This window comes from Capricornis sumatraensis, chromosome 17 (genome assembly GCF_032405125.1).
Source record: "Capricornis sumatraensis isolate serow.1 chromosome 17, serow.2, whole genome shotgun sequence".
Lineage (NCBI taxonomy): Eukaryota > Metazoa > Chordata > Mammalia > Artiodactyla > Bovidae > Capricornis > Capricornis sumatraensis.
In genome coordinates this window covers 48,051,648-48,123,736 of record NC_091085.1, presented here as the reverse complement: position 1 = coordinate 48,123,736, position 72,089 = coordinate 48,051,648, and positions in this window count along the sequence as shown.

The window sequence follows — 72,089 nt, the reverse complement described above, 5'->3', positions numbered from 1 at the left end:
TTCAGATTATCTCCCTGTGAGCTGAACAAAGTCACTTTCTGTTTAACAGTTAGGCAGAGGGGCAGAGTTCCCTGAGGCAGGTGATTATGGATGATTACAATAATAAACGCAATGAAAAGCAAAGGTTAAAGTCAAAGAAGCAGATCTAATTTGGAGTCAAAATTGGCTTTTCCCTGTAGGAGGTTTAAGACATGGATTAATACACCAGGGGGAATGAATCAAGACAAACAATAGGGAAGAAGAAGAGGAAGGTGGGCAAAATGTATGATGGAAGGAGAACAAAAGAAATGAGGGTCTCCCAGATCACCAAGCCCATGCCTTGGTGGCAGATGGCAAAGTATAAGCACTCACCAGCATTTAGTTAAAGAGGTCTTTGAAAGGGAAGAAAATTGTGCCAGTTACCAGGTACAGGTGTGGGACCAGACCAATATCCACAGAATCATGAGCTTTTGCATGAACAGATATAGAATTGCTTATACTGCATTCTCTAAAGTCAGTTAATTTATTTATTGCATGGAAAAGTCCTAATTAAACAAATGACAATCGGTAGTTATTACCCATGTCTTTTTGGGATTTTAAATTTGTCTTCTCTAAATTTCTATCTGAAATACCTGAAAATCAAGCTCTGGCTCTCAGAAAATAATGAAAGAGTGAATTTAATGGAGTAAAAGTTACAGTTTTCCAGAGAGCTAGAAGACATGACTTATCTGCTTTCTGGGACCAAGCTCTTAAGCCTTAACATATACTAGAATTTTTTTTTTTTTTGGCTGTGCTAGGTCTTTGTGTAGGCGCATGGGCTTTCTCCAGTTGTGGCTTGTGGTCTTCTCTTGTTGTGGAGCGCTAGCTCTAGAGCAAACCGGCTCAGTAGTTGCAGCAGGAGGGCTTCAACAGTTGCAGCACTTGGGATCTCTAGTTGCAGAACATGGGCCAGCTGCTCTGAGGTATATGGGATCCTAGAGTCCTCGTTCCTGGACCAGCGATCAAACCTATGTCCCCTGCACTGGAAGATGGACTCCCAACCACTGGACTATGAGGAAAGTTCCAACATCCACCAGGATTTTTGAGGTGATGACACTGGTCATGAGCCTAATCAGGAAATCCCAGCACCAATTCAGGCAGATGTTGGACAAGACCAAAAGAGAATGTATACACCAGGTTTTACTCAAGAAAAGATGGCACAATGATGATGAAATGAACTAAATTAATGTGTTTAAGATTTTTGGTTTTTTTAAAGCACAAATGAGTGAGTCAGAAGGATATTTAAAATGTCTATTTCATGAAAGTTTTGCTGAGCTTATGTTAGTGGAATAATATAGTAGTTAATCAATAAGAAATAAATATATCTATAATAAATTACTAGGTGTGAACATTGTAATATATATTATAGATTTATACAGATTTGAATATGAGATTTTTAAATGTCTAATTTCTCTTCCATGCTTCATATATATTCATATATTGAAAATAGAAAGGAATGATAAATCATTGCAGGAAGATCAAAGTATACTAACCGAATTTAATTTTATTTGTGTTTCTTGGATCAAGTTGATTTATTGTTCTGTTCTCAGAAATATCAGTTGATTGACACTTGTAGAGGTTAAAGAATACTGAAGAGATTTCAAGAAGTTTCACTTTCATAAATCAACTATGCTTTAATAAAATAATCAAGAAAAAAAGTATTTCATTTCTCCCTATTTGACAATTCAAAAAAATAACATTTTCTATAGCATCTCCAAACCATTCATACAAATGCACAGACCTGATAACAAAAAATTTTTATGCCAAGTCGTACTACCAAAAACGTTGAGTTAGCCTTCTGAAGCTGATGAGTAGGTTTTTCTTTGCATCTGGAAGTTACCATGTATTTTGAGATTAGGTAATAAATCAAGCCTTCTTTAATTTCTGGTCTCAATGACACACAATTGGGTTTGGAGGGAATTTTCACAGATTTGAATATGCTGGTGAAAAAAGAAATGCTGACTCAACTGTTTCTTTGTCACGTCATCTCATGTTACTTTACCTTGCCCTGAAGATAAACTGTTTGAGGGCCAGATTGAATTACTACAAATGCCCATGGAAAACACAATGTTAGTGAAATGTACTCTCTACTCAGTTGGCACTGAGGCCTTGGGGCCTTCTGTTTGCTTCGCAGCTCTGCTTGCTACTCTTTGCTCACTTCCTGAGCAGCTTCTCATTCCTCTCTCTTTCCCTACCTTCCTTCCTTTCCTCCTTTCTTCTTCCCTCTAATTTGGTTGTTGTGGGTGCTATAATTCTCAGGTTTGCCTGTAAAGTAATCTTCAAATTGAATTGTGGAATAAGCTAATCAGTTCATTTTCTTTAAATATAATTAATACAAATGGCAATTCAAGCAGAAAGCACCAGAGTATATGGTTATCATAATATATAATATATCACACTAAATATTTCTATGTATTTGCATCAATTACAGAGCCAAAATCTGCAGGGATTTTGGAGCCCCCCAAAATCAAGTCTGTCACTGTTTCCACTGTTTCCCCATCTATTTGCCATGAAGTGATGGAACCAGAAGCCATGATCTTAGTTTTCTGAATGTTGAGGTTTAAGCCAACATTTTCACCTGATGTGAAGAACTGACTCATTTGAAAAGACCCTGATGCTGGGAAAGATTGAAGGTGGGAGGAGAAGAGGATGACAGAGAATGAGCTGGTTGGATGGCATCACCGACTCAATGAACATGAGTTTAAGCAAGCTCCAGCAGTTGGTGATGGACAGGGAAGCCTGGCGGGCTACAGTCCTTTTCACAAAGAGTCAGACACAACTGAGTGACTGAACTGAACAGAGCCAAAGTCACATGTGCCACATTAATAGCACATCCTTTCTTAATTGAGAAATCTACAATCTAATGCATCTTCTAAAAATAGTTATGGGTTGAGTTTAAAACAAAAGAAAAAATGAGATAAATTACTGTGTGATGATGTCCTCGGTTCTTTTATGAGGTGACAAGGGTGAAAAATGAAATAAGTAAATAATTATATTGAAACATTTGGGGCCTCCCAGGTGACTCAGCAGTAAAGAATCCACCTACAATGCAGGATTCGCAGGAGACACAGGGTTGGTCCCTGGTCAGGAAGATTCCCTGGAAGAAAGCATGGCAACCCAATCCAGTATTTCTGCCTGGAGAATCCCATGGACAGAGGAGCCTAGCAGGCCACAGTCCATAGGGTCACCAAGAGTTGAGTCGGACATGACTAAAGTGACTCAGCATGCATGCACACATGTTAAAACACAAAAGTCAAACTATTTAACACTAGACTATTCCCTTAGGTTTAAAAACATTCTCTAGCCACACAGATTTTAAAATGTTATTTACTGACTCTCCTAGCTTGCTGTCGTAAATCCACACTGGTTCACCATTTGATGTTTGAACCATTCTTGGCAAAATCCATGACTTTCACAAGAAACTTTGGAAGACGGCTCAGAGTTATTATTTTACTTGAGTGTCTCTCTAACACTTCCATTGTTCTACACATTAAGAAATATTTCACAATAATAAGTGTTCCATACCTTTCAAAAGTACTCTAAATAATAGAAAAAGATATGGTGTCTGAAATAAAAGTGATTTTTAAATATGCTTACAGGTGAAAACTAAAATCAACCTTTTTAATATGTATTAAGTCATCCACTGTTTCTAATCATACAAATGCCCAACCTGATGGAACTCTGTTCTCCAATTTCATCTTTTTCTGTTTTTGTTTTAATTTGTGCTGGATCTTAGTTGAAGCATGTGGAATCTAGTCCCTAATCAGGGATTGAACACAGGCCCCCTACATTGGGAGTATGGAGTCTTAACCACTGGACCACAGGGAAGTCCCTCTCCAACTTCATCTTAACTGCAGTTCCTCATTCCTAAAATAACCATACTGACATTATGTACTCTCTAGGAATTTTATGAAGATTATATGAGTTCATAAGTATAGTGTACATAAAGATATTTGATATCTAGTATGAATTAAATGATTAAAATACATCTTAATTTTCTTGCACAAAGTTATTTTTTTCTACTGTTCTCTTCATCTGCTTTTTTACAAAAACACCTTTTGTCTTCCAAATCACTTAAGCTGTAAACTTTCAAGTAGTTCTTAAATTGAAAAGAAACCTTAAGTCTCCCTAAATCTTTACTGATGTAGTAAGCTATTGTCTCTGCAGTTGTCCCATACAATGCTTGCCTACCCTATGTATGTGGCTGGTATGTATAGGCATGGGATTCCTGGAGAAATGCACGCTGGGCAACTTGTCCTCTGAGTGTGTCAGTGGTAGAGGAAATGTTAGCTGCTCTCCATGGTTAAAATACTACTAAAAATATTTAGCACACCACTGTAAGTAAATGTTTTCCAAATACACTAAAATCTATATATCATTTAATAGAAAATAGAAATACATAAAATACTAGTAAAAGGATATAAAGTTGTGCTTAGTAACCTCATATTCAAATTTCCCATGGCTTTCCAGGTGGCGCAGTGGTAAAGAATCCACCTGCCAATGCAGGAGACACAGGTTCCATCACTGGGGAAGGAAAAGGAAATCACAACCCTGGAGAAGAAAACCACAGCCCACTCCAGTATTCTCGTCTGGGAAATCCCATGGATAGAGGAGCCTGGCAGGCTACAGTCCATGCAGCCACAAAGCATCAGAAATGACTGAGCGACTAAGCACACAAGAGTATTACAAATGTGGAAACAATTACAATTCTAAAGAAGAAACTTTATAATTAAGGCAATCATAGAACCCAAGAGACCTTTCAGATTGGTGATTTGCCAGTTTATGTACAACCAGCTACAAATGTTCTCTCATATTCTGCTGATTCCCAAGCAAAAACTCCCATTCTCTTCCATGGTCTTTAGGTCGGGACTTTACATTTTTGCACTTATGACTAAGACTCTCCTGAAATAATATATTTTCTAATTTCTTTCCACTTACAACCCATTTAGCTCAGGGTAGTTTGAGCTGTCTTATTTTCCTAACTGATGGTCTGGAGTGTGGTCCCTGCTGACAAAAGGAGAAAGAGAGTGAGCCTACATTGCACTCCCCACTCATCAACTTTTCATCTCCCTCACCTTTTTCCAGAAGATAAGCCTCAGTGACTCCATTTTAAAGTCTAAGGACAGAATGCCCAACTGATTATTTAAATGTCTGTGCTATTGAAATATAAATAAGTCTCTTCCAGGTACTTACCTCTAGAAAGACTGTTATTATCAACTTAGTACATCTGTGCTTTTTTGCTTAAAATCTAAAATAGAAGGAAATGGTGTGTATTAGACAGAATGAATATTAAAAGGCAGGGAAAATGAAAGGAAATGTTTAATGCATTATTTATTTACTTTTAACTGCAGAAAGTAATTATTCCAAAACCTATGTATCCATGTACACTTACTTCAGAAACCAGGAAAGTAACACTATCAACATGGATATTTCATTTTTCTCCCACTTTGGGCCAAGAAATAAATGAAATTAACAAATGCCAGTAACAAACTAGGATCACCTTATAACTTATAGTCTGAAAAAGGATGTTGTTGAAGGGGGCTGGGGTGTGGTATGAGGCCCAAAATGAAGGCCCACATGGTGTCTGGCCTTGGCATCCATGCAGTCAGGTGGAAGGCTTCCAGGAGTCTTACCTTAAGTTCCTCTGCTTACTCTGTCCTGTGGACCAGGTATCCCAGAGAAACAACATCCTTCTTAGAAGGAGGGCACTTTCTGCTTGTGCTTGAGTTGGAGGTGTCTGTCGCATGCTGGGCTGCAGAATTATTCAAACAATTCAGTCCTCTCTTTCTACTAGAACCAGAGGGCTCCCATCTTCTACCTCTTACAAAGCCTGCCTCTCAAACAACCCCGCCCCCCACCTCATCATTCACTTTGTTCCCAAGTCAAGCTCTATGTAGTCAGGTGTTGCATGCAATGTCTTCGAATTAATCAATATGACTAATAAACTGCTGTCAATCTTATCTGCCCAGGGTCAGGGGTCACGTGTTTGGCTATATCCATAAACCTAGGACAGAAATGCTTCCCTCACCTGTGGTTGAATAAGAGTTACTTATGACCATGTTAGGGGAAACATTGACTGAATTTGCCCACCCTGACTAAGCACCATAGTAAACATTTGCATGAGTTATGCAAGGTGGACAAGGCAATGGCACCCTACTCCAGTACTCTTGCCTGGAAAATCCCATGGATGGAGGAGCCTGGTGGGCTACAGTCCATGGGGTCGCTAAGAGTCAGACACAACTGAATGACTTCACTTTTACTTTTCACTCTCACGCATTGGAGAAGGAAATGGCAACCCACCCCAGTGTTCTTGCCTGGAGAATCCCAGGGATGAGGGAGCCTGTTTGGCTGCCATCTATGGGGTCACACAGAGTCGGACACGACTGAAGCGACTTAGCAGCAGCATGCCAGGAGGTCCATGACAGGAGTTTATTTAAGGAGGTCCTGGTAAGGAACACAGAATTAATAAGCAACCACCAACCAGAAGAGTTTGGGAAAGGTCCAAAAGAAACATCACATGTCCTACTGCCTTCTCTGTGGCATCCATCTTGGCTGAGCAATGAAGTGCCACAAGGAAGGACCCTGAGTCAGAATGACTGTTTAGAGACAACCCAGAGATTAATCCTATCACCATGAAGGCCAAGACTTTGAGCCACATGGCAGAGCAGTCTTCCTGGGTTCCCTCACCCGCTTGCTCTCTGCCCAGGTGCCCCATTCAATAAAGTCTCTTGCTTTGTCAGCATGTGTGTCTCCTCAGACAATTCATATCCAAATGTTGGACAAGAACAAACTCTCAGGCCCTGGAAGGGGTCCCCCATTCTGCAACAGCCACAAAAAATCAAGTATACAGTAGAATGCTCCTGAACAAACTGGGACACCTGGTCAACCTAGTCAGACCGTTTGTCCTTGGCATCTTATTTGAGAGATGAAAGAAGGAGAAGCTGCTTCAGTTTCCAAGCTGCAGCCCCACACAAGAAGATGTATTCATTTAGACTCCATCTACCAAATCTGCATCTTTGCTCAGAAATAAACTCTAACCTTTGACAAAGGAGGCAAGAATATAAAACAGAGAAAAGACAGTCTCTTTAATAAGTGGTGCTGGGGAAACTGGAAAGTTACAGGTAAAAGAATGAAGTTAAGCCACTCTCTAACACCAAACACAAAAACAAACTCAAAATGGATTAAAAACATAAATGTAAGAGCAGACACTATAAAACTTCTAGAGGAAAACACAGGCAGAAAAATCTCTGATATAAATTGCAACAGTATTTTTGGGGATCCATCTCCTAATGTAAAGGAAATAGAAGCAAAAATAAACAAGCTGAACCTAATTAAATGCAAAAGTTTTTGCACAGCAAAATAAACTGTTAACAAAATGAGAAGAGAGCACACTGAATGGGAGAAAGTGTTTGCAAATGTTCTCATAGCTAAGGGATTAATATTCAATATATAAAAACAGCTCATATAACTCAATATATATTAAATAAAAAAACAAAATCTGATTGAAAAATGGGCAGAAGAACTGAACATTTTTCCAAAGAAAAAATGCAGATAGCCAAGAGGCACATGAAAAAAATGCTCAACATTGCTAATCATCAAGGAAATGCAAATCAAAGCCATAATAAGATATCACTTCACACCAGGCAGAATGACCATCATCAAAAAGAACATAAATAACAAATACTCCTGAGGATGCAGAGTAAAGCAAACCCCATATACTACTGGAAGAAATTAAATTTGGTGCAGCCACTGTGGAAAACAGTATGAAGGTTCCTCAGAAAACTAAAAATGAAAATACTATACAACCCAGCATTCTTACTCCTGGGTATATATCTGGAGGCAATTATAATATGAAAAGATATATGCACCCCAATGTTCACAGCAGCACTGTTTACAACAACCAAGACATGGAAACCTAACTAACCACCAACAGATGAATGGATAAAGATATAGTTATCTATTTATCTATCTACAGTGGAATATTATATATTATATAGGCTTCCCAGGTGGAGCCAGTGGCAAATAACCCACCTGCCGGAGATGTAGATGTGAGTACCATGGACAGAGGAAAGGAGCCTGGCAGACTACAGTCCATAGGGTCACAAAGAGTCAAATAGGATTGAACGACTGAGTACACATGATTATAATATATATATTATATATCTAATCTATATATATATATATTTACACATACAATGGAATATTATTGAATCAAAAAACACAGCCACAAAAAAAATGGAAATTTGCTATTTCAAGCAACATGGATGGACTTATTGCCTTTGAAGAATTTTCAACTGAAAAACATAAAGAAAAAAGAAAAAGCTAATACCATGGAAATCTAGAACCCTACGTACCTTTTCCCATAGCACATTTTCTTTATGATGGTTGATTGTCTAGAATAGCTGTAAAATATAAACCTATGTAAACCACATTTACATTTTTGAATAGCCGCATTTAGAAAGGAAAATACGAGAAATAAATTTTAATAATATGTTGTAACTCATATCTGAAATATTATCATTTTAGTATTTGTGTGTGTATGTTAGTTGCACAGTCGTGTCCAACTCTTTTGCGACCCCGTGGACTGTCGCCCAGCAGGCTCCTCTGTCCATGGGATTCTCCAAACAGGAATACTAGAGTGGGTTGTCATTTCCTTCTCCAATTCAGCATTTAATCAAAATAAAAGTTATTAATGAGATACTCTACATCCTACAATTCACATGAAGACCTCAAAGTCTAATATGCATTTTACACTGATAGTCATCTCCATTCAGGTGCTCACATTTTATTGAAATTACTTAATCTTTTAATATATTAATATATTCTATTTATATATACACAGTAGAATATTATGAATCATAACAAACACAACCACATAAAAGAATCGAAATTTGCACTTGAAGAAATATGAATGATCTATTAATATATTAATAGATTCAGAGAACTAACACATTTCAAACATATATAGAAATAAATAATACTTTTAATAGCTTTTCTAATATTTCTGATAATTCTAATAGTTTTAATATTTACTTTAGGCATAAATTATTACATTTAATATAATTTTCCATATTGAAAAAATTGGTTTCTCTTTTTTAGAACCAATTCAACTGAAGCAAAAGCACATCAAGTTGAAACAAGTCTGTTGAAGTAAATAATTCTTGAGTCAACTTTTACTATTAATCTAGAACACAAAAGAAAATTCCATCAATTGAAGGACAATCTTAAGTTTATTAATGTTAAAATTTTCTTCAAGCTTTTCTTGTAGTGTTTGCATATTTATATAACACTATTAATTGCAATTAAAATCTGCATTCATACTGGAAAGATGTGTAAGATTATTATTGATTTGCACTATGGAAAGTTTCAATTTCAATTGAAGTCTCATAGGCAAAGTCACAAATAAGCTTTTCTTTTCCTTTGAAGTTTTAAACTGATCTCATTCATGTGCAGTGCATACTGCTGAAAAAAGGAAAATCAGAGTCATTTTGTCTTTGATTATTGAATGTTTGGTAACATTCCTCTTGCTTAGAAGACTCCTGAACCTAAGTAACAATATGATACATCTTTGTAAAGCTCTCACATGACCAAACAAACAAATATTAGCAAAAACGCAAGACCACCATTCTCTTGGTCTTCTATTTCCTCCACATTTTATATATAATAAATGATACTAACCAGTCTATCTGGGACATATTTTATAGAATCTACATCAGGACACCATGAATATTTTTTTTCAAAAATATTTTCAGTATCTCTCATATAGTTGACCAAAACAATATGGGGAAATATCAAACTTTTACTATAAAATTTGCATTTTCTACTTAATATAGCTAGAATATCATCTACCATGACTGAAACTATTTCTTATACTAATAGAAAGTTCTTCTTTAACAAATATGTATTTTAAATTATATATTCCACTGTTTAATATTCAGGGCCACAAATTGATAGCATTTCTTTACAAAAAATTTGGAAGTTTTTTGAGACAAAGATGTGCTAAAAGCATCAATATACAATGTCTCATGTCAGACAGCTAATCAAAAAGCTTAAATTTTTCTAAATGTTGAAAGAATTGATATTTGATATTGATAGAAAGTTTTTGTATTCTAAAGGCGACTGGTGGCTTAAAGATTTATTTTTTCTAAAAATTTTTTAGTTTTTTTCTCATAATTTTCTAATAGAATTTCCATAGAAGAAATATATTCTTTACCATTTCTCTATCTAAAGGTTAATTTTTTGTGAAATTATTTTGGTAGACTTCAGCTGTGAAGCCATCTGGACCTGGGCTTTTGTTTGCTGGAAGATTTCTGATTACAGTTTTAATTTCCGTGCTGGTGATGGGTCTGTTAAGATTTTCTATTTCTTCCTGGTTCAGTTTTGGAAAGTTGTACTTTTCTAAGAATTTGTCCATTTCTTCCACGTTGTCCATTTTATTGGCATATAATTGCTGATAGTAGTCTCTTATGATCCTTTATATTTCTGTGTTGTCTGTTGTGATCTCTCCATTTTCATTTCTAATTTTATTGTTTTGATTTTTCTCCCTTTGTTTCTTGATGAGTCTGGCTAATGGTTTGTCAATTTTATTTATCCTTTCAAAGAACCAGCTTTTGGTTCTGTTGATTTTTGCTATGGTCTCTTTTGTTTCTTTTGCATCTATTTCTGCCCTAATTTTTAAGATTTCTTTCCTTCTACTAACTCTGGGGTTCTCCATTTCTTCCTTTTCTACTTGCTTTAGGTGTAGAGTTAGATTATTTATTTTACTTTTTTCTTGTTTCTTGAGGTATGCCTGTATTGCTGTGAACTTTCCCCTTAGCATTGCTTTTATAGTGTCCCACAGGTTTTGGGTTGTTGTGTTTTCATTTTCATTTGTTTCTATGCATATTTGGATTTATTTTTTGATTTCACAATTTGTATGGAAATACAAAAAACCTTGAATAGCCAAAGCTATCTTGAGAAAGAAGAATGGAACTGGAGGGATCAACCTGCCTGACTTCAGGCTTTACTACAAAGACACAGTCATCAAGACAGTATGGTACTGGCACAAAGACAGAAATATAGATCAATGGAACAAAATAGAAAGCCCAGAGATAAATCCACACACCTATGGACACCTTATCTTTGACAAAGGAGGCAAGAATATACAATGGAGTAAAGACAATCTCTTTAACAAGTGGTGCTGGGAAAACTGGTCAACCACTTGCAAAAGAATGAAACTAGAACACTTTCTAACATCATTCACAAAAATAAACTCAAAATGGATTAAAGATCTAAATGTAAGACCAGAAACTATAAAACTCCTAGAGGAGAACATAGGCAAAACACTCTCTGACATAAATCACAGCAGGATCCTCTATGATCCACCTCCCAGAATACTGGAAATAAAAGCAAAAATAAATAAATGGGATCTAATTAAAATTAGAAGCTTCTGCACAACAAAGGAAAATATAAGCAAGGTGAAAAGACAGCCTTCTGAATGGGAGAAAATAATAGCAAATGAAGCAACTGACAAACAAATAATCTCAAAAATATACAAGCAACTTATGCAGCTCAAGTCCAGAAAAATAAACGACCCAATCAAAAAGTGAGCCAAAGAACTAAATAGATATTTCTCCAAAGAAGACATATGGATGGCTAACAAACACATGAAAAGATGTTCAGCATCACTCATTATCAGAGAAATGCAAATCAAGACCACAGTGAGGTACCATTTCACACCAGTCAGAATGGCAGCGATCCAAAAGTCTGCAAGCAATAAATGCTGGAGAGGGTGTGGAGAAAAGGGAACCCTCTTACACTGTTGGTGGGAATGCAAACTAGTACAGCCACTTTGGAGAACAGTGTGGAGATTCCTTAAAAAACTGGAAATTGAACTGCCTTATGACCCAGCAATCCCACTACTGGGCATACATACCGAGGAAACCAGAATTGAAAGAGACACATGTATGCCAATGTTCATCGCAGCACTGTTTATAATAGCCAGGACATGGAAGCAACCTAGATGTCCATCAGCAGACGAATGGATAAGAAAGCTGTGGTACATATACACAATGGAGTATTACTCAGCCATTAAAATGAAAATATTTGAATCACTTCTAATGAGGTGGATGAAACTTGAGCCTATAGTGAAGTAAGCCAGAAAGAAAAACACCGATACAGTATACTAACACATATATATGGAATTTAGAATGATGCTAATGATAACCCTGTATGAGAGACAGCAAAAGAGACACAGATGTATAGAACAGACTTTTGCAGTCTGTGGGAGAGGGAGAGGGTGGGATGATTTGGGAAAATGGAATTGAAACATGTATACTATCATGTAAGAAACAAATCGCCAGTCTAGGTTCGATACAGGATACAGGATGCTTGGGGCTGGTGCATGGGGATGACCCAGAGAGATGATATGGGGAGGGAGGTGAGAGGGGGTGTTCAGGATTGGGAACTCATGTACACCCATGGTGGATTCATGTCAATGTATGGCAAAACCAGTACAGTATTGTAAAATAAAATTTTTAAAAATAAATTAATTAAAATAATAATAATAACAAAAATAAAAGTTAGTTTTTATTTTTAAAGCAAGTATTCAAACCATTTTACAACTTAACAAAATTAACCTTGTACCTTGTTAAAGATAATTTTAAGTGTTTTGCAATTCTGATTTCAAGAGACTAATTGTATTCTTTCTGTCCATTGAAAGAAAATGTCTTACAAAATTCATTATGTATCTGCTGAAATATATTGTACACTTTATTTTAATAAACTTTTTACAGCAATCACCTTTTAAATTTTGCTGTGACACAACAAATTGCTGATGGCATTCACTGTGAAATTTGAACATAACTTTTTTAGTCTCTTTTTTTTCTATGCTATCTGGCAATAGTATTGACTTCTGTGAAGGTGAAAGTGAAAGTCACTCAGTCCTGTCTGACTCTTCGCAATCCCATGGACTATATATACAGTCTATGGAATTCTCCAGGTCTGAATACTGGAGTGGGTAGCCTTTCCCTTCTCCAGGGGATCTTCCCAACCCAGGGATAGAAGCCAGGTCTCCCGCATTGCAGGCGGATTCTTTACCAGCTGAGCCACAAGGGAAGCCCAAGAATAATGGATTGGGTAGCCTATCCCTTCTCCAGGGGACCTTCCCAACCCAGGAATTGAACCGGGGTCTCCTTCATTGCAGATGGACTCTTTACCAACTGAGCTATTAGGGAAGACCTTGTGTATCTTCTTGTGTTTTGATTTGTGTATTGGCTTCTATATCTTGTGTATTGTGTACTGACTTTTGTATCTCTACTCAATTTGCACCAATAGTAGCCTTTACTTTTTAGTCAACATTTTATCCACATGCATTCTTTTTAATTAGTAAAACTACATACAATTAGTAATTACACTACAATAAAAATTTCAATTAAAATGCCAATTCTAATTTCAAAGATATTCTTAAAATTCACAGTCTGCATAAAATATCCAAAAATCACATAATATTATTTCATCAGTAAAACATCTTTTGAAGTGGTTCGATCCATAAGCTACAATTAGATGGCAGATGTGTTTATGAATAATAATAGAAACAATGCACACACTTAACATTTGCATACTCCAGTAAAACAATATCCCACACAATGCAAAATAACAGTGGAATGTAGTCCTGCAAAACAATAAAGTTTTGTTTTAATGGAATAATATTTTAATATGCTACTGCTGTTACATTAAACTTAAAATTAATTAAGATAAAAATTCAATTATTCAGTTGAATCAGCCCCATGTCATTGGATAGCATAGATAGAAGAATATTTACATCATTGCAGAAAGTTATTTTAGACAATGTTGATCTGGAGTGTGAAAAATACATAAACTACAGGTTATTTGGGCTTTGATGGAAGTCCTGGAAACCAAAACCCACAAATAATACTATTTCAGTGGGAAAATGTACTCCAGCCACCACGTATTTTGTGTATGACTTGAAGATTGCCCATATAGTCCATTTTTAATAGTACATTTTGGTGGGATTTCCAAATAGAACAGTAATATACACTTGATCTAGAAAATCTGAATATAAAAATAATTGCATGAGTTTTGCACCACTTTTTATTTAAGAATATAAAATTATTTTATCATTCCATTAAATATTAGTAACAATTTTTGAGATCAACATCATCAGTTAGCTTAGATTATCTAAAATAATCATGAAAAATAACTTCACAATATTTTCATTCTGGGAAAGTCAAGTCAAATTTTGATCATTTGCATTTCCTTCCAACCTACTTCTAAAGAAGAAACAAAAACCATATATATGACATATCAATATTTCCAAAAAGTCAACTTCTGTATGAAATTCATAGAGACAATAAAACAGTCAATAACAATATTTACCTAGTGCACAGCAAATAGTAGCTATCCAATATACTTCTCCTAAACTAATCTCTTGCATTTCAAATATCATTCTCATAGAACCAGAAGTAATACATTTTTTTTTGTAAAGCCAGGTACTTAGTAACTAATTATCTGTTCTCACTTATGACAAAAGTCATTTTTAGTTTTTGTGTACATTCTCTTCAAAAAGCATAAGTTTTCTATAACATTTAGGAATACATCTAATTTTTAGTGTTACAGAGTAGCAAATTAATGTAGATCTTTGAACAACATGTGTTTGAAGCATGTGCATCCACTGATACATTGATTTTTTTCAATAAATCGTTTCAGTACCACAGGATATGCCATTGGTTGAATCCAAGGATACAGAAACACATATACGTAAGTCCAACTATGGGGCTGAAACAGCCATGGATTTTTGGTATCCAAAATAGATCCTGGAACCAGCACCCTCTACTCCTCAAATACTAAGGGATGATTGTATTCATTTTTCTGTTTCATACAGTGTAGAACATGATGAAAATAGAGTAAAAAATTAAAGCAGGTATCAATATCATTTGAGAAAAAAATGAAAACAAATAATGTTATTTGTAATGTGCAGAAAATTTCAGTGAAAGAAGCTTCAAATGTATAATTATTTAAGCATCTCCTGTATATCCTATACCTAGGTGAAAAGGTCATACTGAGCAGAAGGTCATGTTCTGAGTCAGTCACTCCAGTTGGCCTAAACTACAGACAAATGTCGGAGCTGGAATAAATAAATCTGAGCTCTATGATTCCTTTTCTTGAGTTTTGTTGAAATGTATAACTAAACCTGTTTCTTACCTGTGTGATCTGAATGAGATGATGTCTTAACGCTGGACATTATAATGAATACCACAGACTGGGCAGTTTAGACAACAGACATTTATTTTCTCGCAGTTCTGGAGGCTAGGAAGTCCAAATTTAGGATATTGCTGAGGTTGGTCTCTGACAGACTCAGAGACCAATGAGGACTCTCTTCCTGGCTTACTGACCTAGAGATGGAACTTAGGTCTCCTGCACTGCAGGCAGATTCATTAGTGTCTGAGCCACCAGGGAAGCCCCTTTTCCTGAATACCACATAGCAACCTTCTTACCCTGTCCTGGCATGGTGGAGAAAAGGACAGGGACTCCTCTGGTGTTTCTCTTCATAAGGGCATTAATTCCATCACAAAAGACCTCAACCTTATGGTATCATCAAACCTAATGGCCACCTGATGTGAAGAACTGACTCATTGGAAAAGACCCTGATGCTAGGAAAGATTGAAGGAGGGAGGAGAAGGGAATGACAGAGGGTGAGATGGTTGGATGGCATCACTGACTCGATGGACATGAATTTGAGCAAGTTCTGAGAGTTGGTGATGGACAGAGAAGCCTGGTGTGCTCTAGTCCATGGGGTTGCAAAGAGCCAGACTCTACTGAGTGACCAAACTGAACAGAATTATCCCCCAAAGTCTGTGTCTCATCAGTGTGTCTCATCGTCAAATGATACCACATCAGGAGTTAGGTCTTCAGCACATGAATTTATAAAGGACACAATTCAGTCCACAGCAGGTGACCACAGCAAGCTGAATCTGGTGTGTTTTGACTCATTTGTTCTATAAACATGAGCTCTCATGTGTGTCAGTGTCTAAATCCAAAGCTCTTTTAATGATGTGATAATCTGGATCAACAACTGCTTCCTTAAATTAAAGAGTACAATGCTTCCTACAACCAACTGTTCACACAGCGTACTTCATCTGTTGGAGTCATTTAGCACTAAGATTTATTAGATTCTAATTTCTAGAATTATCCTAAAAAACTAGAGCAATGTGCAGAGAAATTTGTTTGTAGTTTACAACCTTGTGCAGAACAAATTCCTGAAGAGATTTCTCCCCAGGTGAGAATCAGCAGAAACCACTGGAGTCCCAGGTTTGTAACTTTTCCAAGACTGAATTCAATCTGAATTATATTCATCTTGCTTGCAGAGCTCTTCTCCCAGGCTGAGCTGCATGGATGAAAAAAAGAAAGAAAGAAGTGAAGTAAACACCAGAATTTTCCCACTGAAACTTCTATTGAGATACTAAATTTCCCTACACAACTGAGAAACTATTTTGAGCAGTAGACACCTGAAAGTTTTGATTTTCATTTTCAGTAGATGGGCTTATTTTCTTCTTGATTTTGGCCATATATGGAGAATTAAATTTTACTATGAGAAACTCTTGGTATCATTTCTTATAATAAAAGTTGGTATATGTACAAATTTTCAAATAATTTAATTATAAGTTACTTTTATAATACCCTTTTAAGTTATTGAGACTGTGGTTTCTTTATCAGGGTCAAACAATTTCCTTTTCCTTAAATTTTAGTGTAATATTGACCTTTTCAGTTCAGTTCAGTTCAGTCGCTCAGTCGTGTCCGACTCTTTGCGACCCCATGAATCGCAGCACGCCAGGCCTCCCTGTCCATCACCAACACCCAGAGTTCACTCAGACTCGCGTCCATCGAGTCCGTAATGCCATCCAGCCATCTCATCCTCGGTAGTCCCCTTCTTTTCCTGCCCTCAATCCCTCCCAGCATCAGAGTCTTTTCCAATGAGTCAACTCTTCACATGAGGTGGTCAAAGTACTGGAGTTTCAGCTTTAGCATCATTCCTTCCAAAGAAATCCCAGGGCTGATCTTCAGAATGGACTGGTTGGATCTCCTTGCAGTCCAAGGGACCCTCAAGAGTCTTCTCCAACACCACAGTTCAAAAGCATCAATTCTTTGGTGCTCAGCTTTCTTCACAGTCCAACTCTCACATCCATACATGACTACTGGAAAAACCATAGCCTGCACTAGACGGACCTTAGTCAGCAAAGTAATGTCTCTGCTTTTGAATATACTATCTAGGTTGGTCATAACTTTTCTTCCAAGGAGTAAGCGCCTTTTAATTCCACGGCTGCAGTCACCATTTGCAGTGATTTTGGAACCCCAAAATAATAAGGTCTGACACTGTTTCCACTGTTTCCCCATCCATTTCCCATGGAGTGATGAGATCGGATGCCATTATCTTCGTTTTCTGAATGTTGAGCTTTAAGCCAACTTTTTCGCTCTCCTCTTTCACTTTCATCAAGAGGCTTTTTAGTTCCTCTTCACCTTTCTGCCATAAGGGTGGTGTCATCTGCATATCTGAGGTGATTGATATTTCTCCCAGCAATCTTGATTCCAGCTTGTGTTTCTTCCAGGCCAGCGTTTCTCATGATGTACTCTGCATAGAAGTTAAATAAGCAGGGTGACAATATACAGCCTTGATGTACTCCTTTTCCTGTTTGGAACCAGTCTGTTGTTCCATGTCCAGTTCTAACTGTTGCTTCCTGACCTGCATACAGATTTCTCAAGAGGCACATCAGGTGGTGTGTTATTCCCATCTCTTTCAGAATTTTCCACAGTTTCTTGTGATCCACACAGTCAAAGGCTTTGGCACAGTCAATAAAGCAGAAATAGATGTTTTTTTTCTGGAACTCTCTTGCTTTTTCCATGATCCAGTGGATGTTGGCAATTTGATCTCTGGCTCCTCTGCCCTTTCTAAAACCAGCTTGAACATCAGGAAGTTCACAGTTCACATATTGCTGAAGCCTGGCTTGGAGAATTTCGAGCATTACTTTACTAGCATGTGAGATGAGTACAATTGTGCGGTAGTTTGAGGATTCTTTGGCATTGCCTTTCTTTGGTATTGGAATGAAAACTGACATTTTCCAGTCCTGTGGCCACTGCTGAGTTTTCCAAATTTGCTGGCATATTGAGTGCAGCACTTTCACAGCATCATCTTTCAAAATTTGAAATAGCTCAACTGAAATTCTGTCACCTCCACTAGTTTTGTTTGTAGTGATGCTTTCTAAGGCCCACTTGACTTCACATTCCAAGATGTCTGGCTCTAGATGAGTGATCACACCATCATGATTATCTGGGTTGTGAAGATCTTTTTTGTACAGTTCTTCTGTGTATTCTTGCCATCTCTTCTTAATATCTTCTGCTTCTGTTAGGTCCATACCATTTCTGTCCTTTATTGGGCCCATCTTAGCATGAAAGGTTCCCTTGGCATCTCTAATTTTCTTGAAGAGATCTCTAGTCTTTCCCATTCTGTTCTTTTCCTCTATTTCTTTGCACTGATCACTGAAGAAGGCTTTCTTATCTCTTCTTGCTATTCTTTGAAACTCTGCATTCAGATGCTTATATCTTTCCTCTTCTCCTTGGCTTTTCACTTCTCTTCTTTCACAGCTATTTGTAAGGCTTCCCCAGACAGCCATTTTGCTTTTTTGCCTTTCTTTTCCATGGGGATGGTCTTGATCCCTGTCTCCTGTACAATGTCACAAACCTCATTCCATAGTTCATCAAGCACTCTATCTATCAGATCTATGCCCTTAAATCTATTTCTCACTTCCACTGTATAATCATAAGGGATTTGATTTAGGTCATATCTGAATGGTCTAGCAGTTTTCCCTGCTTTCTTCAATTTCAGGCTGAATTTGGTGATTGACCTTTTAATGTCTGTTTACTGATTTGTGTATCATCAGTCTCTTCAAAAATAAAACCAGTACATTACAATATACCAAGTCAATCAAGGCCTCACCTAATTTTTAAAACAGTACTATGAAAAATGAATGCCATAGGAACTATAAATAATCATTTATGTTGAAAAATCCTGTAAGATACTTCATAAAACATGCATATGGCATGGGTCTTATAGTATAATGTAAAACTGTTTTTGAATATGATGGAGTCAATCATGTGGCTTTGGAAAAAAACTGAAAGGAAAATAGAAAATTTCCAGAGAGCAATCATTTTAAGAAAAATATGATAAAAACTAGCATATAATTTACATCAGGCATCAGCAAACTTTGGCTCATAGACCAAATCTGCCTACTGCTTGTTTTATAGCTCATAAGCTAAAAATGAATTTTGCCATTTTAAATGGTTAAAAAATCAAAATATTATTTTGTGACAAATACACAAAATTCAAGTTTCAGTGCACTAATTCATATACATGTTGCCTATGGCTGTGTCTGACAAGGACAGATCCGAGTAGTAATGTCAGAGTCTGAATATACCCTACAGTCTAAAATTTTTACTGTAGGGCTCTTAAGAAAAAAACATTGATTATCTCTGAGTTAAAGATTATGGTACAGAGGGTTTCTTTCTTTTTCTAAAAATACAATTGCATTATATAATTTTATGTTGTGAGGTCTAGTATTCCTATATTTAGAAACATATTTGTTCCTACGTTTAGAAAAATACATTTACTTGAATACGGACAAAATAATCGTGTTTTGTAATACTTCATAAGAATTTTTCTTTTTAGTCTAATCATGATTATTTTCCTGGATATCTGCCAAACTTTCAATTAACATTATTGTCAGTGGATCCAACCAAACTAACTATGGATAAAAGTATTTAGAACCTTGTGTTGAGGGTGATGTCACAGCACATTGAATAAACCATTTACGTACTCAAATTGGCCATTTAAGTAACCAGCAATCAACCATTACAAAATCAATGTCCCTTAAAATTATTTATACATGGGTTTGTGAAAGGGAAATATAGAATAAATAAAATCTTATATATGGATCAACAACTTGTTTGACTCACCTAAAGTATAAAAATGATGAGTGGAAAATGCTCCCTTTTGCTTTTCTATGACTCTAGCTTATTTAATTTATAGCTAATTATATTTTAAGCCATCAGAACATTCTGATCCATAATATTTGCTTGAAAATTGAAAGGATTCTGTATTATGTATTAAAATTAGACTATTAAGAGGGATTGGTAATTGTATCATTAAGAACTGGAAAAACATTTTCAACTATGTACTACCAAAAAATTGTATTATGAGCTGTGAAAGCTTGGTCACATTTGTGAAGATTCTAACTGGATGGACATGCCACAGTTAACAAGAAAATGGCAGAGAGATAGAAAAAAATCATCCAAGCTGTCTCGTTCACCCCTCATATTTTTTTCAATTTTTCTAAAAAGAAATATCATCTAGGATATTTTACTAAAACACTCCCTACTTTATTTACATAGAAATAAGCAAAAAGGAGCTTTGATATAATTAATCATGTAGATTATAACAATTGAGTCCCAATCTCACTGTAGACACCCAGATGGTTTAGTAGATTTGAACTGTGACGGCTCAGAAAATAAAATGATCTATTCACTGGATGTACAGACAAAAAGGAAAACTGAAAATAAGCAGTCAGCCAGGGTACAAAGTTTTCAAATGTCTAGGCATCCTTCTCCTTGAAATAGACGCCACTAAAAAAGACAGTATTTCAGTTTCTACAGGACAGCCATATACCTACTCTGGTCCTCATCAGTCTTGTTCTTTTTTTTTTTTTTATTTTATTTTATTAAATTTTAAAATCTTTAATTCTTACATGTGTTCCCAAACATGAAACCCCCTCCCACCTCCCTCCCCATAACATCTCTGTGGGTGATCCCCATGCACCAGCCCCAAGCATGCTGTATCCTGCGTCAGACATAGACTGGCGATTCAATTCTTACATGATAGTATACATGATAGAATGCCATTCTCCCAAATCATCCCGCCCTCTCCCTCTCTCTCTGAGTCCAAAAGTCCGTTATACACAGCTGTGTCTTTTTTCCTGTCTTGCATACAGGGTCGTCATTGCCATCTTTCTAAATTCCATATATATGTGTTAGTATACTGTATTGGTGTTTTTCTTTCTGGCTTACTTCACTCTGTATAATCGGCTCCAGTTTCATCCATCTCATCAGAACTGATTCAAATGAATTCTTTTTAACGGCTGAGTAATACTCCATTGTGTACATGTACCAAAGCTTTCTTATCCATTCATCTGCTGATGGACATCTAGGTTGTTTCCATGTCCTGGCTATTATAAACAGTGCTGCGATGAACATTGGGGTACATGTGTCTCTTTCAATTCTGGTTTCCTCGGTGTGTATACCCAGCAGTGGGATTGCTGGGTCATAAGGTAGTTCTATTTGCAATTTTTTAAGGAATCTCCACACTGTTCTCCATAGTGGCTGTACTAGTTTGCATTCCCACCAACAGTGTAGGAGGGTTCCCTTTTCTCCACACCCTCTCCAGCATTTGTTGCTTGCAGATTTTTGGATCGCAGCCATTCTGACTGGTGTGAAGTGGTACCTCAATGTGGTTTTGATTTGCATTTCTCTGATAATGAGTGATGTTGAGCATCTTTTCATGTGTTTGTTAGCCATCCATATGTCTTCTTTGGAGAAATGTCTATTTAATTCTTTGGCCCATTTTTTGATTGGGTCGTTTATTTTTCTGGAATTGAGCTGCATAAGTTGCTTGTATATTTTTGAGATTAGTTGTTTGTCAGTTGCTTCATTTGCTATTATTTTCTCCCATTCAGAAGGCTGTCTTTTCACCTTGCGTATATTTTCCTTTGTTGTGCAGAAGCTTTTAATTTTAATTAGATCCCATTTGTTTATTTTTGCTTTTATTTCCAGAATTCTGGGAGGTGGATCATAGAGGATCCTGCTGTGATTTATGTCTGAGAGTGTTTTGCCTATATTCTCCTCTAGGAGTTTTATAGTTTCTGGTCTTACATTTAGATCTTTAATCCATTTTGAGTTTATTTTTGTGTGCGGTGTTAGAAAGTGATCTAGTTTCATTCTTTTACAAGTGGTTGACCAGTTTTCCCAGCACCACTTGTTAAAGAGATTGTCTTTACTCCATTGTATATTCTTGCCTCCTTTGTCAAAGATAAGGTGTCCATATGTGTGTGGATTTATCTCTGGGCTTTCTATTTTGTTCCATTGATCTATATGTCTGTCTTTGTGCCAGTACCATACTGTTTTGATGACTGTGGCTTTGTAGTAGAGCCTGAAGTCAGGCAAGTTGATTCCTCCAGTTCCATTCTTCTTTCTCAAGATTGCTTTGGCTATTCGAGGTTTTTTGTATTTCCATACAAATCTTGAAATTATTTGTTCTAGTTCTGTGAAAAATATGGCTGGTAGCTTGATAGGGATTGCGTTGAATTTGTAAATTGCTTTGGGTAGTATACTCATTTTCACTATATTGATTCTTCCAATCCATGAACATGGTATATTTCTCCATCTATTAGTGTCCTCTTTGATTTCTTTCATCAGTGTTTTATAGTTTTCTATATATAGGTCTTTAGTTTCTTTGGGTAGATATATTCCTAAGTATTTTATTCTTTTTGTTGCAATGGTGAATGGAATTGTTTCCTTAATTTCTTTTTCTACTTTCTCATTATTAGTGTATAGGAATGCAAGGGATTTCTGTGTGTTGATTTTATATCCTGCAACTTTACTATATTCATTGATGAGCTCTAGTAATTTTCTGGTGGAGTCTTTAGGGTTTTCCATGTAGAGGATCATGTCATCTGCAAACAGTGAGAGTTTTACTTCTTCTTTTCCAATTTGGATTCCTTTTATTTCTTTTTCTGCTCTGATTGCTGTGGCCAAAACTTCCAGAACTATGTTGAATAGTAGCGGTGAAAGTGGACACCCTTGTCTTGTTCCTGACTTTAGGGGAAATGCTTTCAATTTTTCACCATTAAGGATAATATTTGCTGTGGGTTTATCATATATAGCTTTTATTATGTTGAGGTATGTTCCTTCTATTCCTGCTTTCTGGAGAGTTTTTATCATAAATGGATGTTGAATTTTGTCAAAGGCCTTCTCTGCATCTATTGAGATAATCATATGGTTTTTATTTTTCAATTTGTTAATGTGGTGAATTACATTGATTGATTTGCGGATATTGAAGAATCCTTGCATCCCTGGGATAAAGCCCACTTGGTCATGGTGTATGATCTTTTTAATATGTTGTTGGATTCTGATTGCTAGAATTTTGTTGAGGATTTTTGCATCTATGTTCATCAGTGATATTGGCCTGTAGTTTTCTTTTTTTGTGACATCTTTGTCAGGTTTTGGTATTAGGGTGATGGTGGCCTCATAGAATGAGTTTGGAAGTTTACCTTCCTCTGCCATTTTCTGGAAGAGTTTGAGTAGGATAGGTGTTAGCTCTTCTCGAAATTTTTGGTAGAATTCAGCTGTGAAGCCGTCTGGACCTGGGCTTTTGTTTGCTGGAAGATTTCTGATTACAGTTTCAATTTCCGTGCTGGTGATGGGTCTGTTAAGATTTTCTATTTCTTCCTGGTTCAGTTTTGGAAAATTGTACTTTTCTAAGAATTTGTCCATTTCTTCCACATTGTCCATTTTATTGGCATACAACTGCTGATAGTAGTCTCTTATGATCTTTTGTATTTCTGTGTCGTCTGTTGTGATCTCTCCATTTTCATTTCTAATTTTATTGATTTGATTTTTCTCTCTTTGCTTCTTGATGAGTCTGGCTAGTGGTTTGTCAATTTTACTTATCCTTTCAAAGAACCAGCTTTTGGCCTTGTTGATTTTTGCTATGGTCTCTTTTGTTTCTTTAGCATTTATTTCTGCCCTAATTTTTAAGATTTCTTTCCTTCTACTAACTCTGGGGTTCTCCAATTCTTCCTTTTCTAGTTGCTTTAGTTGTAGAGTTAGGTTATTTATTTGACTTTTTTCTTGTTTCTTGAGGTATGCCTGTATTGCTATGAACTTTCCTCTTAGCACTGCTTTTATGGTGTCCCACAGGTTTTGGGTTGTTGTGTTTTCATTTTCATTAGTTTCTATGCATATTTTGATTTCTTTTTTGATTTCTTCTGTGATTTGTTCGTTATTCAGAAGTGTGTTGTTCAACCTCCATATGTTGGAATTTTTAGTAGTTTTTCTCCTGTAATTGAGATCTAATCTTAATGCATTATGGTCAGAAAAGATGCTTGGAATGATTTCGATTTTTTTGAATTTATCAAGTTTAGATTTATGGCCCAGGATGTGATCTATCCTGGAGAAGGTTCCATGAGCACTTGAAAAAAATGTGAAATTCATTGTTTTGGGGTGAAATGTCCTATAGATATCAATTAGGTCTAATTGATCTAATGTATCATTTAAAGTTTGCGTTTCTTTGTTAATTTTCTGTTTAGTTGATCTGTCCATAGGTGTGAGTGGGGTATTAAAGTCTCCCATTATTATTGTGTTATTGTTGATTTCCCCTTTCATACTTGTTAGCATTTGTCTTACATATTGCGGTGCTCCTATATTGGGTGCATATATATTTATAATTGTTATATCTTCTTCTTGGATTGATCCTTTGATCATTATGTAGTGGCCTTCTTTGTCTCTTTTCACAGCCTTTGTTTTAAAGTCTATTTTATCAGATATGAGTATTGCCACTCCTGCTTTCTTTTGGTCTCTATTTGTGTGGTATATCTTATTCCAGCCCTTCACTTTCAGTCTATATGTGTCCCTTGTTTTGAGGTGGGTCTCTTGTAAGCAGCATATAGAGGGGTCTTGTTTTTGTATCCATTCGGCCAGTCTTTGCCTTTTGGTTGGGGCGTTCAACCCATTTACGTTTAAGGTAATTATTGATAAGTATGATCCCGTTACCATTTACTTTATTGTTTTGGGTTCGGGTTTATACACCCTTTTCGGTTTCCTGTCTAGAGAATATCCTTTAGAATTTGTTGGAGAGCTGGTTTGGTGGTGCTGAATTCTCTCAGCTTTTGCTTGTCTGTAAAGCTTTTGATTTCTCCTTCGTATTTGAATGTGATCCTTGCTGGGTACAGTAATCTGGGCTGTAGGTTATTGTCTTTCATCACTTTAAGTATGTCTTGCCATTCCCTCCTGGCCTGAAGAGTTTCTATTGAAAGATCAGCTGTTATCCTTATGGGAATCCCCTTGTGTGTTATTTGTTGTTTTTCCCTTGCTGCTTTTAATATTTGTTCTTTGTGTTTGACCTTTGTTAATTTAATTAATATGTGTCTTGGGGTGTTTCGCCTTGGGTTTATCCTATTTGGAACTCTCTGTGTTTCTTGGACTTGGGTGATTATTTCCTTCCCCATTTTAGGGAAGTTTTCAACTATTATCTCCTCAAGGATTTTCTCATGATCTTTCTTTCTGTATTCTTCTTCTGGGACTCCTATAATTCGAATGTTGGAGCGTTTCATATTGTCCTGGAGGTCTCTGAGATTGTCCTCGTTTCTTTTAATTCGTATTTCTTGTTTCCTCTCTGATTCATTTATTTCTACCATTCTATCTTCTATTTCACTAATCCTATCTTCTGCCTCCGTTATTCTACTATTTGTTGCCTCCAGAGTGTTTCTGATCTCATTTATTGCATTATTCATTATATTTTGACTCTTTTTTATTTCTTCTAGGTCCTTGTTAAACCTTTCTTGCATCTTCTCAATCCTTGTCTCTAGGCTATTTATCTGTGATTCCATTTTGATTTCAAGATTTTGGATCATTTTCACTATCAATATTCGGAATTCCTTCTCAGGTAGATTCCCTACTTCTTCCTCTTTTGTTTGGTTTGGTGGGCAACTCTCCTGTTCCTTTACCTGCTGAGTATTCCTCTGTCTCTTCATCTTGGTTATATTGCTGCGTTTGGGGTGGTCTTTTTATATTCTGGTGATTTGTGGAGTTCTCTTTATTATGGAGCTTCCTCACTGTGGGTGGGGTTCTATCAGTGGCTTGTCCAGGTTTCCTGGTTAGGGAGGCTTGTGTTGGAGTTCTGGTGGGTGGAGCTGGGTTTCTTCTCTCTGGAGTGCAGTGGAGTGACCAGTGATGGGTTATGAGACATCAAAGGTTTTGGAATAATTTTGAGCTGCCTGTATATTCAAGCTCAGGGGAGTGTTCCTGTGTTGCTGGAGAATTTGAGTGATATGTCTTGTTTTGGAACTTGTTGGCCCTTGGGTGGAGCTTGGTTTCAGTGTAAGTATGAAGGCATTTGATGAGCTCCTATTGCTTAATGTTCCCTGAATTCAAGAGTTCTCTAATGTTTTCAGGTTTTGTATTTAAGCCTCCTGCTTCTGGTCTTCAGTTTTTACAGTAGCCTCTAGACTTCTCCATCTATACAGCACCGATGATAAAACATCTAGGTTAAAGATGAAAAGTTTCTTCACATTGAGGGACACTCAGAGAGGTTCACTGAGTTACAAGGAGAAGAGAAGATGGAGGGGGTAGTTAGAGGTAACTGGAATGAGATGCGGTGAGATCAAAAGAGGAGAGAGCAAGCTAGCCAGTAGTCACTTCCTTATGTGCGCTCTATAGTCTGGCCCGCTCAGGTATTTACGGAGTTATACAGGGAAGAGGAGAGGGAGGAAGTAGACAGAGGTGACCAGGAGGATAAGAGAGAGGAATGAGAAGGAGAGAGACAAATCCTGCCAGTAACCAGTTCCTTAGGTGTTCTCCACTGTCTGGAACACACAGAGATTCACAGAGTTGGATAGAGAAGAGATGGGGGAGAAAAGAGACAGAGGCCACCTGGTGGAGAAAAAGGAGAGTCCATAGGAGAAGAGAGTGGTCAAGCCAGTAATCTCGCTCTCAGGTAAACTTGGGTAGTGAAGTTTGGGTTTTTAAATGAACATAATTGACAACAAAAACCTAAGAGCAAAGGTTAAAAATCTAGAGTAGAGGTTGGATTTTCAAAAATACAATATTAAAGAAAAGAAGCAGAAGGAAAAAGCAGGAAAGAAAGAAAGAAAAAAAACCAAGAATTATTAAAAAAAAAACAAGCAAACAAAACAAAACAAAACAAACAAACAAACAAAAACCCCACCAACAACCATCCAAAGGCTATATATGGTGTTTGCCTTAAAAAAAAAAAAAAAGTCTTTTTTTTTAAAAATAGTAATAATAGGTTATAGTAATAAAAATTAGAGGAGAAATAGAAGATTTAACAATTAAAAAAAAAAGGTTAGAAAAAGAAAAGAGAAAAAAAAAAAAGGAATGATTTTTAAAATAGTAAAAATATATCTGGCTCTTCTCTGATGTTTTGGGCCGTGTGGGATCACTTCCAAGGTGGTTCCCTCTGTTTAACTTCTTCCGTTTGCTGGTTTTTCAGGCTCACTAGTTCAGTCGCGCTGTGGGGAGGGGGGATGCTGCAAACAAATAGCACTGTCGTGTGCTCACAGTGTCACAGCCCCGCTTGACCTGTCCCTTCTCGCGGCGCACAAACTGCTCCGGCTCTACGATGCACAGCCGGGAACCGTCTGGGGCTGGCCCTAGGCTGCGTGCACTTCCCGGTCCAAGCCGCTCATGTTTGGCGCTCAGGCAGCCCTCAGAGGCACAGATTCGGCTGGGACTGCGCTTTGTGCCCTTCCCAGGTCCGAGTAGCTCAGGAGTTTGGCGAGCGTGATCGCCGCGGCTTGTCACCTTTTCTGTCGCTGCTGCTCAACTTTCTGGGTGGACCGCCGGCGTCCCCCGTGAGGCAGATTGTGACTGTCCAGCACCCCCAGAAGTCTTAGCAAAGAAGCCCGCTTGCAGTTAGGTAAGTAAAGTCTCTCCGGGTCTGCAATTGCCCCTTTCCAGTCCTTACGGCTCTGGCTGCCTGTCCCCGGCGGGGGATGGTCTGCAGCCGGCTTTTTCCGTTCCGTCCTTTGTTCTGTGCTCGGTCCTGGCGGCGTCTTATGTTCCAGCTTTTCGTGCTGTAGCTATCCCACAGTCTGGTTTGCTAGCCCAAGTTAGATCGTTCTGGTTGCGCGTGGGGCGTTCCTGCCCGATTCTTACAAAGCACTGCAGCCCGCGCCTCCCGCGCGTCCCTGCCCTGCCCCCACTTCCCAATGGCGGATGCAGGCGTCTGTGCTGCTTTTCCGCTGGGGGAGTTACTGTTGGGCTTGTAATCTCTTGGTTTTAATTATTTCTTTATTTTTCCTTCCTGTTATGTTGCCCTCTGGGTTTCCAAGACTCGCCACAGACTCGGGAGGGAGAGTGTTTCCTGGTGTTTGGAAACCTCTCTTCTTAAAATTCCCTTCCCGGGACGGGCTTCCCTTCCCGGGACGGAGTTCCCTCCCCACCTCCTTTGTCTCCTTTTTCATCGTTTATATTTTTTCCTACCTGTTTTTGAAGACAATGGTCTGCTTTTCTGGTTGCCTGCTGTCCTCTGCCAGCCTACAGAGGTTGTTTTGTGGAGTTTGCTCAGCGTTGAAATGTTCTTTTGAGGAATTTGTGAGGGAGAAAGTGGTCTTCCCATCCTATTCCTCCGCCATCTTTTCCAGTCTTGTTCTGAGATGACTAGACAACCTCGCCTCCTGCTATCATCCTAAAAGGATGTGAGTTGCTTACCAACAAGGCCAATGTCAACCTGACCCTACAGCTCAAATCTTTAATAGTATGAGTCTCCTGTCCAGAGTAAAACCACCTTCTCCCTACTTGGTCTCTCCTCCAGAAAGTTGTTACTTTCTAGTCTGGAGCCTCCCTAGAGCCCAGCAGAGGCAAGATGGTGGGATGCACGTGGTTGTGATGGATGGAGCAATAACTCATTATTTGTGCTTCAGCTTTTCTCTCACTGAGCAAGACAGACTAATGGTCTGGCTGTGTCACTGTGACCAGTGCAAGTTACCGTCTGACTCATGATGTGTCCATGACTAAAAGCAAAAAGAGATGAATTATCTGCACCCTAAATAGAAATATGGACATGGTTTTATTTGCAAGTGCAGAAAGACATCTTCAAGGGAAGAGCTCGATATTTTTTCAATTTATTTTTCCTAACAAATTATAAAACTCAGTTCAGATCAGTTAAGTCACTCAGTCAGGTCTGACTCTTTGAGACCCCCATGGACTGCAGCACGCCAGGCTTCCCTATCCATCACCACTCCCAGAGCTTACTCAAACTCATGTCTGTCAAGTCGGTGATGCCATCCAATCATCTATCTTCTATTGGCCCCTTCTCCTCCCACCTTCAATCTTTCCCAGCATCAGGGTATTTTCCAATGAGTCAGTTCTTCACAGGTAGCCAAAGTATTGGAGCTGCAGCTTCAGCATCAGTTCTTCCAATGAATATTCAGGACTAATTTCCTTTAGAATGTACTGGCTGGATAACCTTGCAGTCCAAGGGACTCTAAAGAGTCTTTTCCTGCATCACAGTTCAAAAGCATCAATTCTTTGGTGTTCAACTTTCTTCATAGTCCAACTCTCACATCCATACATGACTACTGGAAAAACCATAGCCTTGACTAGATGGACCTTTGTTGGCAAAGTAATGTCTCTGCTTTTTAATATGCTTTCTACGTTGATTATAGCTTTTCTGCCAAGGAGTAAGTGTCTTTTAATTTCTTGGCTGCAGTCACCATCTGTAGTGATTTTGGAGCCCCCCAAAATAAAGTCTCTCAGTTTCCATTGTTTTCCCATCTATTTGCCATGAATGATGGGACCAGATACCATGATCTTAGCTTTCTGAATGTTAAGTTTTAAATCATTTTTTTTCAGTCTCCTCTTTCGCTTTCCTCAAGAGGCTCTTTAGTTCTTCACTTTCTGCCAAAAGGGTGGTGTTATCTGCATATCTGAGGTCATTAATATTTTTTATCAAAAACGTTGATTCCAGCTTATGCTGCATCCAGCCTGGCATTTTGCATAATAAGCCTCCTGATGAAAGTGAAAGTGGAGAGTGAAAAAGTTGGCTTAAAGCTCAACATTCAGAACATGAAGATCATGGCATCTAGTCTCATCACTTCATGATAAATAGATGGGGAAATAGTGGAAACTGAGAGACTATTTTTGGGGGCTCCAAAATCACTGCATATGATGACTGCAGCCATGAAATTAAAAGACACTTGCTCCTTGGAAGAAAAGTTATGACCAATTTACACAGCGTATTAAAAAACAGAGACATTACTTTGTCAACAAAGTTTCGGATAGTCAAGGCTACGGTTTTTCCAGTCGTTATGTATGGATGTGAGAGTTGGACTGTGAAGGAAGCTGAGTGCCAAAGAATTGATGCTTTTGAACTGTGGTGTTGGAGAAGACTCTTGAGAGTCCCTTGAACTTCAAGGAGATCCAACCAGTCCATCCTAAAGGAGATCAGTCCTGAGTGTTCGTTGGAAGGACTGATGTTGAAGCTGAAACTCCAATCCTTTGGCCACCTGATGTGAAGAGCCTACTCATTGGAAAAGACCCTGATGCTGGGAAAGACTGAAGGCAGGAGGAGAAGGGGACAACAGAGGATGAGATTGTGGGATGGCATCACCGACTCAATGGAGATGAGTTTGAGTAAACTCCGTGAGCTGGTGATGAACTGGAGGCCTGGCATGCTACAGTCCATGGGGTTACAAAGAGTCTGACACGACTGAGTAACTGAACTGAACTGATGTGGTATCAGATAACCACAATTTTTAGAAATAATAGTAAACTCAGATATTTGTAGGAACTTATTTTTATAAGCAACTGAAAGTTCAGTGGAATACCCTTTTCTCAATTTTCACTTCATAAACACCAAGACATGTAGACACTGAGCTATTAGACGTAGTTCTGTCGTTCTGTCTGTAGAAGAATTTTGTCCTACTTCTTACCATGTAGCTTTTCTTTTAAGATCAGATTTGCAGGAGTGTCCAGAATTGATTCAGAAAACTTTGTCTCATACTATTTCAAATCCAGTTGTCGTGTGCTGACAGATACAGTCATAAGCACAAAATCTTTATTTAAAATACCATTTCACATGAAACTGTTTTAATATAAAAATGATTAATCTGAATGTGCAAAGAACTTAACTTTTCTGTGTAAAATATTCATAAAACATTAGTCTAGTTCTGTTTGCTTTCAAGACATTAAATGCACAAATCAGACCATTCTCATATTGAGAGATCGATGTCCAAGACCTACAGAATATTGTAAAAGTCCTATCTAGGAGCCCATGTAATAGTTTGTCAGAAAATATTTCACCAAAAGAAAAACAGATAAGGAAACTGATGTTCCAACTGGTCTCCTGTAAATATATAAATGCAACACAAGCGTATTTGGTTGGTTTCTTTAGCTGCAGTTCAGTCGCTCAGTCATGTCTGACTCTTTGCGACCCCATGAATTGCAGCATGCCAGGCCTCCCTGTCCATCACCAACTCCCGGAGTTCAGTCAAACATCACGTTGGTGATGCCATCCAGCCATCTCATCCTCTGTCGTCCCATTCTCCTCCCCTCAATCCCTCCCAGCATCAAAGTCTTTTCCAATGAGTCAACTCTTTGCATGAGGTGGCCAAAGTACTGGAGCTTCAGCTTTAGCATCATTCTCTCTGAAGAAATCTCAGGCTTGATCTCCTTTAGAATGGACTGGTTGGATCTCCTTGCAGTCCAACGGACTCTCAAGAGTCTTCTCCAACACCACAGTTCAAAAGCATCAATTCTTCAGTGCTCAGCTTTCTTCACAGTCTAACTCTCACATCCATACATGACCACAGGAAAAACTATAGCCTTGATTAGACGGAGCTTTGTTGGCAAAGTAATGTCTCTGCTTCTGAATATACTATCTAAGTTGGTCATAACTTTCCTTCCAAGGAGTAAGCGTCTTTTAATTTCATGGCTGTAATCACCATCTGCAGTGATTTTGGAGCCCAAAAAAATAAAGTCTGACACTGTTTCCACAGTTTCCCCATCTATTTCCCATGAAGTGATGGGACCAGATGGCATGATCTTAGTTTTCTGAATGTTGAGCTTTAAGCCAACTTTTTCACTCTCCTCTTTCACTTTCATCAAGAGGCTTTTTAATTCCTCTTTTCTTTCTGCCATAAGGGTGGTGTCCTCTGCATATCTGAGGTTATTGATATTTATCCCAGAAATCTTGATTCCAGCTTGAGAGTTGTCAAAAATCAAAGTAGGGTAACAGGGCTCCTATAACAGACTATCTTTTAAAAAGTGAATCTATGCCTAAATTAGTACCATCAGTCAAGCATGTGCAAATTTGAATAGTGCGTCTTGTTAATGGCATCTTGATGTTCTGGTCAATATAAGAATACTATCGAGAGACCATCTAAATTCTCTTTGTCATTATCCATTCATATACATCTTCGGTGGTTTGCTACCATTTAGAAAAAAAAAGTCTGCAAGATACAAATGTCATCAATCGTAACAATGACCAATAATTTTGAAAAAATAAGAGTGGTAGAATCAGCTTATTTTCTAATGTTAACTGTGTATTAAAGTTTAAAGATACTCCAGGTAAATTGTAAAGTAATTAGCCTCCAATTAAAATAAATAAATTTTTTAAAAAAAGAAAAAAAAGATCCAATGAATAAAATTTTATAATGAAGCAGTATTAGGAACATGGTCCCTTATGGTAGCTTCACCTTTCTTTCCTATTATACAATCAATTGGAGTTTGTAGCTTAAATGCTTATTAAAAACTCAACCACTCTCATGCATTTCTGCTGAACTTTTGTTTTTTTCAATACTTATTTTTATTTATTTTTCAATTTATTTGGCTGCATTGGAGCTTAGTTGTGAAGGGTAGATCTTTTAGTTGTGGCATGCAAACTCTTGGTTGTAGCACATGACATTTAATTCCCCAATCAGGGATCGAACCTGAGCCCCCTGCTTTGGGAATGCAGAGTGTTAGCCACTGGACCACCAGGGAAGCTCCCTCTAATGAGTATCTAAGTAAAGAATATTGTGAAGGAGGTGGGAGCAACATGGGTTCCTTTCTACTGATTTCCAGGGGATTCTACAAAGTTAAGAGAAAGTTTGGGAGAAGAGGAATATAGGTCAGAGACATCCCAGAAAGGCTGGAAGGGGCTGGCTGAAGAAGCACAGTCATTCTTAATGCCTAAACTTACAGACAAAAGAACTTAGAAAAATGTTTAGAGAAATGAAATTCAGCACACAGTCATCCAGGTTATCACAGAAAAGTCAATACCTGTGAAGGTCTTCTAAACAGGAGTATTTGGCAGTAATGGAACTATATACAATCTAATGACTTCCTGCAAAATCCTGGCAAGAGAAAAATTCAGCAAGTAGTGTAGACTACCAGTTGCTAACAAAAAATGTCAGAGCAAAGATAGAGGTTCCACTGAGATGACTCACCATTCCCAAAAACCTGTAATAATTCCATGCCACTACTGCTAAGTCACTTCAGTCGTGTCTGACTATGTGCGACCCCATAGAGGGCAGCCCACCAGGCTCCCCCACCCTAGGGATTCTCCAAGCAAGAACACTGGAATGGGTTGCCATTTCCTTCTCCAATGCATGAAAGTGAAAAGTGAAAGTAAAGTCGCTCAGTCGTGTCAAACCCTCAGCGACCCCTTGGACTGCAGCCTTCCAGGCTCCTCCATCCATGGGGTTTTCCAGGCAAGAGTACTGGAGTGGGGTGCCATTGCCATCTCCAAATAATTCCATGGGTTATTATCAAATAACCCCTGTCTTAGACTGCTCAGGTTTCTGTAACAAAATGACATTAACTGGTTGACTTAAGCAACAGAACTTTCTCTCACAGAGTTCTGGAGGCTAGAAGTCTGAGATCAGGGTCCAGCATGGTTGGTTTCTGGTGAGGACCTTCTTCCTGCCTTCCAGATAGCCACCTGCTTGCAGAGTCCTCACATGGCCTTTCCTTTTTTCCTCTTTGTATAATGCCACTAATCCCACCATGAAGGCCCCACCATCAAGATCTAATATGACTAAACTCTTCTGAAAGTTCTCATTTCCAAAACCCACCATGTTACAGTAATGATGAGCATCAACACATGAATTTTAGGAGAACACAAATATTCATTTCATACACACACTTCCATTTCTGAACATAGTACTTGTTAGTTAAAATTAAATTACCCAATCTAACATACTAAAATGCATTTCTTTCTGGTTTATAATTCATGCAAGCTATTTAAAACTTTTATTTGTCCACTGCTAGTATAAATGTTGATATCCACATTAGAGAATTTAAGAATTCCAAATAAAAATCCTTACTATAAGTAAAAATAATGTTTGATTGAATTAAATAGTATTATTTAAATTCCTATTGATAGCAATTTTGTAGGGACCATTGTGAGGCAGGTATGATTGTATTAAACTACTACACAGAAGCTAGATTTATGTCATATTTGAATAAATCTTTGCCATTAAAAATACACGTATTACAGGAACATTTCTTAAAGATCCATAATGTCTTTATAGTAGGCTTTCAAACTGCAATTCTAAAAATTCAATGAGCATTTATGATATGCTTAATTTAATTACCCCTGACCCAACTGGAGCACACAAATAGCAAACTGTTTTAAAGTATTAGTTACTTTAAAACAAAAGCTTTAAACCCAATTTTTAAAACAACTTAATTCTAAAGTATTAGTTTCACCTGTGAATAACAGAGAATTCAAACTACAGTAACTTTATTTTTTTTTCTCTTTATTTATTTATTTATTTATTTTCATTTTCATTTTTACTACAGTAACTAACAAGTCAGAAGTTTAAACCCCTCTTGTGGAATTTTCAGCTTCAGGACAGGCAAAGCAGCCTACAAAGTTCTTGGTTGTCCAACAAAGCCAACAAAACAGCTTCACAAGGACCTCAGACACACACAGTTCTTACACTCTATCTTCCTTTAATTCTAACTGTGGCCCTCAGGACCACAGTCAAGATGGAGCACCAGCACGCACTTCCATGTCCCTATTGGGAAAGAAGAAGTTTCCCCTCTTCTCTTCTAGGTTATTTGCTGGCCTAACAAGTAAATTGACATAAGGTATATGAAGAGGACAAAGACAAATTTAATTATATACAAACTGAAGTCCCACAAAGATTGGAAATTCCCAGCCACTCAGGTAACAGAGGTTTATACACCATCCTAAGTTGAGGGGCTTCTCTGGTGTCTTAGTCAGTAAAGAATCTGCCTGCAGTGCAGGAGACCTGGGTTCAATCCCCAGGCCTGGAAGATCCCCTGGAGAAAGAAATGGCTAACCACTCCAGTGTTCTTCTCTGGAGAATGCATGGATAGAGGAGCTTGGTGGGGTTGCAGGAGTTGGACACAGTTTAACAACTAAACCACCACCAAGATGAGGAGAAGGGAGCAGGAGTCTAGGGCTTCAAAGGGGAGGAAAACAATTTACAGGAAGATGAAAGGCAGATATTTGGCAAACAGATGTTTGCCCTGCCATGCAGGTAGACCTTTGTAATATAAGAAGTTCTCTCTGGTAATAGCTCTCTTTCTGGTAGAGACCCCTTGTCTAAATTCTTTCAGGCAGTTAATGAAGTTGCTCAGTTGTGTCCAACTCTTTGCAATCCCATGGACTGTAGCCTGCCAGGCTCCTCTGTCCATGGCATTTTCCAGGCAAGAGTACTGGAATGGGTTGCCATTTCCTTCTCCAGGGGATCTTCCCAATCCAGGGATTGAACCCGGGTCTCCTGCATTGCAGGCAGATGCTTTACCTTCTGAGCCACCAGAGAAGCCCCTCAGGCAGTTAAGAAGGAGGCAAAAAACTCTTCCTGAGATTCCAGGGCTCCAACTGTAGTCAGCTTGAAAGAGCCACACACCCAAGTAACACATTCTTGGGTAGCCTGCCCTGAACCCCTCATTTTGAACCACAGGATGGAAAAAGGGAGACATAGGGCAAAAAAGTTCCCGCCAGTGTTTCTGAGAAGATGCTCCAAGAAGCTACCATGGACCACTTCCTTTTTTTTTTTTTTAAATTTTTAATTTTTTTATTTTTTGTAATTTTAAAATCTTTAATTCTTACATGCGTTCCCAAACATGAACCCCCCTCCCACCTCCCTCCCTATAACATCTCTCTGGGTCTAGAACCCAGTCATCAGGCTACACTTAAGAAGCATGAGAGGATGAAAAATGTATTTTTTATTCTTGAAGGCCATATGGCATGATAAAATTTTTTATTCCTATGGGAAGAAGCAAGAAGTGTTGAAGAACTAGATTAGAATGACTTTTCCTATATCCCCAAGTGAATGTTTTGTCCTTTTGATAAGCCCATCATTTCCTCACTCTGAACTGCAGTCTTACACCTAAATAGGAACATCAGATTGCTGAGCTGGACAAAGAAGTAGCACAAGAAAAAAAAGATAAAATTAGCCTGAAATCCTGTTCTAAACCAAAACAGCTCAATTGGCAGTTTTTTCCTGAGGGGAAGTGGGATGAGAGCCAAGACTGAATTACCTTTCATCTGTGGAAAACTTGGCTTTAGCTCTGGGCGCAGTTTGGTAGTTTATAACAAGCTCTGAAACCACATCCCATTATTCTATCTGCCAGATTCCTCTTATCGGCAGACATTATCCTTCTGAAGAAGAGCACTGAGGTGAGAGCCCACAGTGGAAAGACAATTTTCAAGCGTGGGGACCCCAAGGGCTCAAATCTTGGGAATCTCTTACCGATGAAGAGCCAAAGTTATGGCTTAAGGAGCAGACAACTTCAGCTAAGCAACTAATCAATTTTTGTTTTGTTCTGTTTTGTTTTGATTGAGGTATAGTTGATATACAATGTTGTGTTTGTTTCAGGTGTATAGCAAAACAATTCAGTTATATACATACATATATTCTTTTTTTCAGATCATTTTCCCCTATAGGTTACCAAAAAATATTAAGCACAGTTACCTATACAGTATAGTAGGTGCTTGTTGGTTATCTATTTTACATGTAGTTATATATATATATATATATATAAATCCCAAATTCCTGATTCATCCCTCTGCTTCCCCTTCCCTTTAAGTAACCATAAGTTTGTTTCCTATGTCTGTGAGTCTACTTTTGCTTTGTATAAAAGTTCATAGGTATCTTTTTAAGATTCTGCATATAAGCAATATCATATTTGTCTTTATCTGCCTTACTTCACTTAGTATGACAATCTCTAGGTCTAACGGTGTTGCTGCAAATGGCATTATTTCATCCTTTTTATGGCTGAGTAGATTAATTGCCAAAGTGGAAGAATGTTACCTACTCAGAAACAAAACATAAATTTAAGATGTAGGAAAAAAAATACTCCCATAAAATAGGAAACATGCAATAGAAATGGTACTCAAAATTCCTGAAATCAAACATATGGTTTCACTTGCACTAACAAAACAGTTGATGTCAAGAAGGTGCAAATTTGTTGTAAAAGAAAGATAAAATTCACTACTTGTGTATATTTTACTTCTCCTCAGATGAAATATTTATTTTCATTTAGTCATACATAGTATCCATTTCATGATTCTATTGAATTATTTCAGGAGCATTCAAAGTATTTCAGCATGAACCCTGATACTTAGCATGAACTTAACCTTCTGTTTCTTTATTTTCATCTCATTATCATAGACATATTTTTACAATAATCACAAATATATATCAATTCTTTCTTTACCTATGAAACTCAAAAGGCATAAAAATAAACTATATTTCCCTTTTAATTGTTGCCTAACCAGGTTTTACACATTATTTTGATATTTTCATATAAAAACAATGCTTTTCATCTCTTTATAATATCAATAGCATTATTCAGTGTATCAAAATATATTGAGTCACTCTTGAAGTTTCATAATAATAATTTTTATATTATTTTTATGAGAAACCCATATAAACTACTGAATCACTCTTGGCGGGGACCTGAGATTTTAATAGCTGTGACTTCATGAAAATAAAATGCCAGGTTGGTAATGCTTTGGGCTTTCTCCTGAGACAATTTAAAATGAGAACATTTATTTTTATTCTCCCAGTTGGATTCAGAATAGCACTAGGTAAACAGCTGTAACTTCTTCTCTCTTATTCTGACAGGGAGCTGACAGTAGCTACTTACCTCCCAAGCAAACCACACTTGACTAGAAGCTAATGAGGTGATTAAGGTTCACTCATCAACACCTTCCAGTCAAGTAAGCCCACCCGACACACTCTGATGAGCCAAAGGATGAGTGGGAAAGAAAAGCCTACCTTGGGGAAGAACCTAGCAAACAATAATTTCTAACCAGCACAACCACTTTGAAATAACAAATGTAAGCAGATTTCCTTCCAGAAATTAAAAAAGATAAAACTAAATATAATTTTTCTTTTGAAAATAGGAAGTTAAAAATAACTTACTCAACTTTTGCTTTAATTATTTATTGTTTTTTTAATTGATGATGATCAAAAATACATACCTACTTCAAATTATTCTTATGAGATTCAAATAAAATAAAATGTTATTTATGATAAGGTTACTACGTAAATGTTGAATTAATGTCATTAAAATAGAATAGGATAGTAGGAGCTTTTTTGCAAGCATAAAGAACATAGTAAGTAGTTGATGTAATTTTAAATGATTTGGTTGGCAAAAGGACCCAGTTTGGATGCTTGCCCAAAAGGCTTCCTGTTTCCTGCTTTTGGAAGATCACCCATGTCCTTGTGATATTCATCATAACCACCTAGAAATATTCCCACATGGCTATCCCTTACGTATGCTTGTACTGTTTCCTCTGTTTGTATTTGGGTTCCCAGGCCATATGAAAGCTTCTCAAAATCAAGAAACATTGATTCCTATATCATTTGACCACACAATATACACAAAATCAATTCACATTCTGTCAGTAAAAGCTGCTGCACCACAGACTTCTTTAATCATGTATCTTTATTCTAAACTCTAAACAGTGTAGCAAAAATATAACTGCAAATGGTCTCCCTCTTATTCAGCCCTGATATATTATTGGTTTCTATTTGTGCAGCTTTGACTCACAGCAAAACAGAACGTGTGTTGTTTCTAGAGCAATAATATGCTTCCCCATACAAAAAGACACTCTTTAAGCTTTAAAAATGGCTCTTCATGATGGATAGTTTTTAAGCCCACATGTTATAATGCCATTTGTGTAATGAACCCTCACTCCAATAATATTCCATAACTCTAGGCTATAGAGAACAATCAGGGAAAATAAGACAGATGGATTCTGCTTCTTCCTAATTCTATTCCTATTTTTCCATGTGATTCTAATGGATTATTTTGATATAGATTGTATCCAGATAGCTTTTCAGAGAATTAATGAGATTCTGGCCTCTTTGGTCCACAGTGACTTTACTTTCATTCTCATCATCACGTTCAAGGTCACTCACCACATCGTCTCATTTGGCATTTATGATTTACTATACATATTGTGCATATATATATATATTATGCAAAATATAATAAAGATCTAGTGTATGTTATTCATAGCTTGATTCTCCAACTAGATTCTGTTTAAGTAAAAATAGATTCTGGGACCCATAGCAGTCATCTTCACATAAGTGATTCTCAGCAAATATTTGTTGCTAAATCATGATGTTGACAATATGTTTTAAAACAAAATGAAATATACTAATTTAATAAAACCAACAGACAAACTAATCCAGTCCATCCATTTTCTATATAAATTTAGAATCAATGTAAACATACTTTCTACTCATTTCAGCCTCCCTGAAAATTGTTGTTAATTTTATTTTCTGCTTAATTAAAAATTAAAAGACCCATCATGCCACTACATCCAATTGTCCATTGATGGAACATTATCAAAACTCAGCTTCGAAATAGAAATTCATATTAGAGTTCCTCACAGGACTCAGAACCCACACAGAAGCAATTATTTTCAGGTCTCAAGCTGAGCCATGAGAAACTTACTTAACTTGACCCTATTATATTGGGCTCCACAGAATTACTATCTCTTAAGTTATGTGTTTAAAATAGGTGCTGGATTTCATCAGGAAAAAATACCAAATGGGGCCTATCAGAACTGATACCTTCATTTGTTGAAAAATTTTTGATGACTTATTTAGGTTTCTTTCACATAAAGTGCCGTTAAAATCCAAACCAAATAAAACCACATTATTTTAGGATAAATACTAGGAGATATTCTGTTTCCCTTGGAGAATGATTCACATTTTATTCAAAGACATGGTTGTGGTGGTAGTTTAGTCACTCAGTTGGTCTGACTCTGTGATTCCATGAACTATAGCCTACCAAGCTCCTCTCTCCATAGACTTCTCCAGGCAAGAATGTTGGAATGGGTTGCCATTTCCTTCTTCAGGGAATCTTCCTGACCCAGAGATCGAACCCAGGTCTCCTGCACTGTAGGTGGATTATCTACCAACTGAGCCACCAAGGAAGCCCTCAAACACATGAGGGCTTTCAAAGACATGAAAAAAAAAAGTCATTTTTTTTTCTTACTTTAAAACTTCTTGGATAATCAAAACCCCATTCTCAGGGCACTAATCATACTTGTATGAAGCCTTATGTAGCAAATAAAAAAGCATTCCATTTTTCTTTCAGGCCATCTTGACAATCTCTTCTACTTTATTTTCTCTGTGGTTCTTTTCCACTCAGTGTGTTATCAGTCACTTCATATTCTCTGTGAAAGAGGTATTATGCATTTTAAAAACAGAAGACATAGAATTACTCATTTCGTAATAGGAATTATGTGCTTAAGGTTTTTCTCATAAGGATTCAACATGTGAAGAAATTAGGAAGAAGAGAAGTGGTGAATACAAGACTTGGAGAAAATAGCTGTCAAGAAGGCCCCCAAGGATGCTGCTCACCTCCTGGCATAAAATCCTTTGTAATAGCCTCTGCTTAAGCACCGTGGGTCAGATAACTTGCTTTTTGCTAACAGTTTATGTCAGAGATGGCAGGGTACTATGTGTTAAGTTACATAGACAGTGGCTTCTGCCTTGCTACCAGAACCTCTCACTGGTGAGATGAGGCAAGTTTGGCATGTTGAAGACACTCAATCTGCAAGGAACTGAAAGGTGTCTCCAGATGAGAGCAATCAGGAATTCAAGACCTCAGTCTCACAATCATCAGGAAACTGAATCCTATCAACAGTCATAAAAGTGAGCTTGGCAGCAGGTCCTTCCCCAGTCCAGGCTTCAGGTGAGACCTTAACATTGGTTGACACGACACTTTGATCCTGGCCTCCTAAGAGCCCCAGCTCCCCATCCCTAGATTCCTAACCCACAGTAACCATGAGATAGGAATGTGTTGCTTTGAGCCAATAAGTTTATGATTTTGGTATGCTACAATAAATGACAGAGAAACACTCACAGTTTACTTATTTTGTAATTTAATCAAGAACCCCTCTTCCCTTGTGATTATTTTTAACACATTAGGAAATGTGTTCAAGTGAATGACTTGCCTTTGTCTTTATTCTTTTCTTTTGAGTCCCTTGGACTGCAAGGAGATCAAAGCAGGCAATCCTAAAGGAAGTCAATTCTGAATATTCATTGGAGGAACTGATCTGAAGCTGAAGCTCCAATACTTTGGTCACCTGATACAAAGAGCCAACTCACTGGAAAAGACCCTGATGCTGAAGAAAGACTGAGAGAAGAAGGAAGAGGGGCAGTAGATGGATCACAAAGAGTCAAACATGACTTGGTGATTGAACAACCACAAATCAATTACACAGGTATTATAAATTATTATCTTATCCATTTCATTATGTAAATAATACTAAGATTACTCCTTTTAGAACCATTTGTATAAACCATTGTATATTTTAAAAGTAATATTTGGGAACTTGCCTGGTGATCCAGTAGTTAAGACTTCACCTTCCAAAGTAGAGGGTGCAGGTTTTCCATTCCTGGTTGGGTAGTGAAGATTCCACATGCCTCACGACCAAAAAAACCAAAACATAAAACAAAAGTAATACCGTAACAAATAGACTTTAAATATGGTCCACATCAAAAAAAATTTTAATAAATAAATAAAATGATGTTTGTAAATATGCTATTTTCCAGATGTCAACAGAATCTTCAATCACCTGGGTAAAAAGGAGATAATAACCATTACCCAGTAGTCAGAGACTTGAAGGAAATGTTGTAAATGAATAGGAGACATACTGAAGACATGCCTTTTGTCCTCTGCTTTCACATATTTCCATAAAACAAATAAGAATTTTTTTCCAGTCAGTTTCTTTAATATGAAGATACTCTTCTATATAAATAATTATATTTTCTTAATGATTAATAAAATATTTGAGTCCTAATACCATCACTGGAAATTTTCTTTTACATTGCAGCATAAATGAAGCATGTATGTTGTTAAGTTCCTGGAAGGTTAGTTATTTTATTATCCAATGCTATTTATAATATATAACATACTGCCAAAAAGGTTTCTGTCATTTTCCCCCCAGAATTAGCCAAGACTTCTTACACACTATTCAACCCAGTCAGGCCCCTGAATGTCACAGGAATCCTTTTTAACTAGTTCTTTTTTTTACAGCTCCCCTGATTCTCTGGTCCTTTTATAACAGACCTCAGATTACAATACAGTTAAAATTAATGACTTAGCCAAACATGGTAGGAGCTTTAACCTGTGTTCTTTGCTCTACTTTTCAGGCTCTGTGGGAAATGTGGTAACTGTAGGCTCTGGAATCTTCTAATTGACAGTGAAAAGGGCTGGTAAATCTCTGCACTGCTGCAAGTCATCCAGCGTGGACTCCGTCTAATGACCCCGAAGCACATTCAATACATGCTCTTCATCTGAAATCTTAGCATTGTTCAAGGCACATTTGTCAGTGTCTGGAATGAGCTTGTATCAATCCCCTGCACTCCACTTCAGAGTTTACTTCTCTTCCTTTGTCTTTATGTAGATCAGGGAAACCCTAGAGTATTTTACTAGGAGTAAATACTCTAGATATAGGACTCGCAGGGTTTTAATACAGGCACCTGCTGATCATCTAATTGAGATTATCTAGGAGAAGGAAATGGCAACCCACTCCAGTGTTCTTGCCTGGAGAATTCCAGGGACAGTGGAGCCTGGTGGGCTGCCATTTATGGGGTCGCACAGAGTCAGACATGACTGAAGTGACAGCAGCAGCAGCGGCACACTGAAGTAGAAACTAATTTACAAATTAAGTTTCATTTTATAGATGCATTTATATTTACTTCACTAGTTTGGCAGCTAGCAATTCTTTCTAGATATTATTTCTATCCTGCTACTTTTACAAAAGGTTTGAATTTACCTGAAAGCTATTATGCAACCAAATGATAATAAAATAGAAATATACACATTGGATAAGTTGCATATACTCATTAAGTCCTCGTGATGCAGGCTCAGACAGTAAAAAACACCTTCCCTGGAGGTCCACCCAGCCCCACCCACCAGCTTTTCTCTATTACAGCAACTGGGTCTTTCACAGAACTTTCAAAAACTGACAATTACTTTAGTTACTTTGCTTAATTTTCTACCTCCTCCCTTCCACACGAGCTGCATACAGAAAGAGACTCTGTGTGTGTGTGAGATTCAAGATTATAACGGAACACAATAACATGAAATATGGCAGAGTGGCTGGTGTAGAGAAACAGTATCAATAGAAGCTCACTGCATATGCTGTTAAATGTGTCAGTTATCTGGAAATCGGAGAGAGGAGAGAAGTCTGTCAGTGATGTGAGTGTCATGGCAGCCAAGGTGATGACCCTGGCAACTGATTCTTGTGGAGGACTTTCCACTCAATTATGCTTTTCAAATTCTTGTTCTTGGCATCTGGAAAAGGAGTCAAGGAAACAGGACCCAATGGGAGTGGAGGTGCTTCAGTAGACATCATTGCAGAGGCTGCAAACAGCAAGCACCACCACTGGAACATCAGGACCAAGTGTGCCTGGTACCCAGAGTCCATGGAAACAGATGAGGGACCATAACAAACCTTTACAAAGTCACATCGGTAGTCTCCAGGGTGAGGAGTGGAAGGTGAGGCATCATATGGACGGTAAGCCTTTATTTTCCCTGCACAAGGTGAGACTTTCAGACCCTTCTGCCCTCCTCCTCCCACTGCAAACCTTGGTGACTAATATATTTAGGGAGGAATCAGGCCTCATGACTGCACCTCCTCCCCTGTTTATGAAGTCAAGATGTTTTCAAGGATAAAGAAAATGAACAATTTACACTTTTTGCATCATCTTGAGGTTTATGTTTTCCCTTATCTTTCAGCCCCAATGAGAACTTGAATTAGAACTTGAAGTTACAGAGAAGGAAAAAATCAGTGAGCAGGGCTAAGTGTTGTACTTATCAACTGCGTATCCATATGCTGAAGCCTGGAAAATACACTTGTCAGAGGTCAGAAGAATTAGATCAACAGACATGCTAAATAAAATAACAGTAAGTCAGGAGAGATAGCAGATGAAAGTAAATTGTAATGCTATATCTTTTCTATGGTTGAAATGAAAATATGTTTCTAATCTTCCTATCAGCTAAAAATAATAGACTTTTGATAAATAAAAATAATTTATAAGGAAAATGCCTTCCAAATATTCAATTTTATGTAAAATATTCACAGCACAGAATAAGAAAAAATAAACCTTACCCAGGGCTTGATTTACTGACCTTCATCTGATTGTACCTGCTGGAGTGGCAGCTGCATGGCACTGGAGTCTTTGAGGAGATACTCCATGTCCAAGGGCAGAGAAGCCCCAGCAAGACGGTAAGAGGGGTGAACTCACATTTAGAATCAAACCCCATTTCCGCCAGAGATGCTCAGAGGGCTCAAACAAACCTTGTCCACCCAAGGAAACACAGACTCCAAAGAGACTGAGACAGAACTGTGTTTGAGTGTCTGCTGTGGAGGTCCAGGTCAGCAGTGGCCTGCTGAAGGGGCAGGGGCTCTGGGTGCAGCAGACCTGGGTGTGGCATAAGCCCTCTTGGAGGAGGTTGCCATTAACCTCACCATAGAGCTGCCAGAACTTACACAGGACTGGGAAATAGATTCTTGAAGGGCACAAACAGAACCTCATGTGCACCAGGACCCAGGATAAAGGAGCAGTGACCCCACAAAAGACTGACCCAGACTTGCCTGTGACTGTCTGGGAGTCTCCAGCAGAGGTGTGGGTCCGTGGTGGCCTGCTGCAGGGCGGGGGGCACTGAGTGTAGCAGTACATGCACGGGACCTTTTGAAGAAAGCTGCCATTATCTTCATTACCTCCACCATAGTCTGTCCCTGGGTAAGTAACAGGGAGGGAACACAGCTCCACCCATCAACAGAAAACTGAATTAACGATTTACTGAGCATGGCCCTGCCCGTCAGAACAAAACCAAGTTTCCCCCTCAGTCACTCTCTCCCATCAGGAAGCTTCCATAAGCCTCGTATCCTTCTCCAGCAAAGGGCAGACTGAAAACCACAATCACAGAAAACTAAGCAATCTGATCACATGACCATAGCCTTGTCTAACTCAGTGAAACTATGAGCCACGCTATGTGAGTGAAGTGAAGTCGTCCAGTCATGTCTGATTCTTTGCGCCCTCATGGACTGTAGCCTACCAGGCTCCTCTGTCTATGGAATTCTCCAGGTGAGAATCCTGGAGTGGGTTGTCATTTCCTTCTCCATGCTGTGTAGGGCCACCCAAAATGGACAGGTCATGGTGGAGAGTTCTGACAAAATGTGGTCCACTGGAGAAGGGAATGGCAAACCACTTCAATATTCTTGCCTTGAGAACCCCATGAACAGTATGAAAAAGAAAAAAGATAGGACACTGAAAGAGGAACTCCCCAGGTCAATAGGTGCCCAATATGCTATTGGAGATCAGTAGAGAAGTAACTCCAGAAAGAATGAAGAGACAAAGCCAAAAAACAAAACAAAACAAAACAACACCCAGCTGTGCATGTAACTGGTGATAGAAGAAATGTCCAATGCTGTAAAGAGCAATATTGCATAGGAACCTGGAATGTTAGGTCCATGAATCAAGGCAAATTAGAAGTGGTCAAACAGGAGATGGCAAGAGTGAACATCGACATTTTAGGAGTCAATGAACTAAAATGGACTGGAATGGTTGAATTTAACTCAGAGGACCATTAAATCTACTACAGTGGGCAAATATCCCTTAGAAAAAATTAAGTAGCCATCATAGTCAACAAAAGAGTTTGAAATGCAGTACTTGGATGCAATCTCAAAAATGACAGAATGATCTCAGTTTATTTCCAAGGCAAACCATCCAATATTACAATAATCCAAGTCTATACCTCAACCCGTAATGCTGAAGAAGAGGCAGTTGAACAGATCTATGGAGACCTACAAGGCCTTCTAAAACTAACACCCCAAAAAGATGTCCTTTTCATTGTAGGGGACTGGAATTCAAAAGTAGAAAGTCAAGAAATACCTGGAATAACAGGCAAATTTGGCCTTGGAGTACAGAATGAAGCAGGGCAAAGGATAATATCATTTTGCCAAGAGAACACACTGGTCATAGAAAACACCCTCTTCCAACAACACAAGAGAAGACTCTACAGATGGACATCATCAGATGGTCAATATTGAAATCAGATTGATTGTATTCTTTGCAGCCAAAGATGGAGAAGCTCTATATAGTCAGCAAAACCAAGACCGGGAGCTGACTGTGGCTCAGATCATGAACACTTTACTGCCAAAGTCAGACCTAAATTGAACAAAGTAGGGAAAACCACTATAGCATTCAGATATGATCTAGATCAAATTTCTTATGATTAACAATGGAAGTGAAAAGAATAGATTCAAGGGATTTGATCTGATAGAGTGCCTGAAGAACTATGGACACAGGTTGTGGACATGGTACAGGAGACAGGGAGCAAGACCATCCCCAAGAAAAAGATATATAAAGAACCAAAACAGCTGTCTGAGGAGGCCTTACAAATAGCTGTGAAAAGAAGAGAAGTGAAAAGCAATGGAGAAAAGGAAAGATATACCCATTTGAATGCAGAGTCAAAAAGAATAGCAAGGAGAGATAAGAAAGCCTTTCTCAGCAATCAGTGCAAAGAAATAGAGGGGAAAAACTGAATGGGAAAGACTAGAGATCTCTTCTAGAAAATTAGAGATACCAAGGGAACATTTCATGCAAAGATGGGCACAACAAAGGACAGAAATTGTATGGACCTAACAGAAGCAGAAGATATTAAGAAGAGGTGGCAAGAATACATGGAACAACTATACAAAAAAGATCTTCATGACCCAGATAATCATAATGGTATGATCACTCACCTAGAGCCAGAAATCCTGAAATGCAAAATCAAGTGGGCCTTAAAAAGCATCACTACGAACAAAGCTAGTGGAGGTGATGGAATTCCAGTTGAGCTATGTCAAATCCTGAAAGATGATGCTGTGAAAGTGATATACTCAATATGTCAGCAAATTTGGAAAACTCACCAGTGGCCACAGGACTGGAAAAGGTCAGTTTTCATTCCAATCTCAAAGAAAGGCAATGCCAAGGAATGCTTAAACTACTGCACAATTGCACACTTCCCTGGTGGCTCAGTGGGTAAAGCATCTGCCTACAATGCGGGACATCCGGGTTCAATCCCTGGGTCAAGAAGATCCCCTGGAGAAGGAAATGGCAACCCACTCCAGTACTCTTGCCTGGAAAATCCTATGGACTGAGAAGCCTGGTAGGCTACAGTCCATGGGGTTGCAGAGTCAGACACGACTGAGCGACTTTCCCTTCCCACATGCTAGTAAAGTAATGCTCAAAATTCTCCAAGGCAGGCTTCAACAGTACATGAACCATGAACTTCCAGATGTTCAAGCTGGATTTAGTAAAGGCAGAGGAACCAGAGATCAAATTGCCAACATTCATTGGATCATCAAAAAAGCAAGAAAGTTCCAGAAAACATCTATTTCTGCTTTATTGACTATGCCAAAGCCCTTGACTGTGTGGATCACAACAAACTGTGGAATATTCTTGAAGATATACTAATACCAGACCATCTGAACTGTCTCTTGAGAAATCTGTATGCAGGCCAGGAAGCACCAGTTAGAACTGGACATAGAACGATAGACTGGTTCCAAATCAGGAAAGGAGTACATCAAGGCTGTATATTGTCACCCTGCTTATTTAACAGGTCACCCTGCTTATGATGTAGAGTACATCATGCAAAGTGCTGGGCTGGATGAAACACAAGCTGGAATCAAGATTGCCAGCAAAAATATCAATAACCTCAGCATTCAGATGACACCACCCTTATGGCAGAAAGTGAAGAACTAAAAAGCCTCTTGATGAAAGTGAAAGAAGAGAGTGAAAAAGTTGGCTTAAAGCTCAAGATTCAGAAAATGAAGATCATGGCATCCGGTCCCATCACCTCATGGCAAATAGATGGGGAAACAGTGGAAACAGGGGCTGACTTTATTTTCTGCAGCTCCAAAATCACTGCAGATGGTGACTGTAGCCATGAAATTAAAAGATGCTTACTCCTTGAAAGAAAAGTTATGACCAACCCAGACAGCATATTAAAAGGAAGAGACATTACTTTTTCAACAAAGGTCTGGACAGTCAAAGGTGCGGCTTTTCCAGTAGTCGTGTATGGATGTGAGAGTTGGACTATAAAGAAGTTCAGTTCAGTTCATTCCAGTTGCTCAGTCGTGTCCAACTCTTTGCGACCCCATGAATCACAGTATACGCCAGGCCTCCCTGTCCATCACCAATTCCTGGAGTTCACCCAAACCCACGTCCATCGAGTCGGTGATGCCATCCAGCCATCTCATCTTATGTCGTCCTCTTCTCCTCCTGCCCCCAATCCCTCCCAGCATCAGAGTCTTTTCCAATGAGCCAACTCTTCACATGAGGTGGCCAAAGTACTGGAGTTTCAGCTTTAGCATCATTCCTTCCAAAGAACACCCAGGACTGATCTCCTTTAGAATGGACTGGTTGGATCTCCTTGCAGTCCAAGGGACTCTCAAGAGTCTTCTCCAACACCACAGTTCAAAAGCATCAATTCTTCGACGCTCATATTTCTTCACAGTCCAACTCTCACATCCATACATGACTACTGGAAAAACCATAGCCTTGACTAGACAGACCTTTGTTGGCAAAGTAATGTCTCTGCTTTTTAATATGCTATCTAGGTTGGTCATATCTTTCCTTCCAAGCCTGAGCCCAAAAGTATTGATGCTTTTGAACTGTGGTGTTGGCAAAAACTGGTGAGAGTTCCTTGCACTGCCAGGAGATCCAACCAGTCAGTCTTGAAGGAAAGCAGTCCAGAATATTCATTGGAAGGACTGATGTTGAAACTGAAACTCCAACTCTTTGGCCACCTGATGCGAAGAAGTGACTCATGTAGAAAAGACCCTGATGCTGGGAAAGGTTAAAGTTGGGAGGAGAAGGGGACGATAGAGGATGAGATGGTTGAATGGCATCACCAACTAGATGGACATGAGTTTGATTAAGCTCCTGGAGTTGGTGATGGACAGGGAGGCCTGGCATGCTGCAGTGCATGGGGTCGCAAAGATTCAGACACAGCTAAGCAACTGATATGAACTGAACTGATCTGATTGTACTAATCCTATTTTTCATCCCACTATTCAATATAAAACCAATGTAAATTGGCTATTACTGCACAAAGTTGACTTACGTAAAAGCAATATATGCTAAGAAACAAATATACCAACTAACCTTTTATATACCTGTACCATCACTGACACAATGGACATGGGTTTGGGTGGACTCCGGGAGTTGGTAATGGACAGGGAGGCCTGGCATGCTGCGGTTCATGGGGTCGCAAACATTCAGAAAAGACTGAGCTGAACTGAACTGAACCAAATAATACTTTGTATTGTTGATGAAAGCTTTTGAATGAATGATTTCATCATGTTCATCTTTGAGATCCCCAAAATTCAATTAAGCAAAAAGTCCTTTCTTATGCTGTCCTAGACAGTCAGGGATCTAAATAACTGGATTATTACCTTTCTTTTTGATTAATAGGTGGGCATAAATAAAGACTTTTTCTTCTGGGTTTTTCAGCCAGTTCAGCTCAGTTCAGCTAAGCCTCCCTGTCCATCACCAACTCCCAGACTTTACTCAAATTCATGTCCATTGAGTCATTGATGTGATCCAACCATCTCATCCTCTGCTGTCCCCTTCTTCTCCCACCTTCAATCTTTCCCAGCATCAGGGTCTTTTCCAATGAATCAGCTGTTTACATCAGGTGGCCAAAGTATTGAAGTTTCAGCTTCAGCATCAGTCCTTCCAAAGAATATTCAGGATTGATTTCCTTTAGGATGGACTGGTTAGATCACCCCTGTCTAAGGGACTCAAGCGTCTTTTCCAACACAACAGTTCAAAAACATCAATTCTTCCACACTCAGCTTTCTTTATAGTCCAACTCTCACATCCATACATGAATACTGGAAAAACCACAACTTTTGCTAGACAGACGTTTGTTAGGAAAGTAATGTCTCTGCTTTTTAATAAGTTATCTAGGTTGGTCATAGCTTTTCTTCCAAGGAGTAACCGTCTTTTAATTTCATGGCTGCAGTCACCATCTGCAGTGATTTTGGAGCCCCCCAAAAATAAAATCTATCACTGTTTCCATTGTTTCTCCATTTATTTGCCATGAAGTGATGGGAACAGATGCCATGATGTTCGTTTTCTGAATGTTGAGTTTTAAGCCAACTTTTTCACTCTCCTCTTTGACTTTCATCAAGAGGCTCTTTGGTTCTTCTTCGCTTTCTGCCATAAGGGTAGTATCATCTGCATATCTGAGGTTATTGATATTTTTGATGGCAATCTTGATTCCAGCTTGTGCTTCATCCCCAGAATTTCTCATGATGTACTCTAGATATAAGTTAAATAAGCAGGATGATGATATACAACCTTGAGATATTCCTTTTCCTATTTGGAACCAGTCTGTTGTTCCATGTCTAGTTCTAACTGTTGCTTCTTGACCTAAATATGGGTTTCTCAGGAGGCAGGTGAGATGGTCTGGTATCCCATCTCTTTCAGAATTCTCCGCAGTTTGTTGTGATCCACACAGTCAAAGGCTTTGACATAGTCAGTAAAGCTATACAGTAGGTTCTCACCAATTATCTATTTTATACATGGTAGTGTATATACATGAATCCCAATCTCCCAACTCATTCCACCCCTTTTTTCCCTTATGTTTGTTCTCTGTGTCTGTGTCTCTACTTCTGCCTTGCAAACAGATTCATCTGTACCATTTTTTTAGGTTCCATATGTAAGTTAAACAAAATGAGAAGATAGATTCAATTTTTTAAAAGACATAAACACTGAGCAATTAATTTAATTGAATGCCAATTAAAGTATGGGCAAAGGGTGAGCATGAATGAAGGCACGATGAATTTTTCACCCAAATACTGAATCAAATGTTTAACCACTCCAAAGGAATGTTGTTACTATGACTTTGATGTAAACCCATGAACTTGAGGGTCAAAACAACTCCGCCTGGCATTTAATCACATAAGAAGGGGGAGTGTGACATGTAATGTGAGGGTAAGGCCTGGGGACACAGTGTCTAAGTTTGACCTCTGACTTCTCCACTAGTTCGCTGGGTTATCTTGGATAATTTAATCCCTCTCTCTGCTCCTCAGTTTACTCATCTGTACAATGAGGATAATGTCAGTTCCTTAGGAAGTTGTTAGAGAAGGTCAATACTTATCAAGCACCTGAGAACAATGCCTAGTTCTATAGTCATAATGGAGATCCGGGTTTGAGCCCCAGGTTGGGAAGATTCCCTGGAGAAGGAAATGGCAATCCACTCCAGTACTATTGCCTGGAGAATCCCATGGACAGAGGAGCCTGGTAGGCTACAGTGTATGGGGTCGCAAAAGTCGGACACGACTGAGCGACTTCAGTTCAGTTCAGTTCAGTTTGTCTTTTCTCTCAGGTTGTACATATTGCCTAGTCCCAACAAAATTGAAACTCTCATGGACACAATGGGGGAAGGGAAGAACAGGATGAATGGAGTAAGTAACATCAACATGTACACATTACCGTGAGTAAAATAGACAGCTGGTCAGAAGTTGCTATATAACACAGGGAACCCAGCCTGGTGCACTGTGATGACCTAGTGAGATGGGGGGATGGGGAGGGGGAAGAGGGAGGCTCAAGAGAGAGGTGGTATATGTGCAGTTATGGCTGATTTGCATTGTGTATGGCAGAAATCAATACTACATTGTAAAGCAATTTCTCCCCAATTAAAAATAAATTTTAAAAAAGTAAAAACTCTTCTTTGTATAATACAAATACATTTCAAAAAGTTTCTACAACCTCAGCATAATAAAAACTCCCTGAATTGCATAAATACAATGGTGCATATGTCAACAGAATTTATACTTGTGGACATAAGAGCACGTGTCCAGTCTCAGTCACTTCCATTGTATCCGTCTCTTTGTGACCCCATGGACTGTAGCCCCCAGGCTCCTCTGTCCATAGGATTCTCCAGGCAAGAATACTGGAGTGGATTACCATGCCCTCCTCCAGGGATCTTCCCGACCCAGGGGTCAAACCTGCGTCTCTTGCTTCCTCTACAATTGCAGACAGATTCTTTAGTACTGAGCCACCAGGGAAGCCCAATAAGATCACAGTGGTAAAAATAATTTCTAAATAATAACCGATTACACGAATAGATATTTTATTACTCACCTTTCTCTGAGTTAATTTTCTAGGGAATCTCACCTCCAACACATACACACAAACATTCATAGCATCTTTGAGCCCACCTAGGTAAAGGAAGCTTCAGCACTCTAGCCTGGAGAGGCCCATGGACGGAGGGGCCTGGGGGGCTGGACTCCATGGGGTCGCACAGAGTCGGACATGACTTAAGCGACTTAGCAGCAGCAGAAGCAGCAGCAGGTAAAGGAAGAAAGGATACTTTAGGTTATAACTGGTTTGGTTCTAATATTCAGTTCAGTTCAGTTCAGTCGCTCAGTCGTATCCGACTCTTTGCGACCCCATGAATTGCAGCACGCCAGGCCTCCCTGTCCATCACCAACTCCTGGCGTTCACTCAAACTCATGTCCATCGAGTCGATGATGCCATCCAGCCATCTCATCCTCTGTTTTCCCCTTCTCATCCTGCCCTCAGTCCCTCCCAGCATCAGAGTCTTTTCCAGTGAGTCAACTCTTCCCATGAGGTGGCCAAAGTACTGGAGTTTCAGCTTTAGCATCATTCCTTCCAAAGAAATCCCAGGACTGATCTCCTTTAGAATAAACTGGTTAGATCTCCTTGCAGTCCATGGGACTCTCAAGAGTCTTCTCCAACACCACAGTTCAAAAGCATCAATTTTTCGGCACTCAGCTTTCTTCACAGTATAACTCATACATCCATACATGACTACTGGAAAAACTATAGCCTTGACTAGATGGACCTTTGTTGGCAAAGTAATGTCTCTGCTTTTCAATATGCTATCTAGGTTGGTCATAACTTTTCTTCCAAGGAGTAAGTGTCTTTTAATTTCATGGCTGCAATCACCATCTGCAGTGATTTTGGAGCCCCAAAAAATAAAGTCTGACACTGTTTCCACTGCTTCCCCATCTATTTGCCATGAAGTGATGGGACCAGATGCCATGATCTTCGTTTTCTGAATGTGGAGCTTTAAGCCAACTTATTCACTCTCCTCTTTCACTTTCATCAACAGGCTTTTTAGTTCCTCTTCATTTTCTGCCATCATGATTCTATTCATTATTTAATACCTTTGATCTGAATATAGTATGTACATGAGCTGCTGGTGGTGGTTTAGTCACTAAGTCATGTTCGACTCCTGCTACCCCATGAACCATAGCCCACCAGCCTCCTCTGTCCATGGGATTCTCCAAGCAAGAATACTGGAGTGGGCTGTCATTTCCTTCTCCAATACATGAACTACTACATTACAAATTTAAGTCCATAAAATCATAGTTCCATTAAAAAAATAATAAATTGGCATTTGAAACCTATAGAAGCTATATCAGTTCAGTTCAGTTCAGTTACTCAGTCGTGTCCACCTCTGTGACCCCATGAATTGCAGCACGCCAGGCCTCTCTGTCCATCACCAACTCCCGGAGTTCACTCAGACTCACGTCCATCAAATCGTTGATGCCGTCCAGCTATCTCATCCTCTGCCATCCCCTCCTCCTCCTGCCCCCAATCCCTCCCAGCATCAGAGTCTTTTCCAATGAGTCAACTCTAGAAGCTATATACTGAAAGCCACTTTACCTAGATAAAGATGTGACCTGACTGCTAAATTTCTTTGGTTTATTTCAATTACTCTGTCATGTCCATTGTTTACTATTCTAACTTCTATTGGGGAGGACAAGCAACAGTGAATAACTAGACCTCAAACATTTCTATTTTTTTCCCAACAGACTTGATATTCTGCCTTCCTTTCCTTAGGCAAGTAGTTTTTATTTTAGAAAACTAAAACTAATACACTAACTTTGAAGACTGTTCTTCTAAACCCCAAATGTCTTAGTCCCAGAAAAGTTAGTATTAAACAACAACATTTGCTTTCCTGGTAAAATTATTTGAAAAATAAGTTTCTACTTACTAAGGAAAAATAATGGAGATCTGTCAAAAGTCATTGAACAAACAGTCCAGAAAATATCTTTCCCTCAGAAATTTCCCCCATTTAAATAGAAATTTAACCATAAAATTATTCACAACTCTTGGAAAATATAGCCCTTAAGTATTCTTTAAAGGAGAAATGAGAATACTGCTGTGCTGATGTAACTAAGGCTATATATAGCAATACTGAAGATGTGTTCAGTCAGTAAGATACAGAAGTAGAAATAGTTTCCAGAAAACTCAGAATGGAAGTTTACAGTTTACAAAAGGGATAAATTAGGATTACTAGGATTATTTTTCCTTTTTTCAAATGGTTTTTCACTTTGAAAGTAAATTTCCAGAGTTCTTTTTTATTAAATAATAACTGTTTGGTGTGTGGGAGTGATTTTAGGTCATTTGATTTCCAGACATAAAAACCTCAAAGCTAATTGTCAGAAATCATTGACAAATAATACAACTAAAGCATCTCTGAAATTTTCATATGTCAAATAAAAAAATATGATTCCGTTTAGAAAAAAAGCAATGAACATATTTTGTAGAATGCAGCTATTACTTAGAGCAACGATGTGTATAGACAAATTCTTTCCTACTCTAGTTTTTTCATAAATTTGAACCATATTCTGGAAAAATCTAGCAACACATTTTTTTTCAATAGTGTCCAGCAGCGCCTTAATTTTTAAGTAATGCGTGAATAAAACGTGCAAACATATAAACAATCTAAGTACTAATGATAGAAACTGGTATTTCTCCCTAACAGTGCAAATCTTTTTACCAAATTTCTTTCTAAACCTTAACAAAATACCATCTCAGTCCTCACGAGCATATGCTGTACCAAAAAACCAGATGCTTTGATGCTAAGAATATATTTAGAAACTGAGAAATTTCTGAATTTAAAGGATGATACAGTAGAACATATCAGTCACCAAATGACTTGTTTCTTGTCAAGCGAAGGGAGCAAAAAGGAAAATAAAGCATTTTTGTTAAGATATATAATCTCATCTTTTTCTATGTGGTGAATTTAAAAAAAAAAAAAAAAAAGAACAGTAAGAACTCAGTCACCAACGGCCTTTGAACTCTTCATCAGGAGGAAAAGACAAAAGGTATGATAAAGAGAAAGTTCCAATTATCTAAGTCTCATACGTAAGTTCTTAATATTATAACAGAAAATACCAGAGGAAAGAGTTCAGAATATAAGAGCTAGGAGGTTGCCAATCTTTGATTACAAACGAGAGATTTATTTTTCATTTCCTTAGACTTTCAAATATTCATTTTGTGCAGTTGGTCATTTGCACCCCTAAATTGGGGGGAAGGAATGGTTTCTTATAATTCTCAAGTAATTGTTGCAGTCCCTATAATCCTATAAAATGTGAGAATTTCCATCTCAGTTCTTTTGAAGGTTCGTTAAAACAATCCTTCCTTTTATCCCTCACTTCCATGCTTAAAGGGGAAGCGTCTTTCCCCTATAATGAGTTTTCTTGCATCCTGATCCTCCCTACGGCTTCTGTCTTTCCTCGCCTTTGAATGGTGTGTGATTTATCTGCGGATGAGAAGTGGGTGTGTGGGGCGGTGGGTAGTCAGGGCGGGGTGGGGGGGAATAGTCTTTGTTAAAGGCGGTTTTCTCCCCGGTGCTTGACTGCCCTCTAGTGGCTCAGAACCAAATATTTGGAGGCTTCCACCATCTGGAACCAAAAAAGGCACCATTTTAGGAATATTAGTGCTGAGTTATCACCGCAATTTTGTCTCACCCAGGGAAGACATAATCTCTGTATTTAGCCAGATTTTCTATGCTTTCTGCCTGAAACATTTAAAAGTACTTGGATTCTTTTACGACACGAGTGATTCTTGACTACTTTCCATTTCTCTTCCTTTTTTCTTCCCTCCCCCCACCCTCTTTCTGCCCCTTTCTTCTTTCCTTCAACAGATGATTTAGTGAAGGGATTTGTGTATTGTGGATAGTTAAAATCCATAATGAGTTGCAAAACTTCCTGGAGTCATTTCAAAATCTCCCCCACAAACAATTTCAACTGGGGTATTGATCCTAACTATTAGTGTTGACTTAAAAAAAAAAAAAAATGGACAACGTGAGAATTCCAAGTTAAATTTTATCGGGGACAAAATGAGAATTGCAGCCTGGGAAACAGCATCTCAGACAGCTCTGAGAAACTGCTCCAAAGAGGCAGAGTGTAAAGATAGTATATATGTGATCTTGGCAAAGGGGGCATACATGCAATCAAGCACATATTTTTCTGGAAGCTTCTGCTAGTTACCAGGAACAGTTGTCACCATGAAGGATTTTACTGCTTTTCTAGATATGAGGAGATACAAGAATTGGGCTCATAAAATTGGCTCCAGAAAATATCTAACTATCCAAAGACCTATCCTGACAATTTTTACCCTACCGGGCACAAAAAGTACTTCATTTCTGCTCTCCATCCTGAACTCCTTTCAGGAGGTATTGAGGGTCAGAAGCTGCAGTAGCACATGATTTAATCCTTGTAAAGGTAGATGCATGCATGCTTGCTAAGTTGCTTCAGACGTGTCCAACTCTGTGCACCCCTGTGGACTATAGCCCTCTGGGCTTCTCTGACCATGGGGTTCTCCAGCAAGAATACTGGAGTAGGTAACCATTTCCTTCCCTAGGGGATCTTCACAACCCAGGGATCAAATCCACTTCTCATACAACTCTTATATTGACAGGTGAGTTCCTTACCACTAGCACTATCTGGGAAGCCTATAGAGGTAGATGGCAAGTGCCAATTTGTAGTTGACTCTATTTCTGCTTTGTTGACTATGCCAAAAGCCTTTGACTGTGTGGATCACAACAAACTGGAAAATTCTGAAAGAGTTGGGAATACCAGACCACCTGACCTGCCTCTTGAGAAACCTGAATGCAGGTCAGGAAGCAACAGTTAGAACTAGACATGGAACAGCAGAAATATAGGTTGGTCATAACTTGAGTTGGTTCCAAAGAGGAAAAGGAGTATGTCAAGACTGTATACTGTCACCTTGCTTATTTAACTTATATGCAGAGTACATCATGAGAAATGCTGGGCTGGAAGAAACACAAGCTGGAATCAAGATTGCAGGGAGAAGTATCAATCACCTCAGATATGCAGATGACACCATCTGTATGGAAGAAAGTGAAGAAGAACTAAGGAGCCTCTTGATGAAAGTTGAAAGAGGAAGGTGAAAAAGATGGCTTAAAGCTCAACATTCAGAAAACTAAGATTGTGGCATCCAATCCCATCACTTCATGGCAAATAGATGGGGAAACAGTGGGAACAGTGGCCGACTTTATTTTGGGGGGGCTCCAAAATCACTGCAAAAGGTGATGGCAGCCATGAAATTAAAAGATGCTTACTCCTTGGAAGAAAAGCTATAACCAACCTAAACAGCATATTAAAAAGCAGAGACATTACTTTGTCAACAAAGGTCCATCTAGTCAAGGCTATGGTTTTTCCAGTGGTCATGTATGGATGGGAGAGTTGGACTATAAAGAAAGCTGAGCACTGAAGAATTGATGCTTTTGAACTGTGGCGTTGAAGAAGACTCTTGAGAGTTCCTTGGACTGCAAGGAGATCCAACCAGTCCATCCTAAAGGAACTCAGTCCTGGGTGTTCTTTAGAAGGACTGATGCTGAAGCTGAAACTCCAATACTTTGGCTACCTGGTGTGAAGAGCTGACTCATTTGGAAAGACCCTGATGCTGGGAAAGATTGAGGGCAAGAGAAGAAGGGGATGACAGAGGATGAGATGGTTGGATGGCATCACCAATTCAATGGACATGGGTTTGGGTAGACTTAGGGAATTGGTGATGGATAGGGAGGCCTGGTGTACTGGCGGTTCATGGGGTCGCAAAGAGTCAGACACGACTGAGTGACTGAACTGAACTGAACTTAGATTGGATGAAGTCCTAGGATTCAGATTCCCTGAGAAGATTTTAAAGACCATGAACTAATCCTCTATAAGAAATTCATTTGTATATGCTGGTTATTTCCAAAGAGGTCATTGGAGGACCAAAGGGCAAGAACACAGTCAGTTCAAGCCTTTTCTATATATGGAGAAATACTAGAAATCATTATCTTGTATAGGATGCAATGGTATCTTGTATATGATGCAATCCTTGCTGTAGGATTCCCTTTTGTTCTAAAGGCAAATTGGTTTCTGCGACAAGCTTTATGTTCACCTAGGTAGCAACTGGCAAATTTTACTACACACGTACCCTAAGAGCAAACATAGTGGTTTCCTTTCCCCTTCTCCCTCGGGTATTACTAACAAGCAGCAAAAAACACTAAAGACAAAAGGAAAAGCAGGTGAGCAAGATGTCACTCACCATGGCCATTGAATTCAATTTTTATTATTTTATAGTGAACTGTTCTATATTTCAAATGTTCAAACATTCTCCGTGGCAAGGATAAAGGACTCTAGAATTAACATGTTCATAATCTGTAAACTAAAACTTTAGCCTATTATAAGCATTATAAACTTTCATCTGTATAAATAAGCAATGTAGATTTCTGTCTTCACACCCTTCTTGGTGGCAGCCATGTTTGAAAAGATGAGAGCAAGCAGGGGCTAGAGCTAGTCGAACTTCGTAGCTTGTCCACATCTCAGACTTGGCACTTCTAGGAAAGCAGAGCTTTTCTCATTAGAACCATGTTATCTGCTCCTAAAAACTGAATGCTCCCAGGAGATAAAAGTTTAGAGCAACACTATAAAAATAGGATCAAATATTCTGCCTCTTAGAGATGCCTGCGTGTTGGGACACCCCCTGAACATCACAGCCATCATTCACTGAAGGATGAAGCCACGCTTATATAAACTCTGAGATGTTCACAAGCATACCCTTCCGTGGAAACCAGAAATCCGCAATGATGGGCAGGATCCCATGTGGGTCCACTGCAGGGTGGCCTGTGTGAACTTAACCCCTAATATCTGATGCTCTGGGCTGTCTGGCCTTCAAGAGTGATGCGCTGGCATCTGCTGTTAGAGTCCAGCCTTTTGTTTCTGATTTATAAAGTCTAGTATGTCCCTACCTGCTCATTTCCACTTGGGCTCTGCCTTTTCTCACTGACTCAACACTCCTTAGCCTCACTCTGTTAACCGGAAACTTCTAGAATCCCTGAGCTCTTCAAGTCAGTCGTGAAATGCCAGGAATGGGTCCTCCAGTTCATCTAAGTAGGTCACTAAATCAAATAGCGTTCCTTCTCTTTAAAGAATATAAAGCATAATTGCTTTTAACTACAGAGGAAATCAATCCCCATTTAGCATGCCCTGCATTCTGCCTTGCAAGGCTTTTGTTAACATATATGTGCAGCTGTGACGTTTGCTATTATAAACAGATTTAATAGAAAAGAAAAGAAGAAAATGCGAACCAGAAGTCTGAAAGCTATAAGTCTTATGATCCAAATCCGCTTTGCTTTGGGGAACAATTAATCAGTTAGAATGTAAGGGTCTTTGACTATGAGTTCAGAGCTGCATGGAACTACATTAACCCTTCATTAAATTCCAGTTATCAATATTTGTGTAAGTAGAAAAAACAGGAAATGATGTTCTAACCAAATCAAACCTGACCAGGCTTGACACCTTCAGGTGGACGAATATGAACTATGACAACCACAAAGCTGAAGGAAATGAAATCGAGTTAGCAGCGGAGAAAGCTCTTCATAAATCCAGTAAATTAATTAATGGGAAGAATGGTGAGTGAGCCAAGACTGAGTCTGTGTCAGAACTGATGTTTTTAACCAAAAGAGACATAAATTTTTCTGAGATGTTTCTCAAATTTTTCATCTGAACTGATGTCAGTTTCTCATTAAGACAAATTGTCCTTACACTAATTATACTCTTACCCCTAGAAAGGAATTTTTACGACACATTGTCTGCAGGATTGAAAAGATCAAAACTTAGAGACTAAATGAAAGCAATAACTTACCTATCTAACCTATAAATGAGAGCTTGTTTTACATAATTATAGTAAAGAAACAATGCATCCATATGCAAGCAGCTAATAAAACTTCTATTAAAATCTACATATTCACTTTGCACAAATGCTTTATACAGTTAGCTTTCAAACTGAAAAGTAACAATGCAGATAACGTGGAACAACCAAGTCAAGCAATGACTATTTTTAAACACCTTAGTCTTTCTTGCCTTGGTTTCAGAGCTGAGGCAGTCATCCTGCAGCTCTGATGGAAAGGACCAGAAACACTGGCCCTCGCCCTCGGAGCCCTGCAGCAGACTTAGGCACTTAAAATCTCCAGGATACTTATTATTGGGGGGAAAAGTTAAAATGATTTCTGTTTAATTTGTTCTGAGGACACTTCTTACTGACTTACAACCAAGCCATCCTTTATTTATGAAATTTATTTTTATTGAAGTGTAGTTGATTTACAACATTCTGTAGTTTCCATGGACAGCACGGTGATTCAAGTTATATATGTGTGTATATTCCTTTTCGTAGTCGTTTTCATTATGGTTTGTCATGGGATATTGAATATAGTTCTCTGTGATATACAGTAGGATCTTGCTGTTTATCTAGTCTATATTTTGTGGTTTTCATCTGCTAATCCCAAACTCCTAGTCCACCCTCCCCACTCCCCCTCCCCCTTGTCTGTTCTCTATGTCTGTGAGTCTGTTTTTTAAATAACATTCAGCTTCAGGGTGGGCTTCCCTGGTGGCTCAGATGGTAAAGAATCTGTCTGCAATGCAGGAGACCTGGGTTCGATCCCTGGATATGGAAGATCCACTGGAGAAGGGAATGACAACCTCCTCCAGTATTCTTGCCTGGAGGATCCCATGGACAGAGGAGCCTGGCAGGCTAAAGAGTTGGACATGACTGAGTGACTAACACTTTGATTTATTTTCAGCTTCAGGGCAATTTGAAAGTTGAAAGTAAAAGTTGTGTCTGAGTCTTTGCGACCCCATTCCATGGAATTCTCCAGGCCAGAATACTGGAGTGGGTAGCCTTTCCCTTCTCCAGGGGATCTTCCTAACCCAGGGATTGAACCCAGGTCTCCCGCATTGTGGGCAGATTCTTTACCAGCTGAGCCACAAGGGAAGCCATCAGGGTAGTACAACAAGGTAAAATGGAATTCCCATGCAGCAGAGATAAGAGTGAGAACTGGAAATTCAGGTATTGACTATAATCAGAAGCCCAATGGGGGCAATAGTTGGATCCCAGAGAATTCCGTGGGTGGAGGCTTTGGGTTGATAGCTTCACATCCTCCACAGGGATTGGAGAAAACAGGGCTGAAGAAGAAAAAGCTAGGCACTTAAAGAAAATACAAAAGTAACTCATTATCAGATCTGAACCAAAGGTCAGGTTTCCTTCAGGAAAAAGACTGCCTCATGTGCTTGGCCACAGAAGCTCCTCAAAGCCTTCCAGGACCAGAGGATGAGAAGTAAACCATGGGAGCTAGGAATTCTGGGTCATTTTATATACTTTGGAAGTAATCAGTAATATGAAGCGTGAGCCCTACTCATTAGAGGTGCAAACGAGTAGTATTGGTGGTGTTGGTGGTAACTTGGTTAAGATTGCGTGGTAGTTGTGTCAGTGATCAACACTCCATTTTGTCTGTTAGATGAGTCATGATAGTGAATTTTGTTGTTTGTATGGTGTGTCGGGCGGTGGGAGACTTGAGCTGCGGTGTGACTCTGTCACACATACTTCCTACAGTGGTGCTTTCCTGTAGTTTGCTTTCCACCCTGCCTTCCACAGTCAACTTCAGTGCTTTCCATCTGTAGACAGACTTGGGCCTGCTCAGGCTCCTAGTGCTCTAATGCAGCCCAGGGCCTCCCAGGTGACTCAGTGGTAAAGAATCCACCAGCCAATCCGAGAGCCAAAGGAGACACTGATTCGATTCCTGGGTCGGGAAGATCCCCTGCAGGAGGAAATGGCAATCCACTTCAGCATTCTTGCCTGGGAAATCCCAGGGACAGAGGAGCCTGGTGGGCCACAGTCCATGGGTCTCAAAGAGTCAGACACAACTGAGAATTTGAGCATCCATGCACAGTATATGGTGGGAAATATGACCAGTGGAGAATGGCTCTGGCCATTCTCCTGAGGGCACTCTTGCTTTTCCACATGGGATTCCCATTGCTCGTCTCAAGTCTTTAGGGAAGAAGCCACTACTCTTGGGTCTCCTGCAGCTTGACATTGGGTCTCCTGCAACTTGACAGACAGCAAAGCTCTAGAGACAACAGGCATGTTTTCTCCAGAGGGATGGAAATGGAAGCTGCAGTGCCAAGTCTGTGAAGCAGTGTACCTTTTTTTGCCTACCTGGCAGAAAATGAAACAAACAAGACGGGTAGCAGCACATGCAATGGCAACATGCGGTGGTCAGTGTAGGGGGCCATAGTGCATCAAAACCATCCCCAAGAAAAAGAAACACAAAAAGGCAGATTGTCTGAGGAGGACTTACAAATATCTGAGAAAAGAAGAGAAGTGAAAGGCAAAGTAGAAAAGGAGAGATATAGCCATCTGAATGCAGAGTTCCAAAGAAGAGCAAGGAGAGATAAGAAAGCCTTCCTCAGTGATCAATGCAAAGAAATGGAGGGGAAAAGTGGAATGGGAAAGATGAGAGATCTCGTCAAGAAAATTAGAGATACCAAGGGAACATGTCATACAAAGATAGGCATAAAGGACAGAAATGGTATGGACCTAACAGAAGCAGAAAATATTAAAAGAAGTCAAGAATACGCAGAAGAAATATACAAAAGAGATCTTAATGACCCAGATAACCACTCTGGTATGATCACAGACATTCTGGAGTCTGAAGTCAAGTGGGCCTTAGGAAGCATCACTAAGAACAAAGTTAGTAGAGGTGATGAAATTCCAGGTGAGTTATTTCAAAAACTGAAAGGTGAAGCTGTGAAAGTGCTGCACTCAATGAGCCAACATATTCGGAAAGCTCAGCAGTGGCCACAGGACTGGAAAGATCAATTTTCATTCCAATCCCCAAGAAAGGCAATGCCAAAGAATGTTCAAACTATGGCACAATTGCATTCATTTCACATTCTAATAAAGTAATGCTCAAAATTCTCCAAGCTAGGCTTCAACAGTATCTGAACCATGTGAACTTCCAGATGTTCAAGCTGGATTTAGAAAAAGCAGAAGAACTAGAGATCAAATTGCCGACATCTGTTGAACCATCAAAAAAGCAAGAGAATTCCAGATAAACATATATTCATTGACTATGCTAAAGCTTTTGACTGTGTGGATCACAACAAACTGTGGAAAATTCTGAAAGAGATGGGAAAACCAGACCACCTTACCTCCCTCCTGAAAAATCTTTACGCAGGTCAAGAAGCAACAGTTAGAACTGGACAATGAACAACAGACTGGTTTCAAATCGGGAAAGGAGTACCTTAAGGCTGTATATTGTCACTCTGCTTTTTTAACTTTTATGCAGAGTACATCATATGAAATGTCAGGCTGGATGAAGCACAAACTGGAATTAAGATCGCCGGGAGAAACATCAATCACCTCAGATATGCAGATGACACTACCCTTATGGCAGAAAGCGAAGAGGAACTAAAGAGCCTGTTGATGAAGATGAAAGAGGAGAGTTAAAAAAATTTAAAAAACTGGCTTAAAACTCAACATTCAAAAAACTAAGATCATGGCATCTGGTCCCATTACCTCATGGCAAATAGAAAGGGAAACAGTGGAAACAGTGACAGACTGTTTTCTTGTGCAGGTGATGACTGAAGCCATGAAATTAAAAGACACTTGCTCCTTGGAAGAAAAGCTATGACCAACCTAAACAGAGGATGAGATGGTTGGATGGCATCACCGACTCAAAGAACGTGAATTTGAGCAAGCTCCAGAAGATGGTGAAGGACAGAGAAGCCTGGCATGCTGCAGTCCATGGGGTCAAAAAGAGTTGGACACAGCTGAACAATGAACAACAAATAGTGCATCATGAGGGATCACAGCTATAGCCCCTAAACCACATCTGAGGAGGGCTCAGCATTGATTCACAGGGAAGGAACATCTCAGCTGAGAGAGGACATATGCATGGGAATTAGTGATATAAAAAGTATTTGGGGACAGTGAGTCAGGTGGACAAATCTGCTCATGCAAGAACTCCTGGGTCAGAGAAAGTACAGAGTATTTTGGGAACTTAAAGATGCAAGATACAGGGGCAACCCAGCTTCCCTCATTTATAGGAACTATATTTTAGGTGTAAAGGAAAAGTGGAAAAGTGAAGAAATATTCTCATGTCACAGGACCAGGTCTCATGAAAATAATATATAAGATGGTTTAGAGGGAAGTGTTGCTGGGAATGGAATATATTAAAACAAGAAAGATGTCTGGGCAGTTTAGCTGCATAGTTTCTGCATTTCTGCTCTGGGTACTAGAAGCACAAGGATGACAAAGACAGACAAGGATGCCACCTCCCTGGAACTGGCTTTCTCTCAATGAGCAGCCAAAAAATAAACACAGTATGAAAAAAGAAAAAAAGTCACAAAAGAACCATCCACAAAGGATATCAGGGCTGTACCAGAGATTTAAAGTGGGTGATGTGCCAATGAATAGTCCCTTGAAACTCGGTGTAAGTGAAGGAATCTCCTTTTAATCTTAAATTAAAAATTAAAGGTGTAAAATGAGCAGGAAGAATCATCCATATAAAAGGACAAGGCATGTAAAGACCCGGGGGTGGAAATATTCTTGGCAAGTCAGAGAGACTAGGAAGAGGTCACAGAGTGAGCTGGCGGGACTCTGTTGTGACAGCAAGGAGTCAGGGTTTTACTCTATGTGATTAAACAAGCTTGAGAAAGCTCTTTTTAATGAGTAAAAAAAATGAAATTTACTTTCTCATGAAGATCACATGGCTGCCATAGGGAGAATGAATCAGAATGGTGTGGGGTAACAGTAGAAGCAGAGACCCCATTGTTGGGTCTGGTGGGGAATTCATGTGGCTTAAAGGACCACATGAACAGTGTCAGACTTTATATTTTTGGACTCCAAAATCATTGCAGATGGTGATTGCAGTCATGAAATTAAAAGACACTTACTCCTTGGAAGGAAAGTTATGACCAACCTAGATAGCATATTCAAAAGCAGAGACATTACTTTGCCAACAAAGGTCCGTCTAGTCAAGGCTATGGTTTTTCCAGTAGTCATGTATGGATGTTAGAGTTGGACTGTGAAGAAGGCTGAGCGCTGAAGAATTGATGCTTTTGAACTGTGGTGTTGGAGAAGACTCTTGAGAGTCCCTTGGACTGCAAGGAGATCCAACCAGTCCATTCTAAAGGAGATCAGTCCTGGGTGTTCATTGCAAGGACTAATGTTGAAGCTGAAACTCCAATATTTTGGCCACCTCATGCAAAGAGTTGACTCATTGGAAAAGACTCTGATGCTGGGAGGGATTGGGGGCAGGAGGAGAAGGGGACGACAGAGGATGAGATGGCTGGATGGCATCACTGACTTGATGGACATGAGTTTGGGTGAACTCCGGGAGTTGGTGATGGACAGGGAGGCCTGGTGTGCTGCAGTTCATGGGGTCGCAAAGATTCGCACCCGACTGAGCGACTGAACTGAACTGACCTGAAGTGAACTGAACTGAAAGGACCATCAGTGGAGAAGAAGAGAGCGGGTCTGTTTCACCCTTCTGTCCAGTGAGCACTGGTGGGTGGATGGGATGGAGAAAGAGGAAAGAGGAACAGTCCATGGGTTTAGATGCAGGAAGCTGGTGGTTGGTGGCACCTGAACCTGGGAGACAGAGTGAGGCAGACGCCCAGTGTCAGGTGGGGAGTGAGACCCTCCTCATTGTCTATGAAATTATCCTGAGCTGCTGGGTGTCCACCTTGAGCTGCTTGGAGCCACCAGTGAGGTGTCTGTGCAGCTTTGAACCCAGAGTCATGTTGCAGATATGGCTGGAGAATCTAGTGTTTCACCATTTTGATGACTCAGCAGCTCCGAATCCACCGCTCTTACATTTCTTTCAACAAGCTACTGCCAACACCTCTGCTCTCCTTCTGTTTCAGGATACCTGGCTGTCTATGCTTTATTTTGTCCTGTGGCTTCTGCTCCATGCTTTTCTGTCCCGTTTCCTCTCACGACACGGTCTATTGACTCACTTGAAAAATCCGCTTGTTTCAGTTCTCTGAATGTGAATTTGATGGATGATAGTCAGAATCCCATACAAAAAAACCTGTATTGGATAGAGAACTCGTGCAAGATAACTTCACTGGTAGAGACCTAATCTCCTGTTCAATCACATGTACTGAAGGGTGTGGATTAGGTTCCAGAGTACATGGTCACCTGTGGAAAACCAGCAGCTGCCTCCTTGCTTGGAGATGTAAGACCTGTGAGTGCAGATCACTAAAATCATCAGTACATTTACATCGTATCACCCAGCTCAAGGACTCTTTCTTTTTTGCCCTCATATTCCTCAGTAAAAATCACTTTCTGCTTTCCCTTTCCCTTCCTTTCTTCTCCTCTTCATACCAATAACATTTGATTTCCCACTCATGCCCTAAAATACTTTAATGGAACTAATTTAGTCTCCACCTCAGCTGAAGCCACAAGGCAATTGATTTGCACTTTTCAAATGAGATGCCAATCGTAGGTCAACAGAAAGCATCACACACCAGAGAACTACAGATTCCCGGAGAGAAGGCAGGTGAGTTTTAAACACCTCATGGGCTGCCACTGTGTATGCTGGCTCCTGACAGTGTTAACCAAGTAGGAATGGCCTGCTCTTTCCTCTGGCTCCCACAGGATCAGAGTCTAACACAGGAGGGTTTAGAAGGGGCACTGTGTGTGTGTATGTGTGTGTGTGTGTGTTTAGGGAGGTGTTGGAAAAGATAAGAGATTGAAAATAGAAAATCTGAGAAATTCATGTGATGTCTTTCTCACTGAAGGAAGCCAAACTGTAGTAAAGTTGAGCTAGTAAAGTGGAATCATTTTAACTTTTATTAAAGTTCAACATTTTGATTATTATTCTGGACATATTCATGATTTATTGAGGAATTTTTAGTCATGCAAACAATGAGATAATGTGATGACTTGCTCTAATTTCCATTCTGTAGAAGGTAACTTGGGCTCCATAGAATAAATTTAAGGGAAGACAACAAGAAAGTTATTTTATGATAACAACTCATATATCCTATTTGTTCAATACAACAAATGTATCTGTTTTAGCGCTGATCACTCTCAACTTTGATTTAGTACTTTCCTCTATGACCTTTGCCCTACAGAAAGTCCCCTATATACAAATGAATTCAATTCCAAGAATGTGTTTGTGGGTAAGTCAAATTTGCTTTTAAGTCTGACAAAATTAGTCTAGGTACAAAACTAACACAATTGCCTATATAGTACTGTACTATAATAGGTTTATAACACTTTTCACACAAGTAGTACATTAAAATAGACACAAAAAATAAAATATTTTTAATCTCACATTACAGTATGATGTAGCTCTGTATAGCCAAGGCTATCATCTTCCCATCATAGTGGTCACATATGGTTGTGAGAGCTGGACTGTAAAGAAGGCAGAATGCCAAAGAATTGATGCCTTCAAACTGTGGTGCTGGAGAAGACTCCTGAAAGTCCCTTGGACAGCAGGGAGATCTAACCACTCAATCTTAAGGGAGATCAACCCTGAATATTCACTGGAAGGACTCATGCTGAAGCTGAAGCTCCAGTATTTTGGTCATTTGATGCGAACAGATGTCTCATGATTCTGGGAAAGATCGAGGGCAAAAGAAGAGGGCCTCAGAGGATGAGATGGCTGAACGACATCACGATGGAATGAACATGAACTTGGACAAACTCCAGAAGATGGTGAGAGATGAGGAATGCTGCAGTCCATGGGGTCGCAAAGAGTTGGACACAAATGGTTGACTGAACAACAACAACACAGTACAACAGGGGCTTCCCAGGTGGTGCAAGAGGTAAAGAACCTGCCTGCCAATGCAGGAGATGTAAGAGATGCAGGTTCGATCCCTGGGTCTGGAAGATCCCTTGGAGGAGTCATGGCAACCCACTCCAGTATTCTTGTCTGGAGAATCCCCATGGACAGAGGGACCTGGTGAGCTGCAAAGAGTCAGACACAACTGAAGCAACTTAGCATGCACGCATGCACAGTACAAGAGCTAGCATATGGGGCTGGTACTGAGTGAACAGATAAGAAGAGTTACTGACCGGAGGAGGGAGAGGAGGTGGAAGATGCTGGAACTGAAGCGTCTTCAGCGATAAGAGATAGAGGACAAGTTGCAGTTTCACTCATGCCTGACTTTGACGGAATGCACATTCACATCTTTGAAAGTTTGCAGCTTGAAGGTTCACATGTAGAGGACTTATTGTAATTTTAAATTCCATGACCCTAAGAAAACAGAAGCAAACAGAAGACAATTCCCATAAGCTCTCACCTCCAAATTTTCCCAACTAATTTTACCTGGATGTGTCTAACCCTCCATCTCCTTACCCTATTTTGACAGCTGAGATTTACACACTCCTTGTGAATGCTAAATCCTACTTTGCATGAAATCCTGGATCCCAAACTAACTCAAGGATGTAGCTCCCACCTTTCTCCTCTCCTTGCTTCATGATGTTTCCCTTCTTCTGGATTATTTTCATCACCATAAAAACATGCTTTTACTTCTACCTTCTTAATTCATCTCTTGTTCTCTCTTGAACTCATGACAATAAGACTTTTATCCTATCCATCAATATTACTCTTGGAAATGCTACCAAGTGCTCCCCATTACTAAACCCAGGCTCGAGACTCAGTCTGCATCTTCCCTGATGACCTCACCTCTCTCCCTGGACACCACAGGCCTCTTCCTCCCCCACACTGATTTCTCCATCACAGCCTCTCCTACTTTCTCTACTTTCCCAAACTCTTGACGTTGGAAAGCCTTAAATCAAAGAAACAGAGAAAAGTATGCCCCTTCCTTTGGTGATATCATCCACTCTCAAATATCATATAAATATACAATCCCCAAACACTGTATTTCTAATAGAATTCTAGCTCAGACCTCTCTCCTCGACCCCCACCTTCACTCCTTCAACATCCTACCCTACAGGCCACTGGGAAGTCCAATCACCATTCCATCACCCTCAAACCATTCCCTGGCTCTTCCTCCTAAAGCTTGAGACATCCATTTCTTCTTCCTTGCTGTTAATGGAAACACCTCTCTTAGAGTTGCTCAGAACCCAAAGCCTGGAGTTACTCTTAATTTCCCTTTTTCACACTCTACATCCATTTCCTTTGGCAATCCAGTAAGATGTGTCTTTACCTATTACAAAATTTAACCAGGCCTCACCACCTTCACCTTGACAGAGCCAAATCAACTCTTGACTGAATTTTTTTAAAGCTGCTTAAGTAATCCTATCCTCCTATACTTTTTCCTTCTTGAGCCTTGAAAAAAAATTAGTGAATCAATGGGAAAAAAGCATTCACAAGCTCTCACTTTATTTTTCTTATGAAAAATTAATCATATTATGTGACTCTTCCGCTTAAAACTTCCAATGAATTTCCTTATCAGATGAATGAAAGTTATAGTTGTCATCTAAGGCAAGGGTCCTCAGCCCCCAGGCTGTGGCCTAGTACTCATCTGCTGCCTGTTAAGCACTGGACCCCACAGCAGGAGGTAAGCAGAGACTGAGGGAGAAAAGCTTCATCTACCACTCTCCATCACTCTCATCACTGCCTGAACCATCACCCCACTGACCCTGTCCTTGGAAAATTAGCCTTCCAAGAAACCCGTCACTGGTGCCCAAAATGTTGGGGGCTGCTGGTCTAAAGGATGTACAACATGTGTTCTCTTCTTTTCATTTTGATCTCATTTCTGTTGTTCTTTTTCTCTCCAGCTCTCCCTCAGCTGCATTGGCCATTTTGCTAAACTATGAATGGAGGACATGCTGTGACCTCAGGGCCTTTGCCCTGTTGTCCACTCTGCCTGAAATGGTCTTCCTTCACATGTTCTCATGTTCCCTCACCTCTCAGGATCTTAATCCTGTGTCACCTTCTCAGAGCAGCATTCCTTGTCCCCTGTATTAGGGGTTGCAGGCCTCTCTCTGAGCTCTCCTTGCCTGCTTTCTTTATACTGTTAGCATTCACACCACCCATCATGCTGTACTTACTTTTCTTGATTATTGTCTCTCTCTCCACTATAATGTGAGCTGCATGAGAGAAGAGATTTTTTTTTTTCACTTTATAGCCTAGGTACCCAGTAAAATGTCAAGCACATGGTATGCACTCAAAAAGTTTTTGAAAAAGAAATCCACACATTCTCCTACCCATACCCACTTCCCATACATATCCACACATTTGTCCAAACAGATTGTTCCAAGCAGAGTGTTTTGCATTTAACCAATGTTTAATTAATGAGAATTGACTTGTATATTAAAGTTAACTACATACTAAAGAGGATTTACTACATGATTCCTTCAGGGAGTGGTTTTTAACAGTGTGAGCAAGGGAGCAGGTCAGAACCTAAGAATGACTATGATTTTTTTTTCCCTGTACCTCTCCGAAAGTATTGAAAACTGGGGACTTTGCCATATCTTTCAAAAGTAATAAATTACACATCATAAATAGTGAAGTAAATAGAAGCATGAAATTCACTCATGTTTATTTCTACTTGGTCAGTTTTGGCAAGCTTTTCTTTGTTTAATTCATTAAGAAATGGTTTAACCATTACTTCACATTATTAAAGGGCAAAACTAGGAAAAGATCTACTGTTAATACAAATAGTCCTTCTGAGGCTTGCCAAGGATTCACAGTCAGTGTGTAACTATTCTTCCCACATTTTTCAAAGGGACTTTAACATGTATAAATCTAGGGCAATCAATGCAATAAAAATATCAAGAGAGGGAGAATGCCTAGTTGCCCATTAAATTGAAGTTGGGAAGGAAACTAAGCAAAGCAGTGAGTAAAAGCAACGGATGTGTTTAAAATACCACTTTTTCTTTGTTGCTAGAGTCACAATGCATTTTACTCTGGAGATGCAAAGATCTTTTTATTCTCCTATCTTTCTTAGGACTTTTTTCCTTAAGTGATACTCTCTGCTGCTGTATTATTCTATGCAAGTATATAAGTGGCTGTTCATGCATTATTAATTCACCTCCTTCATGCTGCTCTTTTATGGTAACAGGTACCAACTGAAGACTCAAAACTTAGCAGGCAAAATTGAAAACAACAGCATTTAGGCATATTGTCAGGGAGATAATAGGAAATTTTGCGGAAAGGATAATCTTTAAACCTTATTAATCATTGTCTCATATGACATCATCATTAATAAAGCAGGCAAATGTCTTCTGTACAGTTAGAGAAGGAAAATAGCTTGCAGGAGTCAGCCAGAGGGCCTTCTTACGTTTGTTCATTTTCATTAATACCTAAGATCTCTGTATTTAAAGTGCTTTAGTGATCACAAAGTAATTTCATATACTTCTTATTTGATTCTCACAACCATCTATTTGCAAGAAAAACTATCTTGCATTAACAAAGGAGAAAACTGAGACCATAAGAATTTAGGGAGTTGGCCAAAGTCATAAAATTAGTTGATAGAATTGTTGATACACAAACCTATATATTTAGATGCTAAAAGTACTGTTTCCCCACTATTCTTCAGCGTAGCATTTTCAATATACTAATTGCAGTATCAAGTATGATTAAACACGGTCCCTACATTCCAAAAATTTCTAGATGGGTAGTTTTTTATAAAAGGCTACAACCTTACAAAA